Source organism: Loxodonta africana, chromosome 18 (genome assembly GCF_030014295.1).
Source record: "Loxodonta africana isolate mLoxAfr1 chromosome 18, mLoxAfr1.hap2, whole genome shotgun sequence".
Lineage (NCBI taxonomy): Eukaryota > Metazoa > Chordata > Mammalia > Proboscidea > Elephantidae > Loxodonta > Loxodonta africana.
Genome location: NC_087359.1, coordinates 17092046 through 17157230, shown reverse-complemented (window position 1 = coordinate 17157230; position 65185 = coordinate 17092046). Strand labels below are relative to the sequence as shown.

At 52.4% G+C, this 65185-nt stretch overlaps 3 protein-coding genes and 1 long non-coding RNA gene across 12 annotated transcripts; 2 read left to right on the top strand and 2 right to left on the bottom strand.

Moving 5' to 3' along the window:
• Positions 1-5966: 5966 nt before the first annotated feature.
• UNK (unk zinc finger) lies at positions 5967-45418 on the top strand. Of its 3 annotated transcripts, none has more exons than XM_010596953.3 (16): positions 5967-6269; positions 23660-23869; positions 24739-24915; positions 25055-25185; positions 25889-26024; positions 30650-30767; positions 31736-31820; positions 33187-33329; positions 33762-33962; positions 34551-34616; positions 35033-35207; positions 36054-36155; positions 36286-36474; positions 36925-37022; positions 37617-37874; positions 38663-45418. In XM_010596953.3, exons 1-16 carry the CDS (start codon positions 6166-6168, stop codon positions 38816-38818), a joined length of 2349 nt encoding a protein of 782 aa, XP_010595255.1. In that variant the 5' UTR covers positions 5967-6165; the 3' UTR covers positions 38819-45418. The 3 variants fall into 3 exon arrangements, with proteins under 3 accessions (XP_010595255.1, XP_003417303.1, XP_064126801.1); XM_003417255.4 differs by having other exon boundaries at positions 5968-6269; positions 36841-37022; XM_064270731.1 differs by lacking the exon at positions 5967-6269 and adding an exon at positions 21010-23242 and having other exon boundaries at positions 36841-37022.
• On the top strand, positions 6288-12575 carry LOC111752610 (uncharacterized). The gene is made up of 4 exons (XR_002787498.2): positions 6288-10469; positions 10744-10898; positions 11024-11126; positions 11859-12575. It is a non-coding gene; the product is annotated as an uncharacterized LOC111752610 (long non-coding RNA).
• UNC13D (unc-13 homolog D) lies at positions 40585-55105 on the bottom strand. 4 transcript variants are annotated; one of them, XM_064270726.1, is made up of 32 exons: positions 54773-55105; positions 53968-54003; positions 53619-53726; positions 53478-53537; positions 53330-53396; positions 52888-53068; positions 52414-52458; positions 52221-52289; positions 52024-52093; positions 51735-51839; positions 51545-51637; positions 51368-51471; positions 50289-50406; positions 50054-50178; positions 49822-49912; positions 49683-49739; positions 49494-49591; positions 49360-49411; positions 49155-49285; positions 48924-49044; positions 48302-48445; positions 48067-48165; positions 47754-47960; positions 47501-47569; positions 45967-46046; positions 44027-44198; positions 43882-43953; positions 43253-43336; positions 43037-43157; positions 42715-42838; positions 42064-42260; positions 40585-41354 (listed from the first exon to the last, which is right to left on the bottom strand). In XM_064270726.1, the coding sequence occupies exons 1-32, from the start codon at positions 54887-54889 to the stop codon at positions 41233-41235; spliced, it is 3339 nt and encodes a 1112-aa protein (XP_064126796.1). In that variant the 5' UTR covers positions 54890-55105; the 3' UTR covers positions 40585-41232. The 4 variants fall into 4 exon arrangements, with proteins under 4 accessions (XP_064126796.1, XP_064126798.1, XP_064126797.1 ...); XM_064270728.1 differs by having other exon boundaries at positions 44027-44132; positions 54773-55104; XM_064270727.1 differs by lacking the exon at positions 54773-55105 and adding an exon at positions 54139-54632.
• Positions 55106-56248: 1143 nt separating this feature from the next.
• WBP2 (WW domain binding protein 2) lies at positions 56249-64236 on the bottom strand. Of its 4 annotated transcripts, XM_023556884.2 has the most exons (9): positions 64104-64198; positions 62161-62288; positions 61851-61959; positions 60592-60727; positions 59600-59692; positions 58602-58736; positions 58246-58368; positions 57477-57553; positions 56249-57352 (listed from the first exon to the last, which is right to left on the bottom strand). In XM_023556884.2, the coding sequence occupies exons 2-9, from the start codon at positions 62265-62267 to the stop codon at positions 57299-57301; spliced, it is 834 nt and encodes a 277-aa protein (XP_023412652.1). In that variant the 5' UTR covers positions 62268-62288; positions 64104-64198; the 3' UTR covers positions 56249-57298. The 4 variants fall into 4 exon arrangements, with proteins under 4 accessions (XP_023412652.1, XP_003417302.1, XP_064126802.1 ...); XM_003417254.4 differs by lacking the exon at positions 62161-62288 and having other exon boundaries at positions 64104-64235; XM_064270732.1 differs by lacking the exon at positions 58602-58736 and having other exon boundaries at positions 64104-64201.
• Positions 64237-65185: the final 949 nt, after the last annotated feature.

Here is a 65185-nt window from a genome sequence, read left to right as displayed (position 1 = left end):
TTAAAAAAACCAAAACCAAACCTGTTGCTGTCGAGTCAGTTTTGACTCATAACAAAGCTATGTACAACAGAACAGAACACTGCCTGATCCTGCCCCATCCTCACAATCATTGCTACGTTTTAGCCCGTTGTTGCAGCCACTGTATCGATTCGTCTCTTTGAGGTTGAGATCCTTCCTCTTTTTCAATGACTGTCTACTAAGCATGATGTCCTTCTCCAGGGACTGGTCCCTCAAGATAACATGTCCAAAGTAGGTAATACCATGTCCAACGTAGGTAATACAACGTCTTGCCATCCTCCTTTCTGAGGAGCATTATGGCTGTATTTCTTCCAAGACAGATTTGTCCCTTCTTCTGGCAATCCATGGTATATTCAACATCCTTGGCCAACATCATAATTCAAAGGTATCAATCCTTCTTCAGTCTTCCTTATTCATTGCCCAGCTTTCACATGCATATAAGGCAACTGAAAATACCATGGTTTAGGTCAGCCATACCTTAATCCTCAAAGCGACATCTTTGCTTCTAACACTTTAACGGGGTCTTTTGCAACAGATGTGCCCAATGCAATATGTCCTTTGATTTCTTGACTGCTCCTTCCATGGGTGATAATTGTGGCTACAAATAAAATAAAATCCATGGGTGGTAATTGTGGATACAGGTAAAATCACTACTTCAGTATTATCTCTGTTTATCGCAATGTTGCTTCTTAGTACAGTTGGGAGAATACTTTTTCTTTCTGTGGAGGTGTAACCCATACTGAGACTGTAGTCCTTTGATCTTTATCAGTAAGTGCATCAAGTCCTGTTCGCTTTCAGCAAGCGAGGTTGCGTCATCTGCATGTTGCAAGTTGTTGATAAGTCTTCTTCCAACCCTGTTGCTGCATTCTTCTTCTATAGCCCAGCTTCTTGGATTATTTGCTCAGCATACAGATTAAATAAATATGGTGACAGATTGAATAAATATGGTGAAAGGATACAACTCTGATGCACACCATTCCTGATTTGTAATTGAGTTTACAAATAGTTTTATATGTTTTCAGATTATGTTGCAAAATACCTTGTGATCTTAGTACCCTTGGAGTTAAACAAGGAGTAACCTGCTAAGCAACATACTGTATTTCTCTAATTACGTAATTTGACTGAATGAAATTACTGGGCAAAAAAGGGAATAGTCCTACTACAGCATTGACATGCGTATAAGGAGTAAATGAGAGATAGGTAAATTAAGTATGTGCCCTTGTTTTTATGGTATGTCTTAGCCGGTATTACTTCTGAAGAAAGATGACAAATGTCTAAAAATGCTAATCCCTACCTTCACCTAAATACATGTCTTGAATGGATTGCAATACTCAGTTCTCCAGATAACTCAGGTATATAAAATACCAAAGTAGATTTAAGATTAAGAACAGTCAAGCAAAGCCCAGAAAATTGAAATAGAGCCTTGGGCATTCTACTCCATAGATCCTTTTCAGGGTTCACAGATTCTTTTACGTTATTCAAATAAAAAGTAGCAAAACCAGGTGCATAGAGATGTCAGTTTAGAGAATGACTGCGTATTAGTACCTTTAGTACAAATACTTCAATATTTATTTAGCACATCAAAGGTCCCAGTGGCAATAGTGAAAGAAATTTACAACTTGAAAAAGCAGCTATGGCAGAAACAGGGCTTTGAAACTTTCCTTCCAATTTGAACCCCTGCTGAGAATTTGCATTTCTGACAAGTTTTCTGCAGAGAATTTGCATTTCCACCCCCAGATGTACTGAATCAAAATCTACAGCTTAACAAGGTCCGCAGGTGATTCGTATGTATAACCTCCTGGGAACTTGTTAGAAATGCAAATTCTCGTCAGGGGTTGGAACCTGAATGAATCAGTTGGAAGCCCTGGGCAAAAATGCCTTTGGTACAATCTCTGGTACCTAATTTCTCTCATTTTCACATACCAAAACTTTCATGTGACAATTTAATCAACTTTAATCTCTGCTTTCTGCTCAAAATGTGGGGTAGAGAACAAGAAAAACTTTCTACTTCATTCACAGCCATATCAAGAAGGGAAGCCAAGATGGAGGTTCTCAGAGCCTGTGTAAAGCTAAGACAAGGGAGTTGTTTGCATCTCAAATAGGAAGGAGGCTGTCAAATGCTCTGGGATGTAGCCAGCCATACACCGTCATCCTTCCGTGACTGCTCAAGGACCAGGAGAAAGAATGGGCCCCTAAATTAACATTCCACAGTTTTTTTTGGAGGCCCAGAACCTTGTAATTTCTATGCCTCCAATGGCAGGGACAGTCCAGTTACCTTTCTCCCAGTGTTGGTAATTACTAGAAGGAAACAAAAGCTGCTCTCGGAGAAGCAAGGTGTGAATCTACAATACGATGCCAAGCAGCCATTTAAAGAAATAGTTTGTCCCTCTTACTTGGTAGTCATCGAGGCAGGTTTGTTATTGTTGCATTTCCTAAGTTGGCACAGAGGAGGAAAAACAACATAGTAAATGGGGAAGAACTGGAAATGTCTATATAATCAAAACAATATTGTGTGATGCAGGGGTGTAGATTTCTGTCCTAGTTCCTGTTCTGTCACTGACTTGCTGAGTAACTTCAAGCAAGTTTCTTAACCTCTCTGGGTTTGTTTTCTTATTTATAAATTAAGTATTTGGATGATATCGTCTCCCAATTCTACCAGTACACACTTATTCTGAAGTTCATGGTCACACGCCGTTCTCATCAAGTCAATTCTGACTCATAGGGACTCTATAGAACAGAGTAGAACTGCCCCATAGGGTTTCCAAGTCTGTAAATCTTTATGGAAGCAGACTGCCACATCTTTCTCCTACATATTGGCTCGTGGGGTTCTAACTGCCAACCTGTAAGCTAGCAGCCAAAGCTCTAAACTCATGATATATATGTGTGTATATATACACATATATAATTTAAAATCTAATGTTGTGAACTATTTTTCCTCAGTCAAATCACACTCAGGTATTTTGGGGATAACATATGCTGTGCAGTAAATTACTTCATGTGGCCCTTCTAACCATGCATGGTCTTGTAAATCCCACATAATGATTGGGTGGGACTATGCAAATAAGGTGTTTGTGGCCCACCAAGGGGATTGGACAGCCTGCTAAGAATGCAAATAAGGTGCATGGAACCCCTTTGGAGGGGTGGGACCATGCAAATAAGCTGTATGGAACACTAATGAGGGGACTGGTCAGTTTTGCCATCCTGCTGGCTGAAAAAACACCCAAATCCAGAGCAGAAGGGGGACTTCACTATCATCAACAAAGAAGAGCCAGAAGCAGAGCGTATCCTGTGGACCCAGGGTCCCTGTGCTGTGAACCTCCTAGACCCAGGAGAGAGAAAGCTGTAACGCTGGAGATAGCACAAGATGGCAAAAAGCATCATCAGAGAAATGGCAGCAGCAGAACTGGGAGACTGGCAAGAGAAGGCACAGTAGGGTTCCTGGTCCACAGAACAAGGCTGCTGCGGTGGGCATGCCAACCCATGGACCAAGAGAGCTGAGTGCCTTCTGGCAGGGGGCTTCCTGGCAGAGTGGGGTGCCTCTGGGGACTTATCAGTACAGCTTAAAAGCTCTTTAACACTTTCCTGAGCAGGGCAGGGGCCAGGCCGGAGGCAGGGGCCAAAGGTCAAGGAAGGAGGCCTGTCCTCAGGGGCTTAGAGGAGGCCTATGCAACTGAGAGGAGGTGAGAGAGAGAGCTGTCCTGCACTAAAGAAGGGAGACTGCCTACAGGCTTTCTGATCCTGATCCTGAGCTGTACCTGTTGATCCTGACTTATAACCTGTTACTTCCCTAATAAACTACTTAACTGCGAGTATTGTCTGTGAGCTCTGTGTGGCCATTGCAACGAATTATCTAACCCAGCAAAGTAGAGAGCACAGTGAGAGGGATGGCTGGTGTCAGAACTGGTAAAAAGGCTGGAGAGAGGAGGTATCTGACCTTCACCTCACAGAAGTCAGCCTTGGGCTGAAGATGACTGTGATTCTCTCTCCTTCCCCTTGTGAAGTTAGACAAGGAGGTCTGATGCCCAACACCATTTTTTACAGCATATAAATGAACGGTTTGCACTTAATAGGATTAAAACAATGCACTACAACTTTCATTTGTCCTTTTGGAATTTTTCATCTTCAAACTTCCTACTGGCTCAACAGTTGGTTTGGCCTGGTTAGGAAATACCAGTTTCTCGACTTTATAGGCTAACAATTTGGCTTCTAATGTGGAACTAAAGAAAATAAGTATTTGTCATTTTTAAATACTAACAATTTTCCATTCACTCCACCCTCCCTCACTCTCTAGGGTTATTGGGGATGTCCTTTTTTAACGAGACCCTCAATGCAATAACATGTAAATCAGTCTTAATAGCAATGTATTTGTAATAGATTCAATATGAAAAACAAAGTAAAATGACATGTTAAAATACAAAGGAGCTTTCAAAAGCTCACAGAATCAAATGCCTAGGTCTGGGGCGACTGGCTTATATTACAAAGGCCACAAAGGGAAGAATTCACCTGACTGGCGGGGAGTAGGGAGTGGAAAGGCACATTCTTTTCACAAAGAAGCTGATGTCCAGAACACTTGAGACTATGTTGGCATCTCCTGTCTGGAGGCGAGATGGGAGGGTAGAGGGGGTTAGCAACTGGCGAAATGGTCACGAAAGGAGAGACTGGAAGGAGGGAGTGGGCTGACTCACTGGGGGAGAGTAAATGGGAGTATGTAGTAAGCTGTGTATAAGTTTATATGTGAGAGACTGACTGGATTTGTAAAATTTCACTTAAAGCACAATAAAAATTATTAAAAAAAAAAAGCTGATGTCCAGAAAGGCAACTGGGGTGGATTTAGTTGCGCCTTCTACCCAAACCCCGACCTTCCCTGTGGACACTACTGTAAGGCTTCACGACACACTTGCAATTTGCCAGTGTACCTGAGACTATTCTAGATGGAGATTAAATTCGTCCTTGGCCCCTAAAATACTGGAAACAAGTTGGTCAGGCCAGGTGTCAAGTTGAGATGGGACCCAAGTCGTGGAGCTCCAGGTTTCAGGGTTAGTAAAGGTTTAAAGGTGAGAGCTGGTGCGGCCACGGTTAAGCGCTCAGCTGCTAATCGAAACGTTAGCAGTTTGAACCCACCCAGAAGCTCCTCGGGAGAAAGACCTGGTGACCTGCTTCCATAAAGATTAACAAAAACTCGTTGCCGTCGAGTGGCTTCCGACCCACGGAGACCGTCCAGGACAAAGTAGAACTGCCCCATCGGGTTTCCAAGACTGTCAATCTTTAGAAAGCAGACTGCCATGCCTTTCTCCCGAAGAACAGCTGGTGGGTATGAACCTCTGAACTTTTGGTTAGCAGCTCTAACCACTGCAGCACGAGGCCTCCTCCCCTAAAAAGACTACAGCCTAGAAAACCCTATGGGTCAGTTCTACTCCATCACATGGGGTCGCTATGGGTGGAAAATCGACTGGACAGCACCTAACAAGAGGCTCATCCAGCGCCTCAGCAAAGGTGTGGCAACGTAGTAGTATTGTAGCGTAGCTCTTCTTTAGCAAAGCTTTCTCAAGCTGACTTCCAGCAGGCCCCACTTTTTCCTTCATGCCTCTCAAGTAGCCCCGCTGCAGGTATAAGGAGAACGGGGGCTGACCCCAGGTGCCTGCTGTACAAAAGATAAGCGCTAAGAAGGGACAATAAAGGGTCTTTTATTGCTCCGAGCCCTGCTCTGAGCCACCGTTAGAACAGCCAGGTTGTAGCAAGGATGGAGGCTCAATAACGTTTCACCGAAATCGGTAGGGCCTCTTTAGCTCTAGACCGCCTTCTAATTCAGAAGCTTCAGTTTCAAGGAAAGGCTCCCCTACGAAACTGGAAATGCGCCGGCAAGAACACGCGGCCGGACTACAATCCCCAGAAGCGGTCGCGGGCCCTCAGCATCCGGGGCACCGCCCGCAAGGATCCCTGGGTACTGTGGTCCCTTCCTTTGGCAGCAACCCTCTGCCGACGGTAAAATTCCTTTCGAGCAGAGGACCACAACTCCCAGCACCCCTCACTGCAGTGCGGGGGGTCTTCACGTTCTCGTGGCGCGGCGCAGGCGCACTGGGTCCTCGGCGCGGACCGCGCAGACTGAATAATAAAAGGGGAGCGGCGAAGAGGCAGGAAGACAGGACCATGTCGAAGGGCCCCGGGCCCGGCGGCTCCGCAGCTTCCTCGGCGCCCCCGGCCGCTACCGCTCAGGTGCTGCAGGCACAGCCCGAGAAACCGCAGCACTACACGTACGTAGAGCCCCCCCCGCCGCGCGCGCACGCCTGACGTCAGCGGCCAGCGTGAGTCACGCGCGCAGGGAGAGCGCGAGGCGGCATCTCCCTCCCCCCTTCCTCCTCCGGCCCGGCCCAGACCGGTTCCAACCTGCTGGGGCCGGTCCCAACCGCCTCCAACTGCCACCATCCTCTAGTAGGGCTGTGGGGCGGGAAACTCGGTCCCAGCCGCTTAGTGGGGAAGGCGGGAGCTTGGGATGAGGAGCGCACACATCTTAAGCCAGGCGTTCGAGGCCTAACTGTTCCTCAGACCATAAAACCACAATACCAGGCACTTTAGGGGCGATGCCAAGTCCAAGACACGACCAAGATGAGTTCCGTAGTTGCTCTCCCTAGAGCTGCCTATGAGTGAGGGGTAATGAGAAGTCCTGTCAGGAGACTCCATGTAATGTGCACAGGAGGCCTTTTGTGCCCAGAAGGCCCGGATGTTGTCTACAGAGGCCACCCTTGCTTGAATTCACTTGGACGGTTAACTTAGATAAACATGCAAAGACGAAATCCTGTCGGTGCGCGCCCATGACCGGTCCTCTGGGACTGAACTGACCCAACCAGAGTCAGGGGCCCCGAGGGTGATGGGGTTCGAGGATGTCCGCAGGCCCACTGAAATGTGGCATCGGAGGGAGCCCCAGATGCTGACATTACCAGAGTCCGGGAAGACGGAAAACCTTCTTCCCGGGGAAACTGCTTGAGTCTAAGTGTAGGTCCTTCTTTTTTCAATTTCCTTCCAAGGCATATTACTCAACTCCCTAGGGCTAGGTGTCCTGGGAGAAAGCGAAATGAAAAAGAGGTGGTCTTTCCTGTTAAGCAAAACGTTCTTTTCCATTTTCCCTGATGCTTTTTGAGTGCGTCTCATCCCCATGGGCTCCCGAGTGATGTGCTTATTTAGAAGGATCCCCAGCTGTACTTGCTGGAGATTTTGGAACGTGGAGGGTTGGACAACCCTTAAGAGCCACACTGAGATGCCAGTTTGTGAACCAAGAGCAGGAAGCATCTGTTGGAATAAAGAAAGAACTAAAAAGTAGACGGGAAGGAGGAGCTCTTGTTTGTCACTCACCTACAGAAGTAAGACCAATTGGAAAACCATTCTAGGGTTGGGGAACATTGGTTGTAGGAACGGGATTGGTTTCTTTGTGGGATTCTCTGCTACTGGATGAAATCATTGAGGCTTTTTCTTGACCGCAGGTCTGACTCATGTTATCTAAAACTTTTGTTAATGTGGCCATTGCTTTGCTGGTCCTTTCTTGTGAACTTCTCTCTGAAGTTCTTCTGTTGGTTTTGGTGTGGTCTTAGCTCAGAGAATACTGACGACTTGAATGATGTCACGCAACTGTGTAATCTTGATTTGGAAATGTTGCAGGTTTTTCAATAAAATACAACGTTTCGAGTTGCGTGAGCCTTGGTTTCAGCAGCTGTGTTTCTGATGTGACTCTATGTTGTGGTGTTATTCAGTATACCGTGGAGTCTATATTGCACAGGCTTTCTGATCATTTTGGAATTGGCTGATGGGACAAGTTAACAGCTGTGTAAATGTCAATATCTTTGTCCTCTTGATGTTCATTTGTTTAAAATCTCTTTCAATTCCTCAGGTTTTAGTAAACTAACAGTAGATGAAATGCCCAAGCTTGATGGGTGATTGGAGGTTGTAGGTACTCTAGCTTCTTTGTTTTCTGTTTGTTAATTTGTATGTGTTTTGTTTTTTAATGTCTTTATCTTCAAAACTCAGAGCTAGGAATCAGTTGTCTTCCTTAGTATATTTAGGGGAGTTCAGAAGCTGTGGTTATCTGGAAAACGTCCATCCCCTTGTCATCCCCAGTCTGAGGAGCAAGGGGCGTGAGGACACTGACAATGGCACCAGTACACTTGGTGGCTCTGATTTTTTTTTTTTTAGGTGAACCCATTTGTTGTTGGGGATTGGGGAACAGGAACATTTTGATTTTTATTTCAATTTCAATAAAATTTTGAGCTGCTTAGCATTTTTTCATACTCCCTTGCAGCGTGAATTTTCAGAATTTGTTCTGAATATGGCATATATCTGTTGCATTGATTCCATCGTTGAATATAGATTTAGGCCCCGTAAATTTTTTTTTTTACCTGTCGTAAAAGTTTACCTGACTTTCTTATACATGAATTACGTTAATTTTGTGAATTTTTATGGCTAATGTTATTTGAGACTATGTGATATGCTGTCGTCCATGCAGTAACCCAGAAGAAACTTGTGTTAAAATTGCTTCTCACTCAGCATAATGACAAACAGTCCTGGGAAACAGTTGAATCCACCAAAAGCAGAAATTGCCTTCGCAGATGCTTGGTTTCCTGCCCTTTATACGTGGGCCACAACTAAAGTCCTAGAGCTTGAGCCTTCATTTTCTTAGAACGAGGATTATTCATAACATATTTTAAGAATAATTATTTTGTTGGCATTTTTTTCTTAAAATCTTGAATTATGTTGCTTTAAGGGAAACTTAATTTGTTTGAAGCAAATTGGTGTGGCAGGCGCTTGTGCTAGGCCTGCGGAATATGACCCTCCTAGAGGACACTCATTTATGTCTGCGTTCTCTGTTTTACAGCTCCAAGTGTTTGATTAGCCCTTAGTAAAATAATAGTATGCATGCATTAGTACTCTTCACATACAAGAGCCATATGACCTCCTCATCTTTTTATTTGATAAAGACTAAGTATAATCTAGCTCTATTCAGAACAGGTCCGTCTTGTGTAGTAGAGGACTTTTATAAAATTATGTAAGAATGAGAAGTTTTGGAGAAATTTCATCTGGAAATGTATCTACAAGTTTAGCTAACTTTGGACTTTTTACTGCATAATAATTATTAAAAGTTTATAATTGAGAGGCCACAAAAAACTGTCATCCAAAACATCCAGGTTTCTGACCTCATTATTTTGACCCCGTAAGAGGAAGTAGGAAACCCTGGTGGTGCAGTGGTTAAGATCTACATCTGCTAACCAAAAGGTTGGCAGTTTGAATCCACCAGGTGCTCCTTGGAAACTCTATGGGGCAGTTCTGTTCTGACCTATAGTGTCACTATGAGTTGGAACCAGCTCAATGGCAATGGGTTTAGTTTGGTTTTAAGAGGAAGTATGGAGCCCTGGTGGCGCAGTGGTTAAGAGCTCAGCTGGTAACCAAAAGGTCGGTAGTTCAAATCCACCAACTGCTCCTTGGAAATAGACATTACATTATTTTTAAATTCGTTCCATTGCAGTTGATTCTCAGACTTCTTAATGACCTACTCTTAAAGTGAAATTCCAGTTTAGTGACGGTTCCTTGGAGTTTTCTGGTCCCTGGGTAATTTCCTATAGGTAGGAAATCATTTGTCTGCCTTGGTAGATATATGGTATAATGGTCTTTATAGCCTCATTTACCCAGGTGTCTTTAAGACTGTTTCCTGGGAATCTTCAAACAAGGATAACATAGCACTACTTCCATAGATAACTATTTTGAAGCAGATTTGTTTATACCTTATGTAAACATCATGAACTTTACTTGATTGGATCTGATTGTGTTTGGAAAATCTAGGAAATGAGCATGTATTTACAGCATTATTGCAAATTGCAATACAATTGTGAATACATTGCTAGAGTACAACTTGTTGCATAATGGAAGTCACTGGGAAGTGTTACCTAACAGCCTTGCTGAGAATGAGTTAACTTACCAATAAACATTTCTGGATTGTATTATTTATCAAGTAAAGCTAATTTTCTTCCAGGACAGAAATTAAGAGCTCATTGTGGCTTTCAATCAAGCCCACAAAATGGCCATTATTAATGTTAAGTGCCCATGCTAAGGATAGATTCTTAAGTTTAGCACCTAGTTGATATTTACTATAATCTAAATTAATGGTTAAAGTCGAGATTTGCTTAATGGTTAAGTTTTTTTGTTTTAATCCAGCTATGTTAGATTCTAAAGAAGGCTTTCCCACAATCCATATGCATCTGCTTTGGCTGATGGTTTCTGTCAACCTACAAAGACTGGGCCTTATTGGTGAGGGGAGCTGGACAACTCTGAGAGCAACTTAGAGAAATCCATCTTGGGCACACTCTGTAAAGGAGCTCCTTCTCTGGAAATAGCACCCCAGATAAGTGCACAAAAGCAAGACACCCTCGTGGACCTACTTCTTCCCGCTTTCAACACCCTGATGCCTGAAGGTGAGGTCTCCTTCCTGTGTGTCTTAGAAGCCATGAGCACACGTAGTAGGTCAGCAGGGCCCTGCCATAGCCTGAGCAACATACACCTGCAGCCTGTCAGACCTTTCCTAAAGATCGTTTTTCTCAGTAGGAGAGACCCCAGGTCTGAAGAGTGATGGAAGTAAGGTTGCATTGAGAGCTACAGTGCTTTAAGTAGTGAATTGATCTAGTGATGATCTCCTCCGTCTGAGTTATATTTGATTAAGTTTTTTGTTTTTTTTTTTCTTTAATCCAGTTATGCTTGATATTAAAGAAGGTTTTCCTACTACCCATATGCATCTTCTGTATTTTGAAATTGCAACTATGGACAGTTAATGGCTAATCCTAGTAGATTGTCTTCCCTTCTTTTAACATCTTGGATGAATTGTAGTGTGAAGATGGATGTTGAATGTAAGTTTCTCTGCCATTCTTAGTAGATATATAAAAATTGCATTAGCCTAATTGCTAAAAATGCCAAGAATTTAGGCTCAGTCTCCTTCTGGACAACGTAGCTTTCTTGTTTTCTTACTGTATAGATACTCTGTAGATTGACCCCAAGCCAGCCATCTTGAAATACCTGCTGGGACAACAGAGATATCTGTGGAGAAAGTTTGAGTAAAATCGATGATATTATAGTAGGTATGGAGTTTATTTTTGGGGTGATGGAAGTATCTAGGAATTAGATAACGGTGATGGTTGCACAACATAGTGATTGTGTTCCCCATCCCACTGCTGTGTACATTCTAAAATCGCAGATTTTATGTTCTGTGAGGTGTATCTCAGTTAAAAAAAAAAAAAAAAAAAGTACGTATGAGCCGCTGGTACTAGAGAGCCCTGAGGGTAGCCAGGTCTCTGCAGCCTGGATTCAGTATGGCACTGCCTGCAGTTTGTATAAACCTCCTGGATGCCCTTTTCCCAGCCTTCTCAATGGCTCAGCCCTGAGCATCCATTCTAGGTGAAGGTGCCCATGTTCTAAGTCTGTGGGGACGCTTTTGAGATAACAAGGGCTTACTCACAGCGAGTTTGAGATGCCAAGTTGTTGGTAGTTGTCCTCTAAGTTGTCTCTGAATTTGAAAGGAACAAGCAGATCTTTCCCAGTGTATTTATAAAATGAATTATATTTACATCCTTGGGTGGGTGGGTGGGTGGGAGGTGGGAGGGAAGGATGCTGTCCTGCTAAAATGTAATGATTCCATTCTTTAGGTATTGTGATGATTTTAAGGTTCACATGGGCATTTCTTTAAGAACAGTCCGTGTGTTTTAGACATTTAAGATGATGTCAAAGGCTATAATATTTTAGTTCAAATAATCACAACAAACTATGATTTCTCAGTAAAATCCCTCAACTTTCACCCCTTTTTTCTTTGCCAGTGTGTAGAGTTTGACAGCAGTATCGAGCTGAGGAGGAGGAGAAGATGGAAAGGAGTCTAGCAACTTAAAATCTCATAGCATTCTCTGTGAGGTGACCTTTTTCCTGTTGGTGGCTCATTGTGTTTAGGAAATAAAGAAGATACTAAGGCCTGTGGCAGTATCGTCGGGTCATATCTGAGCTTATTGAAATGTTTCCTCCCTTCCCTTATTCTTTATATCACAGTTTGCTTTACGTGTTCATAAACTGACTCATTTGTTTCATATTAGTATTTGAAACACCATATGGCCACCATGAGTCCTAACAGAATGACTTCTAATGAGGAGGGGAAGGCCTGTGTTTGTGCCTTCCCCTGAAATTTTGGCTTACTCACAAAATGACCCCCATTGAAGGGTAGGTTCAGAGAAAAAGAGGTTGATAAAAACCTTTGGCATGGTGTTTTATGACTTGAAGTTTTAGTAATAGTTTTTGTCTAAGTATTAATTTTGGTAAGAACATTACTGTATCTTCTTGATGTCACTTTTACTGCTAAGAGGTGCCAGGCATTTGGTGGCCTGTCACTTGAGGATTCATGTAAGTCAAACCTAGCCGAACAAAATTAGAGGTCAGTATTTGTATTTTCTCATTAAAAACAAAATAACTAAATTTTACTATTTAAGTAAGTACTGTATCATGAATATAAGAGATAAATATTAAATAACCAGTAGATGATGTGAAAATGTAACTTTCTGTTCTTGTTTTAGTAACTTTTCATATGGTGGTGTAATTATGGCCCGCCCACAGTTCTCCCTGACAGACTGAACAACTTGTAGAGAGCCACTAATGCTTAGTTGCTCTTCCTGCTGTTTTTCCCTTAGCTTGATTAAGAAAAGCTTAGTTAAGAGTCAGTGTGGAGGTTGAGAGTGCTGACTGAGGACCAGATTGCCTGAGTTTGAAGCCTAGCTCTGCCACTTACTAGCTGTGTGACCTTGGGGAAGTGACTTAGCTTTTTGGGTGTCAGTTTCCTGGGGACATCAACCGTACCTGTCTCATGGGTTGTTGTGAGGATTAGATGAGTTATTGTATGGGAAGTACTTATTTGCACAATGTAAGTATTATTCTCATCAATATTTGAACAAGACCCAAGTCACTGTTTTCAGTTGTGCAGCTGCCTCCTTTACAGCCTTAGTCAGATACCTTTTTTAGCTGCATCTACACTAAAGCAGATTCTTCAGTTCACGGGGCATGTGTGGGTCAGGGCACAACCCGTAGAGGAGGTTTTTTCAGCCTCGTTCTTTGTATAGCCTCCGTCACACCGTCCATGTCTCACATGATAGGTTTGTGTCCTAAATGGATCTGCTCTTACAGGGCCAAATGGTTTGTTGTACAGAAACAGTGGCTACACTAAATTTTTCATAAAATTGGAGGTTTTTCAAGGCAACTATGCCATAAGGAGTACAGATAAATTTTGAATAGAGTCAAGGTATTACCAAATTTGGAGAGGAGTGAACGAGGCTTTTACTATTCCTCACGTGTTCTTTATCATCAGATCAGTGACATGAGTGACCCTTACGTGAACTCTCTCCTCAACCTCACCAGCTCCAGGGCAAGGGGCCAATTACAGAAAGATGGAACTCGGGACACCTAGGACTAGTTGCATGCCAACATTGTACCATCCGTGGCTCTTGTTGGTTCTTGGGGCCAGGACAGCTCACAGCTGTCAGATCTTTTCCAGTGAGCCCCAAGGAGAAGTGGGCTGAAATCATTTGCCAGTGAGTGACTCCTCACCCCTTAAAGCTGCTTGCTTGCTTCAGTGTCTGTAGCACTTGTACTAGGGGTTCTCGTATGTGTGTCTACGCGTTAGGATTGTTTTGTTGTATCTGGGAAATTCATGCCGGCCCCAAGAGCTTACTCTATCTACTCTTTGGCTAAAGGCCAGTTATGTGATCAAAGCCTGACCTAAAGGTTCAGACACACTCAAATTCACTAGACACATTTTGTTTGCCTGAATAATACTATCTGGGCTTCCTTTTTTGCCAGAGAGAATGTTCTAAACCAGGATCACTTCAGAAGAGTTGGACACGAAATCCCCATAGCTATATAGTGGTTTATCAGAATCATCCAGATGTTTGCCAATCACCAGCTTTCGTATTATTTGACCTTGTTTTTTAAATGCCATTTTTGATAACTCCCACTGGTGTGGTTACTGTTATAAAGTTATACAGTTTGTGGGTCATGTTTGGTGTCAAAACATAATGTATATGTATGTCCTTTTAACACTGAATCTGCTAATAGTTTTAGTTCTTCAAAAACGAGTGAAGATTTTCAGCAGATTATAAGACATCACACACGCGCGCACACACACTTGGCAAATTATTTAGGACTCTTAATCTGTTTGTATGCTTTTATAATAACCTCATCCAAGCTAAAAAATATTTTATTCTCAAACTTAAAATGAATTTGATAAGATCACAAACTGTGAGCTCTGTGACTGGATTTCTTTTTAGGAATTATATATGAGGAAGAAAAGAAGTAGCTAGTAAGGTTGTGTAAACCAGTAGATCATAGGTAAGTACTGTTTGGGCCTCTGGATGCTACAACATAATCTTCAACAGTGACTTCTTTCTTTCCTTTGGTGTTAGTTGCAGAATCCTATCACATCGTGGTTAGATTTCAATAAAGAATATTTAAGAGCAGATCCCATTCCCATGGGAAAGCTTGTATGTGTTTATTTAAGAAGCTGGAATTCATGCTTTACAAGACTAGCTTGAACATTGGTGGTTGGTTAGAAGGATGAGCAGAGCTATCAAGTTGCCTGATCTCTGCAGGCTGCTGTGCCAGGCTTGAGAGTGGTGATCACTGACGTGCCCCCAGGGCAGGTGCTTCCTTGTGCTCGTTGGCCCCTCAGGCCCCTCCAGCTATAAAACCCATGAGCCCTGTCCTCCAGGCTGAGGGGCATCCGGAGTGAGCTTATTTTGTCGGCTCAGCTTGTCCCTCTTTTTACTGGGCTCATACCTTGCTTGTCTCTGCGTATTCGGACTCACCATGCCCTGAGCAAACCCAGGTTGTAGCCCTGTCTCTCCTTGTTGGTTTGTCTTAGCTCTCCAGAGGCCATCGTTGTCTTGTCTGACCATTCGCTAGATGTGTGCAAATCAGATTGTTCAAGTCAGGAACAGGATGACATTCAGTAACTGGCTTTACAAAATGACTTACCACAGTTCACTTTTAGCTTAAAGGCACTCTTCCAGCTCAGCAACGTGTCTCTTTCCTTTCATTTTGGATCAGCATAGACTCCCTGTCAAGTTTTCACTAACACCGTGGATGTCTTCCCTAACAAGTTTGTTTGCTTTTAATTCTAAAAGTAATTAATGACAATTACAACAAAGAAAAGGCAAAGTAACTGCTAAAATCAATAACTGGCTGGATTTTTCCTTCTAGGTATTCTGTCTGCATGTAGTTAACCTAGTTGTAGTCCAGGTACATACTTTTATTGTTCTCTTTCACTTAATATATCTTTGGTTTAAGCTGTCATAATACCCCTTGGTTTTTGGAGGAAATGGAAAAGGGAGTTTAGTTCCTTTATAGCGGTCTCCACATGTTCCCAGCAACAGTCATAACAGGAGCCGAGCACCAGCCATCTCACTGGTCCACTGTTGCTTTTCTGCTCTGCATGGGAGGCCAAAGAGCTCAGTTTTAGTGTCCAGGGTGAGGAACAAGGGTGGGCAGACACTGTGTGGGTGGGAGGTAGGGAAGGTATCGGCTTCGTAATTGCCAGGAGAAGCATCTGGGTTGGAGATGAGAGCTGCTTCTCTGTGTTTTGCTGGGTGCATGGATAACTGCTGTTCACTGGCTTGCACCACTTAGGGTGCTTTGTGCTTTTGCTTTTACTTGGTGAACAGGACTTGAACCCCTGCTCTGGGCTGGCTGTGTGCAGGGCTACGAAGATGAGTAGACGTGGCTGCAGGCAACGCAGTGAAAATGAGCAGTGGCAGGGGCCCCACTGGCTATGATCCCACAGTGCAATGGGAGCATGGAAGAGGGCCAGGGCCAGGGCCAGGGAACCCCTCATGGCAGAGGAGAAGCTGGAATGGTGTTCCAGACAAAGGGAACAACATGATGGAAAGTATGGTGATGTGAGGTGAGGTTGTGACGTGTTGGGGAATACCAACTCTTCAGAGCAGGGGTCGGCAAACTGTGGCTCTCGGACCAAATCCAGCCCACCGCCTGCTTTTGTAAGGCCCGTGCGCCAAGAATGGTTTTTACATTTTATAATGGTTGGGAAAAAAATCAAAAGAATAGTATCTCGTGACACGTGAAGATTATATGAAATTCAGATCTCAGTTTCCCTAAATAAAGTTTTATTGGGACCAGTGCTCACTCATTGACTGCTCTTGCACTTCACCGACTGAGACCACACGTGGCACTCTTCATCACCTTGTATTGCTGCCTGCTGCACTGCGAATCACAGTGATACAGTTAGAGCACCATAGTGTTTCCAATGCCACATGTATCAGTGTACGACGACATTTTATTTACTTTTTATTACCAGCGCATACCTATCCTTTCAAAGCAAGGAGAAGAATGAACTTGGAATGTCATGCTTTTAAGGCGCGGTGCAGTGTGGACTGTTTTGATATCAGATGGCACAGCCTTGTGTTTATTACACGGTGAGACTGTAGCTGTGCTGAGACTATATCAGCATTACCAGCCGGAGCACTTCTCGTGGTGTTCCCAGCTCCTAGCAAAGCAATGGTCAGAAAAATGAGAAAATTCCAAAGTCAGTATCTCATCACAGCAGAATTTCTTCACAAAAACAAAAAGTGAGATGAGGGTACAGCCCAAGTAAGTTTCCGAGCGGCTCATTTGTTAGCCAAGCAAGGAAAGCCATTTACCAATGTTGAGTTAATTAAATTGTGTTGATTGCAGCAGCTGAAGAAGCATGTCCAGAGAAAATAAACTTGTTCAAGATTGTCAGCCTTTTGGCAAGATTGGGAGCAACGTCGATACTGAACCAAGAAAAACAAGGCAAATGATTTCATGGCACTTGATGAGTAAACAGATGTTACTGGTACTGTTGTTTATTTTTGTGGCATTAGTGCCGGGTTCGAAGTGACTGAGGATTAACCTGTATGAATAGGAATAACTACAGGTGAGAGTATTTCTGAAGAAGTTCTAGGAAAACACTAATTCAACCTTAAGTGTAATTTGCTAATGTGTTATAACTGATGGTGGTAAAAATTTGTGTGGAGCAGAGAAAGATTTAGTTGGACAAATTTACAAAGCACGTGAGTGTAAGGTACGTAAAGCCCATGGTTATTCATTGTATTATTCCTCAGCAGGTACTTTGTGGAAAAGACTTTCAATTTATCACGTGTTACTGAATCAGTAGCATCACCAGTCCACTTTGGTTGCTCTTGTGGACTTTGCCAGCATTGGTTCCGTGAATTTTTGTCAGAAATAGAAGCTGAATATTCTGCCTTGCCCTACCACACAGCCAGTTGATGGCTTAGCAGTGGTAAAGTTTTCTGCAAGTGTTTTAGCCTAGGGCTGAGATGGAAATTTTTCTGAATGTGAAGAACTGCCCGCAGACCACTAGCTTTGAACACTGAAAGGCTTTGGAAATTAGCTCTTACTGCAGACTTGGTAATGTTTCTTAATGAATTCAACCTAAAACTCGGTAAGACAGTGTTTATATGCAAGTCTTATATTGTAGTCATTTTGATGATGTTTGAGTCACAAGTCACGTCAAGCTGCTTTGTACACTTCTTGTGCTGTCAGAAGTTAAACACACAAATTTACCCTGGGTATATTTCCCAGATGTAGACTGGTTCTAGCAGTGTTTTTTGGATGTCAGTACGCATACAAAGGAGATGTCCGTATTTCAGAATTCATTTACCTGTATGAGGAGTTTACACCAAATCTTCGGTGGGAAGTGATTAAAAGGCCAATGTCAAGACAATAGTAGGATTCCATGAATGTCTTCTAAGCAACAAATATGGCCAGTTAGAATCACATCCTCATGGAATATATCAGCGTTTGGCATTCCCTGGGGGATGCAAATGATTAACTGAAAGGTTGGAGGGTTGAGTCCATCCAGAGGCATCGCAGAAGAAAGGACTGGTAATCTACTTCGGAAAAACCAGCCATTGAAAACCCCATGGAGCGCAGGTCTGCTGACACATGGTGGCACCATGAGCTGGCGTCAACTCTGGCTGATGGTGGCTGGTTTTCTGTTTTATCTATGTGGAGAGACACTTTCATACGCAAAATACATAAAATCTCATTACAGAATCAGCATTAAAAATGAATATTTGCAGTCAGTTGATGAAACAGCCTCAATTTTGTGAAATGTTATCTCTCTGCCAAAATACATTCTCTTTAGTAGAACTGTAAAAATTGTCAGTTATTACATTTTGAATTTCATTAATAACAGACGGGTGGAAATTTGTTTTTTTCTCACTGTGTAAGTATCTATACAATATCCTCAGTTTTGCCTCTTGGCCTGAAAAGTCTAACACTGTCTGGTCCTTCACAGATAAAGTTTGCTGACCCTTGCCCTGGAGTTTGGTTTGCTGGAGGAGAAGGGAGGGGAGGAGAGGAGACTACTGGCAGCAGGGGAGGTACAGTCAGTGAGTCCATGAAGATTGTTCTGGAAGGAGTAGGGGAACTAGATGTGCATTGAAACAGCAACAACTTTGTCTCCATTGCCTCGAATTCCTCTCCTAGTCATCTCTAATACTTTTCTGTTTATTCAGTTTGTTAAAATTCTCACACTTCTCCCCAGAAGAGGATGAATCTGTTCCAACAACTTGGATAGGGTTAGCTGGAAATGGAGCTGGTAGCAACTTAGCACTTGATTTAACACCTTCTTAAGGGTCATGTGATTTACCTGATTTATTGTTAATCCTTAATTTGTTACCACCGTTGGTTTAGTGGGAACCCTGGTGGCGTAGTGATTAAGTGCTACGGCGGCGAACCAAAAGGTCAGCAGTTCAAATCCACCAGGTGTTCCTTGGAAACTCTACGGGGCAGTTCTGCTGTGTCCTCTAGTGTCACTATGAGTCGGAATTGACTTGACGGCAGTGGGTTTGGTTTGGTTGGTTTAGTGGGACAGATGATTGACTTTAGATTCCATGTAGCCTGGCTCTTGATATTTTTTAGAACTTTGGATAATGAAGATAATTTTAAAAGCGTAGAAAATATTTTTTTTTTTTTAAATGGGTACATGTAGTTGATTTTAAAAGGTTTCGGAGAGAGAGTATTCATAGGTTTGTAAAGAAATTGAGCAATATGATATGATTATATCTGTGTAAAAATACTGGAAGAAAATTTACCAAAAGGTCAAGAGTGGATGGTGGGATTAAGGGTGATTGCTCTTTTCTCTGTTTTCCAGTTTTTTGGCAAGTGGAACATTACTTTCAAAAAATATTTTACATTTATACATAAACCATTAGTAGGGTAATTGATGGAAACCCTGGTGGTGTAGTGGTTAAGTACAACGGCTGCTAACCAAAGGGTCAGCAGTTCGAATCCGCCAGGCACTCCTTGGAAACTCTATGGGGCAGTTCTACTCTGTCCTATAGGGTCGCTGTGAGTTGGAATCGACTCGACGGCACTGGGTATGGTTTTGGTTTGGTTTAGGGTGATTAATACGATGTTCTAAATAGAGGCAAAAAGTAGCTTTGATTTAAAGACAGCACCAGTGGGGCAAACGGGAAGGTACTCCCCAACCACCGAAGCTCTGACGAGTCACAGTGTATCCAGGGTCTGTTGGTCCCTTCCTCCTGGTCTCAGATGTAGCTTTCGCTACTTCTCATTTCCTCAGGTCCTGAGTGGTCTCTTGATTCATCAGGGCCACTGTAGGTGTCAATTCGAAGCTAGTGTGTATTCTCTGTCATTTGTCCTTGGGTGTAGGTAGTTTTAGGGGGTGGGAGTGTAAAGAGGGGTGAATCTTTTCCCTCCTTGCTTACACTCCAGAACTTCTTGGGTATCCTGAGAGCTGGTTAAATTGAAAAGTAGATTTCAGCCTATTTGGTTTCTTAGATCTTGTGCTTTCAGACGGAGTAGTACATTCCCACTGAAAACTTAGGTTTCATTTCAATCCTTGAAAAGTAGGAAAGAGTGATGTCTTGAGTGGCTTTCCCCCTGCCCTTTGGGCACTGGCTGCCTGTGCATTTGGAGAGGGACAGGGAGGATGGGAAATACTCATCAAAGATTTTGGTTTCTAGGTGGTGGATGATGGTCCAGGTCCATGAATGACTTAAGTGAGAGGTTAGAATTTTCTCTCAGAAAGTGGGCTCTGCTTGGCCTGAATTTGGTCATCAGGGTCCTGTCTGAATAGCTCCTCTCATGAAGGGGTTTTTCCAAAGTAGGATAGCCCAGCCCTGTCTGCGGAGCTACAGGTCCCCTGTACTGTAGGGCATTTCACAAGGGAATAGAACTAGGCTTCCCACTTCCAATGCTCTGCCTGGTGGGTGGCATCGTGAGACTGGTGGCATTGCTTTGTGAGCTTTCCCTTTTGTGACGTTAGTTCTTGATGTAGTCATTCGGTGCACTTACCCAACGCACTGTACTGGTTTCTTAAGAGCTTGCTACCAAGGGATTCATGATTTAGTGGTAGAAAAAAGTATGCACATTATTAATGTGTAATGCAGGATAAGGGCCATAAAACTTATCTAAAAACTTAGAGGATGATAACTTTTAGCTGGGGACAAGGGCAAGGGGAGGGGGGAGATAGATGGAGATCAAGGAAGGCTTTGTGGAGGTGGTAGCATCAAAAGATTCATTCAGAATTGAGCCTTGAAAGATTTCTGCAGGGAAACAAGAGGGCATGAGCAAAGGCTGGAAAGTTAAAGGTCTATTTGCAAGACACCAAGGACTCCAGTATAACTGGTGGAATAGAGGGGAGTCAAAGGAAATGAGGCTGGAAAACTACGTGGGGCCAGGTGTGTGGGGCCTGGAATGCCAGGCTAAGTGTTGTTAGTTGCTGTCGAGTCGGCTGCAGTTCATGGCAACCTTCTGATAACAGAATGAAATGTTGTCCAGTCCTGTACCATCTTCACAATTGTGGTGTGAGTCCATGGAACCCAATGGACTCAGAGCCAGGCTAAGTAGTTGGTGCTTATTTAGTGACTACTGGGGGGGGGGGGGGGCGGGCTGACGAGTTGAGGGCACTGGGTTTTGGGTGGGGGAGGCTGAAGGCTTTGAAGCGGCAAAGTGAGAATTAAATTTGGGTTCTAGGAGGAATAATGAGTCCTGTGTGGTGTAAAAAGGATGGGGAGAGGCTGAAGGAGAGACATTGATTTTGTTAAAAGGTACCAAGTCCCTGACTGGGGACAGTGGCAGTAGAAATGCTAGAGAAGAAGCATAAAATGGGGCATTCATTGCCTCAGTGTCTGCCCTTAACCTCTGGTACCTCTGCCAGCCAGGGCCCATGCTGAGTCCTGTCTGCATGTGGCTCTGTCCCAAGTAAGCCGGTATACCAGGCAGAGCTACTGCCCTCTGGGGCCTCTCTTCCAGGAGGGTAGACTGTGCCCAAAGTGGGGTGACCACATCCTAGATTTCATCCCCTGCCTGTCTCCCTGGGTTTTCACTGAGGCCTGAAAGCAAGTGGACGGTACCGCTTCAAGGGTTGCCAGACTTAGCAAATAACAAATACAGGATGCCAGCTAAGTTGGAATTTCAGATGAACTGCGTGATAATGTTTTAGCATAAGTTTTAGTGTGAGTATATCCCGTGCAGTATTTGGGACATATTTACACTAAACTATTATTGTTTATCTGAAATTCCAGTTGAACTGGTGTCTCTCCTCACACCCTCCTCTGCTTCTGGCCCTGGGCTCAGCTTCCTCCTTTCACAGAAGTTTCCCCTCTCCCCGTTTTGCATCCGCTCCCTCCTGGGTTAGCCTCTGGTGGGTCAGAAGAGTCAGGGTATGTGCTGCGCAGGAGAGGGGTGGGCGGAAGAGTTTGGGGGATGGATGTCCCAACTCAGGTGCTGGGGCTTGGTCCCAGTGTGCAGCCTGAGGATGCAGCTTTCTGTCTAATCTGACTGGGGACCCAAGGAGAAGGTATTCAAATGTCACGGGACAGGAGAGTATCGGGCCTTCTGGAGCCTTCTAGGATGCACCTGGGGCCAGGAGATGATATCCCTGAAGTCCCCTCTTGCACCTCACCTCCTCATCCGCCTTCCAGGGCCACTCCTACCTCACTCGCCCACAGAGGTACAGGGTGCTCTTGGAACTGATGCATGCTGTGTCTCTAAGTTCATTCTCTTCCTTTGCATAAAACACCGCCCTGCCTTTGTCACCCACTGGCACCTGCCCTGAGAGGTCTGCTCTTCCTCTTCTCTCTTCCCCCGTCCCAGCCTGGGTCAGGGATCCCTCTTCTGGGTTCCCAAAGCAGACCTCTCTCATAACCCTCCCCACACTTGATTGACTCCGCTTCCTCACTGTTACCTGTGTGTCTTTCCCATGAAAATGTGTACTTCCTGAGGACAAGGACCTGCGCCTTCATCAGTGCCCTTGGTGCCTCACAGCGGCTCAGGCAAGGGCACTCCGTATCAACCCCCCAGTGCACATACCCAGACTTCACACGTTTCCTCTGCAAAAAGAAACCTATCAAAAGTCCCAGCACCTTCCTTATGAGCAGCCTAGTAAGGCCTGAGTGTTAGGTGTGGGTCCTGTGGACTTTGCTCCCCACCCTCCAGACCCAGGCTGTCAGTGCTATTCCCTCCACACTCTTCCCACACAAGCTGCTGAGCCTTTTGGAACCTTCTTCCTCACTGGCATCAAATGCCCTCTGTCAAGCCATTTGTTGTGTTGTTGCTAGGGACAAAGAGAATGAATTAAGAGAACTGCACAGATTTCCCATCCCCTCCAGGGACTCCCACTCTAAGAGACCCTGACCTGGACACACATAGTAAGCAGAAACGGACAGTACATTCTGTCAGGGGGTAAGTGGCTCTGGGGTCCTCCACTGGGCAGGGCATGGGAGAGGAGCCTTGGGGTGTCTTGTCTATTATACGCAGGGCAGAGGAGATTGAGACAAGGGAAGTTTGGCAGGAGGCCAAAAGGACAGATGGCAAGTCCCCAGGTTAGTCAGGACATAAATAGCCCCCACTCTGCAGATGCTCCTTGGTGAGACTACTGGGGACACGTGGGGCTGAGAGGGCGGGGCTCTTCAGAATGGTTCTCATAGGAGTGGCTTCCCAAGCCACTGACCAGGGTGGTCCAAGGAGCAGCTCGGGGAGGAGACCACAGTCATTCTCTGAGCCAGCAGCCCAAAGAGATGCCTGGTCACCTGAGCTTCCAGCTTCAAAGCAGCAGCCTTCCTTTCGTGTTTGTCCTCAGATCTTCGGGGCCTAAGTCTCCCGGGCCCTGGCCCAGAGCCCCAGCTGTGCTTGCGGGCAGGTGAGGCCTCCAAGAATTGGCAGGTGGATCTGGGCAGCAGAACTCGCAGAAAGTTTGAGAAAGATGCCTCATGTCCTTGATTGTGGCCTTTTGTCTGTGATTAGTGGTTTGGCCTGGGAAACCTCAGGGAGGGCTCAGGGAACCCAGCTGCTGGTGAGGACCTCAGCCGGCCACCATGACGAGCAGCTGGCTGGGAAGGCCCTGTGGTCTTTGGCTCCTGCCCTGCAGGCTAGCTTGGGATTTGGCTGTGGAGAGACCCTAATGCCGAGGCACAGCCTCAGCCCTGGGCCTCTCCTTATGTCCCTGTGCAAGTAGCACCCCAGGGTAGGGCCCCCGGGGGACTTGGTGGCTGGCTTCTTGCTGGGAGGCAAGGGCCTCACTCTCTGCTCCGGCCTGCCATGCGGGCTCTCCCCTCAGGTACCTGAAGGAGTTCCGCACGGAGCAGTGCCCACTCTTTGTGCAGCACAAATGCACTCAGCATCGGCCCTATACCTGCTTCCACTGGCACTTCGTGAACCAGCGGCGCCGCCGGTCCATCCGCCGCCGGGACGGCACCTTCAACTACAGCCCCGACGTCTACTGCACCAAATACGACGAGGCGACGGGCCTCTGCCCGGAGGGCGACGAGTGAGTGCCCAGCTTCCCATGGAGGAACCCCCATCTCCTTCTGGGTAGATGCCTTCACAGTAGGCTGGCAGAGCCTGGGAACAAGCCCAGGCCCCTTGCTACAGCCCAAGCCTGGCTCAGGCCCTGCCATTCTCTGGGGATCCCTTTTCCCTTTCCCCACTTTGGGGAGAGCCTAAGAGCCACATCCCTGAACCTAGCTAGGAAGACCACAGATACTCCCTCCCATTCCTCCACCCCTACGCCATCCGATACAGGCCCCACAAGGCTGGCTGTTTAGAGACAGTACCTCCTATTTTGCTAACCCTAAATATTTGACCACAAACCCCTGTAGAGAGACAGGACACAGCACAGGTGTCAGGAGGAGGCTCCAAGCCCGGGAGATCATTGAGGGGACCCTGTTGGCCTTGCTGGTAATCTGTTTCAGCTTTGCAGAGGTTCTGGAGTCACTGTCAGGCTTTGTGGTACGGCTCACCACCCCCGCCCTGCAATAGCTCATCTTTCGCAGGGGCCAGAGGCCTGCTGACCCCCCTCCAGGCACAGGGCTGCCCGTGCTTGTAAGTGGGCCGTTTGCTGTTTGGAGGACCCCAGCTGGGCAGCACGCGTCCTCTCAGGCCTGCTTCACCCAGGGCGGCTTCTGGGGTGTCTCCTGAGGGCAGTCCAGGCCCTGCTGAGTGGACCTCGGACTGCTGGCAGGCCGATGTAGGGAGGCCAGCTCTGGTTTCACAGCAGGACTCCTGGCACTGGATCTCTTTGATCCAGATCATCGATCCTTCCTGGGTCCTGGCGAAACCCCTTCTAACAGCTGGAGAAGGGCAGGGTGTAGCCCAGACGACAGGCACAAAGCTGAGTGACCCATTGCCACATTCCAGGTGCCCGTTCCTACACAGGACCACAGGGGACACTGAGCGCAGGTACCACCTACGCTACTACAAAACTGGAATCTGCATCCACGAGACAGACTCCAAAGGCAACTGCACCAAAAACGGCCTACACTGCGCTTTCGCCCACGGGCCCCATGATCTCCGCTCCCCTGTCTACGATATCAGGTGGGCCGGGGGCTGGGTTTTATGGCTGGAGGGGGACTGGGTCAGGGCCTGGCTGCTGAGGATGGTGAGTACCACAGACCGTGCTCTGGTTCCGGCCCTTACCCCCCTCCTCGCCCTCTGTCCTCTCCTGTCCTCCCAGGGAGCTCCAGGCCATGGAGGCCTTGCAGAATGGCCAGACCACAGTAGAGGGCAGCATTGAGGGCCAGTCGGCTGGGGCTGCGAGCCATGCCATGATAGAGAAGATCCTTAGCGAGGAGCCACGGTGGCAAGGTGACGGTGACAGTGGCCACATTGTTTTGTCAGCAGTCCGCCATTCTTCCCCTCTGCTGTAGCTGCCCTGGGACTTGGCTCCCCAACACCACCTCTGCCAAGTCACCTCGTATCATCCCGTTGAAGCCACAGCCCTTTCATTCAAGAGTCACTTCTAGGGGAGTTTCCCTAGGTGTACCCTGCCTTGCTCCCATCACCCTAAAACCAAAACCAGATCCATTGCCATCAAGCTGATTCTGACTTATAGCAACCACATAGGACAGAGTAGAACTGCCCCATATGGTTTTCAAGGAGTGACTGGTGGATTCAAACTGCCGACCTTTTGGTTAGCAACTGAACTCTTAACCACTGTGCCACCAGGGGTCCCCTATCACCCTAGGTGCTCCCAGATCTTTCTGTGGGTTTCCACACATGTGGATGTGTGCATGTGTGTAAGTGCACATACGTGTGTTGTCAGCCCTCAAGGGTGACTTCTCTCTCCTGTGAGCTCTGGGCATCTCCAGGGACAGTGCCTTCCTTCCCTTTCTCCTGGGTCTCAGTGTCAACGTTGGCTTCCCCAGAGTGCCCATGGCTTGTGAGGTGGCCTTGCTCTCACCTTTCACAGAAGGCTATTTCTGGGCGTTCCTAGTGGCAGAGTCATCTCCCCTACTCCTGGTGCCACAGCCCCATCCACCTTACCCTTGCCCTCTGACCCCCTGTGCAGAGACTACTTATGTGCTGGGGAACTATAAGACGGAGCCGTGCAAGAAGCCCCCGCGGCTGTGCCGCCAGGGCTATGCCTGTCCCTACTACCACAACAGCAAGGACCGGCGGCGGAGTCCCCGGAAGCACAAATACAGGTTCTTGGGCCTTAGGAGGGTGGCCACAGGAGGGAGGATGGCAGGGAAGGGACCAAGGAGGGGGCCACTACAAGTGCAGTGCTCAGGGAGGCAGGGAGGCCAGCCCTGGGGGTGAGAGGATCTCAGAGCCTGGGCACAAGGGAAAGGGAGAGTAAGGTTGCCTGAACGATGGGAGCCCAGGTCCTCCTGTCATGAGATGAGGGCCTTGGATCAGACAGTCTCCGAGATCCTTCCAGTTCTGATCTGGAGTGGCATCTTCAGGGAGGGTGTAAAAACGGTATGGTGGGGGTGTCTGACCTCTAACTTCACAAGGAGGGAGAAGAATCATTGTCAACGTCAACAGCCCAACGCTGATTGCTGTGAGGTGGAGGTCAGGTGTATCTCCATCCTCCAACCTTTTTACTGTCTCTGACACCAGCTCTCCCTCCCACCTCTCTGTGGAATTTGAGGATTTGTTGCAGTGGCCACACAGAGCTCACAGACCACACTCAAAGTGACGGGGCTTGTTAGGAAAGTAACAGGTTTCAATTCAGGATCCGGAACAGCTCAGGATACAGTTCTTCTGTCAGGACAGCTTCTCAGCTGTGCCCACAGGCAGCCCTCTCCCTGGCCCTCAGGCTGGCCCAGGCTCTACCCTGCTTGGGCAAGTGTTAACAAAGCTCCTAGCTCTGTGGGTCAGCAAGCCCCACTGTAAGCATCTCCCACCAGTCTCCTGGTTCCCGTTGTCTCGCGCCGCTATTGCTCTTGCTACTGCTGTGCTGCGGTCTCTCGCTGTCTCCATGTTACAGCTCCTCCTCTCTCGGTGTCTCTCTTTAAGCCTAGCAGGATGGTAAAACTGACCAATTCCTTTGTTACAGTTCCATACACCTTATTTGCATGGCCCCACCCCCCCCAAGGACGCCATGCATCTTATTTGCATTATTAGCTTGGTGGGCCACAAGCACATTATTTGCGTAGTCACTTGGTGGGAGTTAGAAGACCATGGCCAGAAAAGCCATATAAAAGTGATTTACCGTACTGTAAGCCACTCCCTGGCTTTCCTAGTCATGGTTCTTTCAGAGTTGAAGGATAACTTCTCCTTCCCAATCATTTTACAGTTCAAAACAGTCATCAACAGCTAGTCCTTCAGTAGGGCAGAGTCCTCAGAGTGAGGTTACTCAGATACCAGATATTCAGGTCTGCTGCAGATAGCCATCTGATCTGGTCAGTTTCTCCAAAAGTCATCTTGGCTTCGCCCTCTCCGTTGTCTGATACAATTTAACTGAGAGAAGATTATTCCCTTGCACTGAGCCTCACGCAGTATCGGCATAGCAAAACCTTTAAGGGACTTCAGGTTTGGCCACTGTATCCCAGTCTAGCAGTGCCTTCCCCTTAATCCACTCTTTCATACTTACAGCTTCTGCAGTTACAGTATTTTACAATCACAGTTAACCCTGTGAACAGTCAGCACTCAAAACTGAATCATATAATCCTATCAGCATCATCACCACCCTCTCTTCCCCAGACCCATCAGGAAAAGAGAAATCTATTCAGTGGGGAGCGTCCCTTGTCCCCCTCATTTTGAATGTAGGCACACCCACAAAAGTGTGTAAGCCAGCCACTTCATGCCTTTTATCTCCCTCCATTTTACATAGTCAATTTCTAAATACCCGTCCCTATCAAACCAGCACTCTGAGGGGAGAAGCATGTACCTTGATCTGAAGAATCTTCTGTTTTGGTTGGAACTTTGAGCACGCGCATCCATAAGCACAAATCTTCTCAACTGGACCAGTAAGCAATATCGTGATAACGGAGAAAAGATTGAAGTTGCAAAGATTTCATTTTACTTGAATCCATAATCAACACCCATGGAAGCAGCAGTCAAGAAATCAAGCGACACACTGTTTTGGACAAATCTGCAAAAGACCTCTTTAAAGTGTTAAAAAGCAAAGATATTACTTTAAGGACTAAAGAGTGCCTGACCCACGCTGTGGTGTTTTCAGTCATCTCATATGCATCCAAAAGCTGGGCAATCAATAAGGAAGACCGAGGAAGAATTTATGCCTTTGAATTATGATGTTGGCGAAGAATATTGAATACACCATGGACTGCCAGAAGAATGAACAAATCCATCTTGGAAGAAGTACAGCCAGGATGCTCCTTAGAAGCAAGGATGTTGAGACTTTGTGTCACGTATTTTGGACATGTTATCAGGAGGGATCAGTCCCTGGAGAAGGACAACATGCTTGGTATAGTAGAGGGTCAGCCAAAAAGAGGAAGACCCTCAGTGAGATGCGTTGATATGGTGGCTGCAACAATGGGCTCAAGCATAACAAGAATTGTGAGGATGGCACAGGACCGGGCACTGTATAGTTCCGTTGTAAATAGGGTCACAGTGAGTCAGAACCGACTCAGGAGCACCTAACAACAACATCCATAAGCAAAGTCCAATCCAGAGTAAGCCATCAAATTGCACCAGTTTATGCCAACTCATGGTGTCAAACATCTCTCTCTCTTCTTCTTCATTTGGTCAGGTTCTGGTTAGCTCATCCTTTGCCCCCGTGGGCCAAGTCAGTAGATACCAGCCCTAGGCTCAGGAGTCCACGTACCTTCCTGCACTTCAGACCCAGCTCTGTCTCTCAGTCCTAGCCCTGATGGGCTAAGTCAACAGGTGCCAATTAAACATGTCCAAAGTCAGCCTATCTCTTCATTGCCATGTCCTCCCCCACTTCCACTCATCTCGTGGCCCCAGGTGGTCACCTCAAACGAGCATACCAGTCTGTCTACTCACTAGCTCCCTTTAACTTCCAGTTCTGGAAGGGGGTTCTTCTGATGAACACTGACTTTTTCTGCCTTGATGCATCCAATGACAAACCACTTGGTCAAAATTCAAAAGTTATGGGTGAGGCTGAGGTTTTTGACCTAAGCCCCCAATACTCAACGTAAAGGGCTGCTGCATTCAGACAGCCTGTGTTTCTTTCAGGCAAACCCTAGTTCCTCTTTTAGCATATCCAGTCAGTGACTGGCTGAAGGCAGAGTTACATGCTATTATAGTACCCAATATTCATTTCAATCATACTTGTAGGTTTGCTTTATAACACTAGGTAGGAGAAACATTCAGCATCCATAGTACGTTCAAAAAACACGGAGCCCTTTTAAAAAATTCCCGTTTCATCTTGTCCACATTTTGACTGTTTACCCGTTCATGTGCATATGGCCTTGGACCTCTGGCTGTCTGGAAGTAAAAGACCCTGGCTCCCTATCAATCATCTTGTTTAACCAGCCTGGCTTTTGCCCCAAGCCACTTCAGATGTGGGGAAAGGGGGGTGGTTTCTCCCCTCAGCTGCAGCATGACATCTCTTACTTTCAGCCATTACAGGTAACAACAACCAGAGTAACCTTTTAAGAATCAAAAGTTTCACTTCCCAGCTCTTCTTTCTCATACAAAGTCCTATGCTTCTATGAATCTGGAGCTATTAACAAATCCCTGCTCTGACACCAACTCTAAGAATGGCACGATGGGGGCATCTGACCTCCTCTGACTTCACAAGGTAGGAGGAGAATCATTATTAGTGTTAACAGCCCAAGACTGATGTCTGAGGTAGAGGTCAGACATATCTCCACCCTCCAACCTTTTTTACGAGTTCAGACACCAGCTGTCGCTCCCATGAGACTCTACATTTTTGCTGGGTTTGATAATTCGTTAATATGGCCCGCACAGAACTCACAGACCATACTCACAGTTAGGGAGTTTATTAGGGAAGTAACAGGTTTCAATTCAGGATCCGGAATGCTCTGAATATAGTTCTACTTTGGTCAAGACAGCTTCTTGGCCATGCCCACAGGCAGGCCTCTCTCTGGCTCTTGGCCTCCCGGCCCCTTGTGCATCTTGGGCCAGCCTGGCCTCTGCCCTGCTCAGGAAAGTGGTACAAAGCTCCTAGCTCCATGGGTTGGCAAGCCCCACGGCAGCCATCTTCCGCCAGTCTCCTTTTTCCTGCCATCTCACGCCACTATTGCTCTTGTTACTACTGTGCTGCTGTCTCTTGCTGTCTTCTGTGTTACAGCTCCTCCTCTCTCTCCGTGTCTGCTTTTAAGCCTAACGGGTTGGCAAAACTGACCACTGTCTTCCTTAGGGTTCCCTGTACCTTATTCACATGGTCCCACCCCCCACAAGGGTGCCATGCACCTTATTGGCATTATTAGCAAGCTATCCAATCCCATTGGTGGGCCACAAGCACCTCATTTGTATAATCCAACCCAGTCATTTGGTGAGAGTTACAAGATCATGGCGAGAAAGGCCATATGGAAGTGATCCATCGCACTGCAGAGGGCCAAGCTGCAGGTATGGAAGGTGTAGCAGTGACTAGAGCTTGGCTAGAGCTCTCCCTTGGCTTGGGTGGTGGTTGGTGGGAGGGTCCCAGCCAAGGGGAACAAAACAGTGTCTTTGATGATACAGCCAGCGTGAGCCAGAGAGGCAGAGCTGGCCTTGGCGCGAGCAGGACCCTCACACTGGTCTCTTCCATCTCTGCATCTAGTCCTGAGAGGCTTGGAGACGGAGGGGCCTCGTGAAGGTGTCCAGGTGGGCACCCCTAGGCCCCATCTCACCTTTCTTGCTTCCATCTGATCCCACTTTATCGTTGGACCAGGTCATCTCCGTGTCCAAATGTGAAACACGGGGACGAGTGGGGAGACCCTGGCAAGTGTGAGAATGGAGATGCCTGCCAGTATTGCCACACCCGCACGGAGCAGCAGTTCCACCCAGAGGTGGGCCTTCAGAGCAGGGGCCGTGGGTAGCTTAAATATCCCCTATGGGAAGCAAGAAGAAAGGAGAGGAGGGTTCAGGCAGATGCTGGCAGAGCCTACCCAGATACGATTCTGGAAGAAGGATTGGAATCACAGGCCTTCCCCACAGGTAGGGGGGACCTACCAGGCAGTGCGGGAGACCTGTACCCTCGTTTGGTGGCTTCCCTTGTTCTGAGCCCACACTCACCAGGAGGCCCTTTGCTCCCAGTTTTGTTTTACACTGGCCTCACGGGGAGGACATGGACTGGGCACAGTGACCTGGCCATTCTGTTATTTGTACCGCTCATGGTTCTTCTAATCTGGTGACATCAGGATTTTTTTTTTTTAAAGCTTCTTCTAGCTGTCTGTCCCAGATCATAGCCTGGGGTACCAGAAACTTCCCTGACACAGCTCCCTGGCCCACCAGCCCTGTGTTGTGGCCCTGAGGCAAACAATGTGCGCAGGTCTCATGCAGGGTACAGAGAGGCACAGGCTGTCCCTGCCCCTGGCTCCATGGAAACCAGGACACCCTGAGGTAGACACATGGACAGAGTCTACCCTATGTGGGCTGCAGACAGCAGTGTGGCAAGGTGGACCCTGTGTAGATCGATCCCACCCCAAGGTACCCTGGGGGGTGTGTTGCGAGAGAGGGGGCAGGGCCTGTGATCTCAGCTCCCTTCCTGCCAGGACCGCGATGAGAAGCAGCTCGGTGGAGGTGCCTGCGTGAGGGCCAGGCCAGGGCTGGTGGGCCTGCGGCCCCAGAAGGCACTGGGGGTGGCAGTGGGCTAGTCTGCAGTTCTCCAGGAGTTTGAGGAAGAAGGTGGTAGGGAGTGACTCAGGGAAGGAATGGGATGGGAGGATACAGGAGACAAGATGACTCAGCTCTCCCCCATGCTGGAGAAGGACAGCCTGACCTGCCCTGCTCTGCTCTGCTCTACTCTCCTCCCTAGATCTACAAATCCACCAAGTGCAACGACATGCAGCAGTCGGGTAGCTGTCCTCGCGGACCCTTCTGCGCCTTTGCCCATGTAGAACGTATGTTGTCCCCGGGGGATACCCTCTCTGCCCTCCCCTCCCCTCTGCTCATGCTCCTTTGGGAGAGGCTGCCAGCCACACGCTGTGCACAGGGTTGTGTGTCGGACAAACACCTCCCCCTCAAAAGTCCCACTCCCCACCCCTCTCTGGAAGTGACTGTGAAGCCCTGGGCTCCCAAGGTTTTGACACAGAGGCCGCAGGGACTGTCATGATCAGGCACACAGAGTCCTGGCAGGGCAGGGCACCCTCCCAGCCACCCCAGGGCTTGCCCGTGGCAGACGTTGCTGATTGAGCACAGCACTGTGCAGAGGCCTCTCCTGCAGAGCTGTCCAGTGGAGACGCAGTGTGAGCCTTGTATGTCATTTTAAGTTTTCTAGGAGCCACATTTAAAGAGGCAAAAGAAAGAGGCTATGTTAGTTATAACTTATATCTATTAAGCCCCATATAAAACATCACGTTGACACAATCAATATGAAAATTTACAAAGATATTTCGCTTTTGTTTTCCATATTGAGTCTTTAAAATCTGGTATGTATTTTATACCTGCAATAACCACCAGTTGCCGCCAAGCTGATTCCGACTCATGGCAACCCCCTGCGTGTCAGAGTAGAACAGTGCTCCACAGGGTTTTCAGTGGCTGGATTTTCAGAAGCAGATCACCAGGCCTTTCTTCTGAAATGCCTCTAGGTGGACTTGAACCTCCAACCTTCCGGGTAGCAACTGAGTGCATTCGCTGTTTGTACCACCTAGGGCCTGCTTTATCCCTACAGCACATTTCAGTTAAAACCAGCACACTTCATTTGCTTAATAGCCATGTGTGGCTTGTGGCTGCTGGCCTGGACAGCGCAGGTCTAGGTCTTCAACATTGCGCCCCAGACCACCACTACTAACCTGTCACCACCCCTCAGCTGACAGCTCAAGCCACTGCTCTGGGTCCTGTCTCTGGGATCAGGGTGCAACATAAACCAAGGGCCCTGTTAGGGGGAGGGAAAAGCCTGTTGTTGGCACCAAGGTGGTCCCTAGCCATGGATACTGGCTCCATCTGGTTGAGGCAGCATAGAAAAATGACTCAGCTCAGGAACAGATGGGGTTCAAATCTCAGCCCCTCTGTTCCCCAGTTCCTGTCACCTTGGGTAGTTCACCTCACCTCTCTGAACCCCAGTTTCCTTTTCTGTCAAATGGAGACCTGTGTCTTCCAGTCATGGTGAAGATTTGTAAGTTATCGCAAGTTGTTTGGCACAGTAAGTGCGTAATACATGATAATAGAATCAGGGGATGCTGGTCTCCTTTGGAAGAGACCCAACGTGCTTATGGAAGGACGGAGCTGGCTCAGGAGTCCACCGACACGCTGCCCGGTCTCTTGCAGAGCCACCCCTAAGTGATGACCTGCAGCCTTCTTCAGCTGTATCCAGCCCCACCCAGCCGGGTCCCGTCCTGTACATGCCGTCTGCTGCCGGAGACTCGGTGCCTGTGAGCCCCTCCAGCCCGCACGCCCCTGACCTCAGCACCGTATGTGCCTGGCCTGGGGGCCTGGGGTCTTGTCCCACTAGACTTGGGGTGGTGGGCGGCCCCATGCCTGTCCAGGAACCCAACACCTGCTTCTCCTGCCCCCAGGCCCTCAGCCTGTGTGGGGGGAAGAGGCCCTGGTGTCTGGCCCAGGACTACCGGCTTTTTGAACTCTTGTCCAGAGCCAGGATGGGGGGTGGTCCCCAAGCCTCCATTGGTCAACCTGGGTGGAGCTGGTTGAAGGGACAAAGGCACCTGCCACATGCCCCACCCCCTCACAAGGAGAGGGGTTCCTGGATGGTTGCCGCTGCCCAGTGGCAGATGGAAATGGACCTGAGCCCCTTGCTGAAGACTCCTTCTCTGAGGAGGCGGTAGGGTGTGGGCCCTGCACTCGGCCCGTGTTGTGCCCACCAGCCCCTCCTGTCCTCCCTGCAGCTGCTCTGTAGAAACAGCAGCCTGGGCAGCCCATCGAACCTCTGCGGCTCTCCGCCGGGCTCCATCAGGAAGCCCCCCAACCTGGAGGGCATTGTCTTCCCTGGGGAGCCCAGCCTTGCCCCCAGCAGCTACAAGAAGGCTCCTGGCTTCGAGAGGGAAGACCAGGTGGGAGCTGAGTACCTGAAAAATTTCAAATGCCAGGTAAGGACAAGGGGCAACAGAGGATGCTTCATGCCCAGTGTGGGTGACCTTCTTCCACGTGGGCAAGGGATGGCTTGAGGGTGACCTGACCCAGCTTTGGGGGAGCGACTGGGAGCTAGGAGCCCCGTCCTCGGCCTATGCAGGACTGAGCCTTGTTGTACAAATGAAGACAGGAAGGCCTAGCCTGGCTGAGACTTACCCAGTGTCACAGAACTAGTGACTAGGGGATCCCCCAGGCCTTCTGACCTCACAGCAGCTTTTTCCCGCCCCGAGCTACATTGGTGGAATGGCAGGCCTAGGGAGCAAGACGGAGGGGTCCAGGTGGGCCTGGAGAGAAACCTTCTGGGCTTAAGAGTCTCCGGGCAGGAGAGGAGCAGCTCCTCTGGGTCTTGTGGGGAGGAAGAGGAGTGGGGGTGGGGAGGGAGGGGATGTGTGCGTGTAAAGGGGGACTGCGGGGGGCACAACAGACGGCCATATCTGCAGCCTCCCACCCCATCCCTGCAGCCTCCATGAGCATGGTGGGCCCAGGAATCCTGACAGGGGCCTCTCTGTAACCACATTCATCTGACCCCTGACTTTTCTCTCCAGGCCAAAATAAAATCCCATTCCCTAGAGCCCAGAAGTCAAGAGCAGCCTCTGCTACAGCCCAAACAGGTATAGAGCTCTCAGTCCCTCCTCCCTGGTGGCACCCACTATGGACAGGACAGGCCAGAAGCCCAGGAGGCCTCAGGGTGTGGGGGCCTGCTTCCCAGAGGGGCTGACAAATGAGGGCCCAGCTGAGGACAGAGCAATCCAGAGCAGAGAGTGGGGTCAGGCCCTGGTTCCCTCCCCTCCTGGACTCACCCATCAGTCAGTCAGAGCAGTAGGCACTGAGTATTTTAGCGGGCCGACACTACTGCCTCGCCCTCCCCTACTTCCAGACCGCAATCACCGCTCTCCAACTCCAGCCTCTCCACAGGGTGTGGGCTGGCTGGGGCCATTTCTCCCTGGCCCTCCCAGCCACCTTCTCCAGCTCATCTACGGCCTCTGCACACTGCGCCTCATTGCCTCTCCTCACTCTCTCATTGCAGGACGTGCTGGGCCTCCTCCCCGTGGGCAGCCCCCTGACCTCAAGCATCTCTTCTAGCATCACGTCCAGCCTGGCAGCTACTCCCCCTAGCCCTGTGGGCACCAGCAGCATCCCTGGCATGAATGCAAACGCACTGCCCTTCTACCCCACCAGCGACACGGTAGAGTCGGTCATAGGTAATTAGGCTGTTTCTGTTGCCGGGCCCAGGATGGGCCTGGAGTCAGAGGCTCTCACGTCTCTGGAGTGAGACTCAAATCAGCATACCGGTCACCTTACACAGCTGTCTTGGGAGAGGTGGAGGGCGGGTGGTCTGGGCCCTTTGGGCTAAAGAGAAAATGAGCCTAAAGCACAGGGCCAAGACTTAGAGTCCTTTCAAGTAAATCACCTCTTCCTGGGCAAGTGCAGCCTCACCCCAAGCCACGTGTCACTCAGCCTGCACTTGTTCTTGCACTAGATATCCTTGTGCAGTGAACAACCCGCACAACTGTCCTCAGAGTTCCTGGCCCTTAGAAGTCACTGCCCCTCTTTGAGCAGTCCTGGTGATGCCCACTTTGTGCCAGGTCTTACGGCAGGACTGGGAAGACAGAGATGAAGACATACTGTTCCTGCCCTCATTGTCCAGGCAGCATAGGGCAGCAAACCTTTGTAGAGCACTCCCGTGCAGTATGCACGGAGGGCCCAGAGGCCTCCCCACCCTCAGGAAGCTTGGGTGAGACACGCTAGCTGTAATGTGGAGACAAGACCTCTGTCAGAGGCAGGAGTCCCACATTGGGACTTGATTTCTCCAGGGTATCAAAGCTGGCCTTCACTAGGCAGACAGTGTGGGGGTCAGCGAACAGCCCAAGCAAAGGTCCAGAGGCCTGAGAGCTTGGTTAGTGTGGCTTGAGGTCAAAGATGTGGTGAGGGCACTGGGGATGAGGTAGTAAAGGTCAGGTGGGTCCTGGAGCTGAGCCCTGGAGCCTGGGGATTGTGTAGCCCCTTGGAAGGCCAGAAGGCTGACACCCTGGTCACTTTGTACCTAGAGTCAGCCCTGGATGACCTGGACCTGAACGAGTTTGGGGTGGCCGCCCTGGAGAAGACTTTTGATAGCAGCACAGTGCCCCACCCGGGCAGCATCACAATCGGTACTGGACAGTGGCAGCAAAGTGGCATGGGAGGGCTCCCAGGGGTCCAGCTGGCTGGCTTTGAGCAGCCTTTGCCTGTGTGGCCTTACGAGGTTGGCCCACCCTCACCCCCTTCTGGCCTCTCTTGCAGGCGGCAGTTTGCTGCAGAGTTCTGCACCTGTGAACATCCCTGGCTCCCTGGGCAGCTCTGCCTCCTTCCACTCAGCGTCCCCGTCCCCTCCTGTCAGTCTCTCCTCACATTTCCTGCAGCAGCCCCAGAGCCACCTGAGCCAGTCAGAAAACACGTTTTTGGGGACCTCAGCATCACATGGATCTTTGGGTAAGAGGGGACATGGCTTACTGAGGAGACTGGGGCTGGAACCCTGGCTTCTAGAAAGTGTTTTTGGCCACTCTGTCTACTCTGTCCACAGCAGCATAGTGCAGGGGTTATGAGCAGGGGCTCTGGACTCAGGTGGGGTCAAGTCCCTGCACCACCACTCCGTAGCTGTGCAGCCCTGGACAGGTTACTCACTTCTCTGCCTTAGTTTCCTCTGCTATAAAATGGGTATGGTGGCAGCACCCATTGCTTCAGGCTGTTATGAAGATTAAATGGAAGAATAAGTGAAGCACTAATGACAGGTGGCCCAGGCCAGGGACGGGGCCCAGGAACCTCTAAAGCCCTGGTGTCCCTCCCCTCCTGGGGCAGGTCTGAACGGGATGAACAGCAGCATCTGGGAGCACTTTGCCTCTGGAAGCTTCTCCCCAGGCACATCTCCTGCCTTCCTGTCAGGCCCGGGGGCTGCAGAGCTGGCCCGGCTTCGGCAAGAGCTAGAGGAAGCCAACTGCACCATCAAGCAGTGGGAGGAGTCCTGGAAGCAAGCCAAGCAGGTATGCGCCCCCCACTGCCTGCTTTCTAGTCCCTGGGGTTGTACAGCTGAGCCTGTCTTACACAGAGAGGACATGGGGTGGGTGGGCAGGGGCCTGGAAGAACAGAGCATACATCTAGTTCTGTTTGCTCTCTCTCCCATGGAAGGATCTGCCTTGCCGGTCAGGACTCTGGGTGATTGGCATCTCAGGCCTTGAACTCCCTCTGTAAGCTGCTGTGCAGCCTGTTCCCACGGGACCCCCTGCCTCTCCAGGGCTCCAGGTCAAGGGTGCCAGGCTCTGAGATGGGCCCTGTGTCCAGCTGCGCCCCAGCTGCCCCTGAGATGCTGGCCAGGAGCTGGGCTCTGCCTAGTGCTGTGCTATGCTAGGCCCAGCCCCTTCCCTGCCCAGAGGGGCTCTTGTAGAACACCCTGAAATGTCTCTTCTATACAGGCAGCTTCAGCCTCCTCCCCAGTCCTATCCCCAGACAGTAGCCCAGCCCCTTGCAGGCCCTCACCTGAGCAGCCCACACAGTTCTCCCAGAGATGCTCTCTGGGGTAGCAGGGGGCAGGTGCAAGGGGCACCCTCGTGACAAGGCTCTGCGTATTGGACCCACAGGCTTGTGATGCCTGGAAGAAGGAGGCAGAGGAGGCCAGCGAGCGGGCCAGTGCGGCTGGCGCCGAGTGCGAGCTGGCCCGGGAGCAGCGCGATGCGCTGGAGGTGCAGGTGAAGAAACTGCAGGAGGAGCTGGAGCGGCTGCACGCGGGGCCTGACCCACCGGCCCTGCCCGCCTTCTCCGACCTGGAGGCCCTCTCGCTCTCCACCCTCTATTCCCTCCAGAAGCAGCTGCGGGCCCACCTGGAGCAAGTGGACAAGGTCAGCGGGAGGTTGGGGGAGCCTCAGGCGGGAGGGGTGGGCAGTGGCCTCAGCCAGCCGCTGGACTCCGACCACATCAAGCCTGCTCCAAGGACAGTGCCCCTTCTTCTGAGCACCTCCAACACTCAAAATGCCGGCCTGCTGGCAGGGGGCCAGGAGAGGAGGTCAGACAGCTGGAGGTCAAGGACTGTCAGTGTCCATTCTGGAACTTCCAGGGCAGGCGCTAACCAGAGCTGCTTTAAATAGCCCTGGGCCCTCAGTTGTGGTCCTGAGGGCTACTCCTGTATGCTCTCCATAAACCGGCAGGCATTCCAGAATGGTCCAGGCCCCCGGGGCTGCCCTGTCTGCATCTTAGGCACTCTGCTGGGTCCCCACACAGTATGCTGCAGTGGAAAGGGTATTCTTGCCTTCACTAGGGTTTAGACAAGCCCCCCAGCATGGCCATATGGCCTTGGGCATGTCACAGCTTTTCAGGCCTCCTTTTTCTCATTTGGGGACCTACGGCCACCGCGAGAGCAAATGAGACAACAAAGGCAGAAGCCTCGGTGTGAGGAAGAGCCCGTCAGGCATGGGTGCTGCACTGCAGGGCAGCCCAGCACCCACTCCCCCACTCTCTCCTGCTTCTCCCTTGCCAGCTGTGGGCTTTGAGCAGCATGCTGTTGAGCGCCTCTGGCCTCAGTTTCCCCATCCTAGGGGGGTTGAAGTGAGGGTCGAGGAGCTCCTGGCCCGACATGGCGCTGGGCTAGCGGCAGAGAGCACAGCAGTGAGCAGGCGGTCTCTCCCCGCAGGCCGTGTTCCACGTGCAGTCGGTGAAATGCCTTAAGTGTCAAGAGCAGAGCCGGGCGGTGCTGCCATGCCAACATGCTGTGCTGTGCGAGCTGTGTGCTGAGGGTGGCGAGTGTCCTGTCTGCCAGCCCGGCCGGGCCCACACCCTGCAGTCGTGACCCCGCGCCTGGCCGCTCGGCCCGCTGCTCACCTAGGACTTTTTAAAGTATATATAGATATATATATGTATGTATGTATGTATATGTATATGATTCTGTATATGTATACATCCTGTATGTGTGCGGGTATGCGTGGGCAGCCAGCGTGTGAACAGTGTCTGTGTGTATATCTGTACATAGATATAGACACACACTTTAAAACCGACTTACCAAGCACTTTTTAAAAGAAAAACTATTTTGCAGTCCCCCCTTGTGCCCGCCCCTGCCCTTCCCACTGCAGAGACAAAGCCCCCCCCCACCCCCCTGCCCTTTGGCAGGGAATCTGTTTGTGTCTCTTTTTTATGTAGGAACTAACTATTTTTAACTTCTTCCTGGGTCTGAGCAGGGAAGGGTAGGAGGCTGGAAGGGCCGGGGGTGGGGAGAAGCCTTCAGGGCAGGCCCTGCTCACCCACCCCCTAGGCCAGGGGAGCAGAGCTGGTGTGGAGGACTTGGTTCCCCAGGAGCAGACCCGAATCCCAGCTGTGAGGGCCACAAGGGGACGTAGGGGATGCACTGGGACACACCAGCCTAGCTCATGGGCTTTTTACCAAATGTGTATTTCATTCTAAGGAGAGTTGGCAGGGGCTGGCGGGCCAAGGCTGCAGGGCCGACTCCTCTCCCAACACCTGGGCCTGAGGCTCTTGGAGGGGCAGGGCCCCGAGTTCTGTCCCTCAGGTTCCTGAGGCCTGGGGTCACCCTCGGTCCTCTCCCTGCACCCCCCAGGTCCCCAGGGCCACCTAGCAGGCTGGCAGTGCCCTCTGGCCCCCAGCCGTCCCTTCCCTCCCCCCCACCTGCTGTCCACCCCTCCCTCTGGCAGCTAGCAGGGCAGTTGGTGGGAGGGGCTGCAGCCTGGCCCAGGAAGGAGGGCCCGCGTGCATTCCTTGGTGCTCTCTGAGTGCAGCTGACGTCCTGCCCGGCCCAGGGCGGACGCCTGTGTGCATGTGTGTGCGTGCCTGTCCACTGTATGGTGTGTCTTAGCTTCCATTTTTAAATTGTCATGTATAGAGAGGTGCCGTGGGGCGGGAGGGCAGGGCGGGAGGAAGGCGGTGACCCCGCTCCCAGCACTGGTGTCTGGAGCAAGGGGGCTGGGAAGGGTCTGGCCCCAGCCCAGGCCCCCCCTTGGGCTCAGCAGGAAAGGGCTTTCAATGAATTAAGTGAAAACTTTCTCTTTTTTTACGAAAATGCAAAAATCAACAAAGCTCCAAACCTATTGGGAATAAAAATATGAACTTGCAGTGGTAGCTCATTTCCATGGGGTCAGGGGGTAGGCTGAGGAGGGCCTCTGAGCTAGGAGCTAGGCCAGCAGCTTCCAGCCTTACCGGAGTCCCGGAGCCCAGCCTTAGCCTCAGAAACCCTACAAGCCCCCACCCCTGGGATGTGCCTAGCTGCTGAGGAGAGGTCTCGAGGCTCCCTGGGCCCCTCTAGGCTCCAAGGTGGCTCCAGAGCCCTAGAGGCAGCTCACCACTGGGGCTGGGGGGCGCACAGAGATCTCCCAGGCCCGGGACTCTTCTTGGGCCTGCTCTCTCCAGCTGTGAGGTTTCCCACAAGGCCTCACTGTTTCTCAGAGGAACAGGGTTTGGTGTGTGTGGTAAGTATATAAGAAAACGTTTGCCATTTCAGCATTGTTTCTATGTACAATTCGGTGAAATTAATTACGTTCATGTGCAACCATCACCACTGTCCATTTCCAGATTTTTCAGTCATCCTTAACAGAAGCTCAGTGTCCCTAAGGAGGACAGTGGATTTTTATTTACTTTTTTCTAATTATTTTATTTGCTAATCTATTTATGGATAGGTTATTTGCTGATCTGTTGTTTCCGGTGTCGGGTACTGCCCTAGGGATACACAGCTAGCCAAGCTTCCTTTCTGCTCTGCCCTCAGTGCCAGCCCACTGCCTGTAGCTCTCACTCGGCTCCAGGCTCCTCAGCCAGGGTGCCAGAAGCACCCCTCAGTGACGCCACCACCCTGGGGGGCTCCACTCAGGCAGCTGCAGGGTGGGCCCCTCCCACAGGAGGATCTGAGCCACAGCCAGTAAGCCTGGGTGGGGGGCTGAAGAACAGGACCAGGGAGCTTGCACCCCCACCCCCAAGACCCTGCTCTGCTGGAGCAGATTTTCCAAAAGGGGAAAGGGGCACAGCTGCCTCCCCTTCTGGGGCTGGAGGGAGTATAGATTTTTCTAATGGCGGCCCATCTACGGGGCCTTGTTCTGTCTGGCAGGAGGGCGGGCCAGGGGGGTCTGCATTCTGGGCTCATGTGCTGGGGCTCCCAGGCCTGCAGGATCCTTCTGGAGTGCTAGGCCAGGCAGGTGGGCTGCACCGTGGTGGGGAGGACCAGGCCTCCCAAGAAAGCTGGCCCCTATAGGGAACCTCCCCCCACTACTGCCCTGGCCGTGGGGGATGCTGCGCAGCCTGCTTAGCTCGCTGCCGCCGCATCCTCACAAAAGCCTGGGCCTCGCGGTCCCCCTTGCGGCTCTCCAACAGCTGCAGGATTGGGTCCCCTGTGAAGAGAGGGGCTTGGAGGTCAGACTCACAGGACCCCCCCAACCCAGGGCCTGGGTGGTAGTGAGGGACACAGCACTGCCCATCCCCCAGCTGACCTGGCAAGTGGGTGGGCCCACCCCAGCCAGGCTCACAAGACCGCCTGACAAGGCTGAACACCCTCTTGGTCCCCTGGCACCACAGTGCTGGACCAGGTACACTGACCCACTTGTGGGGTGAGAGGTGACAACCGGCCTGTGGTTGTGACTGTCACATTTTTGAGAACCTTAGGCTATTTTTCTAACCTCTTTGTGCCTCAGTTTACTCCTATGTAAAATAGAGATAATACCTGCCTCGTTAGGTTGTTGCAGAACTGAGTCAACCTATGTAAAGTGCTTAGGACTGGGCCGTAACTGGTGCACAAAAACAGAGGATTACTATTGTAGCACCTGGGGAGCGCTGTGCTGTGGTGTGTCCTGGTCAGAGACCCGGGTAAACCCTTGGGGGACCTTCCCTGGCCAGGGAAGTCACATTACACTTTGCCTGGCTTAAATTCCCGTCTCCTAATTAGGCCAAAGCCACCGTGCTGGTTCCGCCAGCTTCCACCGCCAAGGAGGCCTTTTCTGACCCTGACTTTGCTTTTCTAGGGGCGCCCTGCCCGAGCCCCAACAGGGCCCCCCACCCTGCACCCTGTGCTGGGCCCGGCCCCACCCTTGTCCCAGGGCCTACCGCTGGGTGCGGGGTAGGTGAGGGGCAGGCGAGTCTGCGGCACCTCTTCGGGCTCCTCACTCCCAGGAAGGCCCGGCACTGAGCACAGGGGTAGAAAGGCCTCGCCTTCCAGGTCATCGGCACCCAGCGTGTCATGGTCCAGCACGGTGAGCAGGAGGCATGCCCCCTCCTTTTGGCATGGCTCTGCGGGCACCAGGCTGGGCAGGGGACACAGGCTCAGCTGCCTGCCCTGCTCACTGCCATTCCTCCAGATACATGGGGAGAGGCCAGGGTGAGAGGAACCAGCCAAGGACGGATGGGGAGCTGGCATTCTTGGGCCATATGGTCTGACACCTGCTCTGACCACAGGCTGACTCTAAAACTGGGGTCCTGTGTCCCCAGGCTGCTCGTTGGAATAGAGAGGAGCTCAGGGACAGGACCTTTCCCTGGGAGCCTCTTGAGTCCAACATGCAGGCATCCACCCCTCCCCCAGTAGTCCTGCTTGGCCTCCCAGGAGCAGGTTTGGCGCCTGTGCAAGCAAACGCTTGTCCCAGGTGCCCCCTCACTGGGGCCCAAATGTGGTCCCCACCACAGGGGAGCAAGAGGAGCAGGGCTGGGGATGCCAGGAGAGGGGAGGGGCTAGAAGAGGGCGTGGGAGTGCGGGCTGCTCACAAATCAAAGGTCTCATCAAACAGCGGGTGAAGGTCCTTCTTGTGCTTCTGGGTCTCCCGGGGGGCCAGCTCAGGGAACACGTGCCTGGGCTCCAAGGTCAGCTGCACAAAGGGGTCGCTGGAGCCTGGCATGCAGCCCGGGGGAGGGGATTGTAGAAGCCATGCAGCACCTCCCCCTGCCACCCCACAGCACTGACCCCTCTCAGTGATGGGGAGATGCACCCAATGCTCCAGCTGGCAGGGCAGCTGAGTCCCCGGGGGTGCTGGTGGCACGGGGGCCAGGCTGGGGATTCGGGGGTGACCAGTTGGCAGCTTCCACTCACCGTTGGAGTCCAGGGGCAGCAGGCTGGAGGCGCTGAGCAGCTCAACGCGGAGCTTCTGCTCAGAGGCCTGGTAGGAAGCCTTGACTGTGACCACCCCCAGCTCCTCGGAGGTGGTTTCTGCCTGCAGTGGGGAGCAGGGGCAGTGTGGGCTTGGGCAGAGCTGAGTGCAGGTTGGGGCCCCTGCAGTAGGGTGTGACGGGAGGAGGGGTGCCTCACCTGCTGCTTGAGGCGGCTGCAGAAGTACTTCTGGATGAGCTCCCGGCTGGAGGCCGCCTGCAGTGCCAGGTCCCTCTGCAGAGCCTGGGGAAGGGCACACCCAGGAAGTCACTGCAACTTTCTTGCTGAACCTTCAGGAGCCCACAGCCAAGGGGGAAACGCCAGTTTGATACGGAAAGTGCTGGGTCTTATGGGATCATAGGCAGGTGGACAAACCCTCAGGGATGGCGAGGCAGACAGGCACAGGCAGGACCAACTTCATGTACACTCGACCTGGGCGGCACAGGGCCCTTGTGCCTAGGAGGCCCTTACGCTTGGTTTAAGCACTCGGCTGCTAACTTAAAGTCAGCGGTTTAAACCCACCAGCCACTCCAAAGGAGGAAGATGGGGCAGTCTGCTTTCGTAAAGGTTCAGCCTCGGAAATCCTATGGGACAGCTCTACTCTCTCCTTTAGGATTGTTGAGTCGGAATCAACTTGTTGGCAATCAGTTTTTCACCGTTTTGAAATTCTTAATGGTTTTTGAGCCAGGGCCCTACATTCTCATTTTATGCTGGGCCCCACAATTATGTTGCCAGTTCTGGCAGAGGTGAGCACACAAAGGTGGACTCCTCCCACCCCACCAGCTCACCTGGAAGGTGGCCGTGTGCAAGGCCTCAGGTGGCAGACCACAGCCCTCGGCATGGAAGCAGATCTCCAGGTTCTAGGTGGTAAGACAGCAGGGGTGACCGCAGGCTCTCTCCTACCACAGTTACTGTTGTTGCTGCTATCCTTACCTGCAGAGCAATCTTCAGCCTGTTCGCGGCCAGGGGGGAGCTCCGCTGGGAGGGGGCCACCTCCGCCAGCACTGTGAGCGTGTGCGTCCAGAGCAGAGTCAGAAGGCTGGGGCAAAGAGCAGACGAGTGGCCGGACACAGGACAGGAGGCCAGAGGAGGAAGCAGAGGTGCTCTTGAGAAAAGTGAGGCCTCATGGAACCCAGCCCACCCCCAGTTCTTCCCTTTCACCAGTCCCGCCCTCCACCTGCACCTCCCCCTGCTTCACAGGCACGGGCTGGCTGGCAGGGGATGGAGCGAGGACTAGTGTCCTAGGGGAAGGGGAGGCAAGCAGGGTACAGATGGAGTCTGTCCTGTCCCACCTGCCTGTCCACCTAAGTGAAGAACCCTTCTCAAACCAGGGGGCAGAGAGGGCGGAGAGGCTGGTCCCCCAGATGACACAATCATAACTCAAGGTGGGAGTGGCCAAAATGAATAAGATTTCAATGCTGGCCCAGTGGTTAAGAGCTCAGCTGCTAACCAAAAAGTCAGCAGTTCAAATCCACAAGCCACTCTTGGAAACCCTATGTGGGCAGTTCTGCTCTGTCCTTTAGGGTCACTATGAGTTGGAATCGACTCAGGAACTGATTTTTTTTTTTAATACCTTGGGAGAGACACTAAAACAGTGGCCAAGACCCAGTCCTAACAACTACCTGAAATAACTGAAATTCAACACGTACCAAAGTCAAGTCCGGCAGCTAAGCACAACAGATAAATGTATTGTGTAATTAAGGAGGAGGAAGGCCTGTGTTAAAACTAGTTTACTTGTTCATTTATTCAGCACCTCAAAGTGCCTGCTATGTACCAGGAGTCCCTGGGTGGTACAAACGGTTCATGTTCTTAAGCTGTTAACTGAAAGGTTGGAGGCTCGAGTTCACCCAGAGGTGCCTCAGAAGAAAGGCCTGGCAATCTACTAAAAAATCAGCCATTGCAAAGCCTATGGAGCACAGTTCTACTCTGACATGGTGTTGCCATGAGTCAGAATCAATTCGATGGCAATTTTTTCTTTTAAACGCACCAAGCACTGTTGTAAAGGCTTCTGAGACAGCACTAACCAAAATTCCTGCCTCATTGGGGATCAGGTCCTGGTTTATGTGAAGAAGAGCTGAACAAATGGCATAATACGACCTAAAAAACAGAAGGTAGGCCATGCCTACACCAATGGGAGTAGATCAGACGTCTAGGGAAGGAAGAGGCCAGCAGCCTTCCTCAGGCCCCCATTCCATTTAGAGGGTGAATTGTCATCATCGTCATCAATGTACTTGTCATTGGCCTTGTCCTTTGTACAAGCACTGTTCTCAGCACCTTACAAAACCAAAAAAAAAAAAACCAAACCTGTTGCCATCGAGTCAATTCTGACTCACAGTGGCCCTATAGGACAGGGTAGAACTGCCCCATAGGGTTTCCAAGGAGCAGCTGGCGGATTCGAACTGCAGACCTTTTGGTTAGCAGCTGAGCTCTTTAACCACTGTGCCACCAGAGCTCCCAGCACTTTATGGAACTCATTTAATTAGCTCAAGGCCACCAGGCAGCAGTGAAGCTAGAGTATGAGCCCAGGCTTCTGGCTCCAGAGCCCAGACCTTGACCTCTACTCCCTGCCGCCTTGTGCCCTGGGGGTCCCTGCTTTAAGAGAGACCCTAGCTAGAAGTCTCCTCAGTTGGTCAGAGGGCAAAGACACAGTCAGGGAGGCCATGATCGGCTCAGTCCAAGGAAGAACTTGTAACACTCAGAGCTGTGACATGGGCAGGCTTGTGATGTAGTTAGTGAGCTCCCTTTCCCTGGGAGCAAGCATTTGAGCAGAGGCTGGTGGAAGATCACAAAAGGGATTCCTCCCTGAGAATGGCTACCCAGGGCACAGGAGGAAGGGCAAGGTGAGGGCACCGCAGGGCAGAGTGGCTGCACACCTGCTGAAGTTCTCCTGTACCAAGTTGGTGTTCATGTAGCAAAGCTCCACCTCCAGGAACTTCATCAGGGGCAGAATGGCCTGGGAAGGGGGCGGGAGCACGTCTGGATCTGACCAACTCAGGTCCCACCCCTATTCCCTTGCCCTGATCACCCAGGAGTTACCACCTCCTGAGTCCCAGGAAACAGGGCCCAGAGCTCATATGTGCATCGTTTGAAATTCTTGGCTCCAAGGCCCCACATGACCTGGCCCCTTCTGCCCTCCTCTCCCCCTTGCTCAGTCTGCTGCAGCCACACTGGCCCTTCAACCTACCATGCATGGCCCTGCCTCAGGGCTTTTGCCCATGCTGTCCCCTCTGCCTGGAATGCTCTTCCCCTAAAAACCCTCATGGCTCCCTCCTTTGGTTCTTCCAACTCTTGACTCACCTGTCACCCTCTGAGTAAGGCCTTCTCTGGCCACTCTATCTAAAAATACAACACTCTGACCCTTTCCACCCCCTTCTCCTTAGCACTTATCTAACACACTGTGTAAATGTATATATTCATCTCTTGTTTCATCTTCCCTACTAGAACGTAAGGAGCCCTGCTGGGGCAGTGGTTAAAACACTCGGCTATTGGTTTGAACCCACCATCCCCTCTGCAGGTGAAAGACCCGGCAATCTGCTCCCATAAAGATTATAGCCTTGGAAACCAGGACTTTGAACCAGTTTATTCCAGGTGGAACCCCTGATGAGAATTTGCATTTCTAACAAGTTTCCAGGAATCACCTAGGGATCTTGTTAAAATGTAGAATCTGATTCAGTATATCTGGGATGGAAATGCAAATTCTCAGCAGGGGTTCGAACCAGAACAAACAAATTTACAGTCCTTTTGGAAACACTCTGGGGTGGTTCTACTCTGTCCTATGGGGTCACTACGCGTTAGAATCAGGTTTATGGAAACTAGAATGTGAACACTAGGGAGGCAGGGATGTTTGTCATGTCCTTCACTGATCTATCCCTGAAACCAATGCCTGGCATAAAACCAAAAAAAACCCATGGCCATTGAGTCGATTCCGACTTACAGCGATCCTATAGGACAGAACAGAACTGCCCCATAAGGTTGCCAAGGAGCACCTGGTGGATTTGAACTGCTGACCTTTTGGTTAGCAGCCATAGCTCCTAACCACTATGCCACCAAGTTTTCCAAAACTGGGTGCTTAATTAATGGTTGATGAATTAATGCAATCAAAGGTGTGCATTATTACCCCTGTTGACAAATGTGGAAACTGAGGCCAGTCGGCTTGTATACACGGCACTGAGGCTAGGGCAGCAATCTGTACCCGGGCCTGCCTGGCTGCACGGCCCCAGCCCTCCCTGCTGCAGCCCATACATATATGGCCTAAGGACAGGAGGCAGCATACCTTGCCCAAAGTCTGGGGATTTACTTCTGACACCCCAGGACCTTCAGCCCTGGGCTCACCCTAAGCCCCCTCACAATCCCAGACCCAAGGAGCTGGCAAGGCAGTAACGGTGGCAAGCAGGAAGGGGCACTCACGTCCTCCGGCAGGATGGACTCCCTGATGCTCAGGAGCTTCTGGATGTGCTTGGCAATGCCCACCTCCAGCTGGGGACACAACATGGTAGAAGGAGCCAGCCAGGGCATGAGTGGGGGCCGGGGGGGGGGGTTGTGCTGGGGGCCTGGTTTTGGGTCAGGAAAGGGTGGTGGTGGGACATCAGCCCTGCTTGGGGCCAGGCTTCAGGCTGTGGGTGGGGCAGAGTGGGGGTCCTGTTAGGGCCGGACAAGGTACCTGCTCTGCCAGGGTGCGGACCCCGGTGCGGATCTCGTGGCCCAGGCCTGCCAGTGCACCCTGCAGCTGGGCGTGCAGGGTGTGCTGCAGCTGCCCCTGCTCCAGCACAGCCCCAACCCGCTGCTCCAGCGCCTCCCACGCCAGCTGGGTGGGCAGCTTGCCGATCACCAGTCGAAGCTGCTCCATGTTGTTTACCACCACACACAGCTGGGGGCAGCACATGCACAGAGATGCAGGGCTTCCTGGGCAGCTCCAGGACTGGCAGGCTGTACCCCCACCCTCGCCAGCCCTAGCCCCCAGCACTGGCCCTTACCATGTTGGCTGCCTGACCCTGGTCCTTCTGGCCTGCAGAGAGCTCGCGGGCCCGGGCCTTGATGAGGCTACAGTACACCAGGGCCAGCCGGCAGGTGTCCTGGGGCCGAGAGGGATCAGAGAGAATGGATCAGTGGATGGGTAGCACAGGTGGGGCAGACTGTACGCTCACAGGGTGGGGAGGTGGGGAGGTTATCCTGGGGGAGGCGGGAGAGGCATCATGGAAGACGCTGCACCTCCACGAACTTGACAGTGATCATGAAGGCCTCCTCTGGGTTGGGCCAGTCCAGCTGCCGAGCCGTGTGGCTGATCTGGGCGAAGCAGGTGGACAGATCTACGGCTGAGGTGCTATGCTTGGTTAGTTCTCCCAGAGGCACCAGCTGGTGGGGGACGGCGGGGAGTAGAAACGAGGGCTCAGGGCCTTGCCAAGTCCACCCCCTCCCACCCTCCTTCAGCAAGCATCCACCAGCTCCTACCACTGCCAAGCACAGAGCTGGGCAGGCGGCTACTCGGGGGGCCAAACCAAAGCCCGGGCTGCAGTGGCAGCCTGTAAAGTTAATCCCAAAGATATCAAGAAGCAGAGATTCGCAAACTGGTCTCAAGTGCTCCCTGAGGAGGCGTCCAGAACTGGCTTCCCGCTTCCACCGCGCCCTTGAAGTGCCGGCAGAGCCCGACTCAACCCGGCCCCGCCCAACCACCTCTAGCCCCTCCCTTCCCTAGCCCTGGCCCCGCCCACCCGCCCCCTCTGGCCTCGCCCCTCCCCAGGCCCAACCCTGCCCCTCCCCAGCCCTAGCCCCGCCCTTCTCCAGCTTCTCCCGGCCTCGGTCCCCGCCCCGCCCGGCCCAGCGCCGCTCCCACCTGGTCCATCTGCACTGCACGCTGCACCCGCGCCAAGGCCACGCTGTACGTCTTCTGCAGCCAGGAGGGGATGGCCGGCTGGAACCAGCGATGGAAGCCGTCCAGAGCCAGGACTCCCTCCCTGAGGAGAGCCGGGGCTCAGCCTGGACAAGGCACAGGCTCCAGCCCCTCCACGACCCTCATTCCCCAGCGCCCACCAGCTCCTCCGCCCGCAGCCGGCCTGCAGCCCACCTCTCCGAGAGGTCCGGGCCCAGCTGGCAGAACTCCTTGAGGCTGATGTAGAGCTGGAACAGAGTGTCCCCCATCTCCGGGGACACCTGGCCGCCCACCGCCGCCGTGTAGTCCTGCACCCGCTTGGCCACCTGCGCCGAGAAAGGAGGGTGAACCGTGCGGAGCCAGGGCGAGGGCCAGGCCAGGGAGGCGCGCAGGGACTCACCAGCCATTGCAGCTCCAGGAAAGCCATGGGGAAGAGGTCGATCTTGAGGGCGCTGCAGGAAAGGCAGCGGGCATGACCCAGTGCCGCCCTCCCAGGCCCCTCGGGTCCCAGCCCTGAGCCCCTGCGCCACTCACTTGCGGAAGATCTTGTTCCAGGTGCGCTGGCACTGGTGCAGGTCACCAGTGACGTCTTGTACCAGCCTCAGCAAGGCCTTGCCCGCCTCCAGCAGGCCCTGGCCGGCACAGAGTTGGCTGAGCAGGGCTGCAGGGGCAGGCACCCCCACGCATCCATCCCCACCCCTGCTTTCTGCCCCAGCCCCTCACCTGCACCATGGGCTGATGGTGCTGCTGCTTCAGGTGGAACCATTCCACAGTGCCAGTCTGCGGGCAAAGAGGCAATGAACAGGGAGGGGCCGCCAGACCCAGGCATGCACCTTGCCTGTCCCCAAGGTGGGCACCATACCCGCAGGGCCTCAGTCACCAGGTGGGGCAGTGGGGCGCTGTCGGGACACAATTCCCCAAAGGCCTTCATCTTGCACATCTGCACCAGGACTCTGGAGAAACAGTGGCCGTGTCCAAAACGCCAGCCGCTTGTTCCCACTTCCACCCGCCTGCAGGCTCCCTCCCCCATTGCAGGTGCCCCCAGCTGCTGCTCCCCCTTTCCTGTTCCCAATGATGAAGGGCAAGCCACTCACCTGAGGAGAGACTGCAGCCGGACTGGGGAGTCAGCAACAGAGAGAGGGAAGACAGAGCGGAACCTCCTGATGAGGGAGAGCCCGTAGGCCAGCAGGGAGCCAAACGAGGTGGCCAGCTCCTCCAGCTGCAGGCAAAGATGTCCCGTGACAGTGGAGCTGGTTTTGGGTGTCCTCTGCTGCTCTCCTCCCCCTTCCCAAGCCTGTCTGCATGGCACCCCTCACCCATCAAACCCACTTGTTCTTCCTTGAGCCGGCCCTGGATCCACTGGTACTCGATGCTGGTGATGGGGTGCAGGAGGCAGCTGCTGGGGAACTCGAGGCTCTGGTAGAGGCGGCTGTAGGCCAGCCACTGCCTGCAGCAGAAACGACACCCTCAGCAGTGCCGTCCAGTGGGTACCACCATTCCACTGCTCACCTGGGCTCAGGTGGGAGGGACAGCACCCCCACTGCCTGAAGCCTCCTGTGGGTGCCCTCAGCCATCACAGGCTGCAGACTCATGGCTGAAGGTGACTTGCAGGATATTTTTTGGTGGGGGGGGTGGATTCCCACAAGGTGCTTTTCAGAAACATAAATTAATCACCAATCTCTTAAATTAGGATTTAATTTCATTTAATTCAGGGTTACTTTAGGATGTCTGCCATTCTAAACATTCAGGATTTTTTTGCTGCTTCTGCAAAATCGAATTTGGGGATTTGAGCCTTAACGCCCACATGGCAAGAATCATCTAGAACTTCCTTTTGGGCAGCTCAGGGGGACTTCCCAGAGGTGCCGACTGAGCTGAGACTAGAGGTTTGAGTGGGAGAGCCAAGGAGAATGGGGCAGAGGAGCAGTCCAGGGACATGCACGCACAGTCCCCACCAAGATACAGCTGCTACCTATTCTGCTTGCCTTGGAAACCAGGTCCCACATGAGCAGTGCCATTCCGCTAGACCCCATCCGGAAATACCTTCCTGCCTACTGTCCTGGACACACTGCCCCACCCCTAGAGTGTCCTCCCTCAGCCTCCTTCCACCTTCCACTCAAATGCTTGGCAGTGAGTGACTCAAAGGCAAAGGTGATAGACAGGGGACAGTGGCAGGTCAGCAAAATGCTGGCTCTGCAATTCCAGTGTCCTGTAAGAATACAGCAATCCAGACCTGTACGTGAAATCTCCTGAGTTTTAAAAGCTGAAGACTCATTCCTGGACTCTCCTGAGAGCTAGACTTTGGGATGCCAGTTGGTAGTGACTGGTCCATGGGAGGGCAGGTGGGTGGGAGAGGGTGGTGGCTGCATACGTGGCCTGCCCAGGTGGTCCGGGCAGGGCTTTGCACTCACGCCATGGACTGGTGAAAGTCGGACAGGTCCTTCTGCGTGGCGTGGAGAAAGAGGATGGTGGCAGCCTGGGGACTCAGTGTCCCGTCCCAGGAGGTACTACCCGCCTGAGAGAGATGGGTGGAGGGGTGTCAGGACCTGACAGTAGGCCCTGGCCCCCCAGCCCTGGGAGGGCAGTACCTGGTGCCGCGTGACTTCGTGGGACACAAGCTGCTGCAGAAGGTGGAGGTGCACAGTGTAGCTGGGCTGCGAGCGGCTGGCCCTTGTGGCTCTCTGCAAGGGCAGGCATGGCTGTGAGCAGACAGGACTATCCCGGGTGCAGCCTGCTCTTCCCAACCCAGCCAGGGCCCGGCCTGGGCCGCACACTTACCCGCTTGTGGATGAACTGGAACTGGAGGTGGCACTGGCCACGGTCTGGGTAGGTCTCGGTGCAGGGCCCCAGAGGGTACCACTGGTCCTCGCGGCAGCGCAGGTCCTGGGGGGCATGGGCCGGTGGGGCAGGCAGGAGATGCCCACACCCAGGAATGGCATGAGCCTTGCACCAAGTCCGGGGCAGGGAAGCAACAGGAGGCTGACCCCAGGTTCCCCTGGTGTAGACTGGGGCCCTTCCCCAGAGCCCTTCGCCTGCTCTCCTGGACCATTTTCTCCACCCCACTCACCTGCAGTCTCAGAACCAAGTTCCCCAGAAAGTCGTCCTGGCCCTTGTCCTTCCTGACCTCCTTAAGGATCCTGTTCCAGGGAGGGGTTCCAGGAGGGGATTCAGTCTAGGCCTGACAGAGCCTGCACCCAGACCCTGTACCAAAGGAGCTGTGGGGCAGGTGGAGCCCTGCTCCTCCTGGGAGCCCACAGTGCTCACCTGCGCAGCCCATGCAGGTCTGTCAGCTCCCCTAGCTTCTGTCTGACGGACTCCACTGTGTCCAGGTCCCTGGTTGGCAGTGGTTTGAGCAGGAGGCAGAGAGGGCCTGACCCCTTCCAGGAGAAGGCCCTGCAGCCCTTGCCCCCTCCACGCCTTTTTGTTCCCATCCCTGGGGTGAGGAATGCCCACTTACCACATGTCCAGATGGAAGCTGGCATTGGCTATGTCCTTAAACTCCCTGCAGGAAGGAGAAGGCACCGTGAAGGCCTTGGAGGGGTGGCCCTGACCAGGCTACATGCTCCCCCAGCCCAGAGCCTGTCCCTCAAAGCTGCTCCCATCCCCAGTATCACCCACCATGAGAGCCCCTCCCTGCCAAGCTCCCCCCACAGCTGTTCCCCTCCCTCCTTTAAGCCGAGACTTCAGACCACCCCCAGATTAACCCGGCCAGGGCCCAGCCCTCTCTGCCCAACCTGTACACCTGGCATTTATGTCTTTGTCCTGTCTGGCCAGCTGTCAGTCTAGCAAACCTCAAGAGCAGGGCGCCTTCTCCAGTCTTCCCCCAGTGCTTAGCCCCTCCCCTGAGCCAGAAAGATGCTCTCTTGTCCTGGTGACACCCCACACTGAGAGTAGCCCCAAGCAGGGAGCAAGAGGGACGCAGGCAACTTACAAGATGAAGGTCTCATCCCAGACTGGGTTGAGTGTCTGTGTGACGACTTGGGTGCGGTGAGTCTGCTCCTCCGGGATGGTGTCCCTCACCACCGCCTTCTGCCGCTGCCTGGCCCCAGGGCTACCCCCGGGCACGCCCACCCCCTGCTCAATGCCCAGCAGGCAGTAGGGGTCGCTGAACCCTGTGGGGGAGAAGAGGTCAAGGCAGCCAAGGAGTCACCTGTGCTCACTGGGAGAGTCCCTCATGGCCCCCCACCTCCCAGACTGAGCCTGCTGCTGGGGAGGGGGAAGGGAATGGCTGCTGGGCAGAGCCTCTCCACTTCCCAGACTTGGTCCAAGGGGCCAAGGTGCTGGAGGTAGGCCCTGGGGGCCCCTTGGGAGATGGAGAGTCCCCACAGAGATAGGAGAGGAAGGAGCCCTCCCCTCCTCCAGCTACCACTCACCACTGACATCCTTGCCCAGAATGCCCTTGGCCTGCTTCACCGTGGCCTTCAGAAAGAACATTGGCTTCTGGAGGGACAGGAGGGGGCCCTGAGTATCAGAGGTGCTGGGCCCCCTAGGCCCCCTCCCCAGGCCCTGCCATCCCTCAACCTCAAGCTCCAGGGCCTGCTGCAGCATCCGCTGGTGCTCCTCTGGCTCCAGTTGGAAGGCCTGGTGGGGAGGTGAGGGTGGGTGGGTGCCTTGGGCAGCTGGGGTGTGGGCGCGGGGCAGGTGGGGCGGGGGCTGGCTCACCTCCTGGAGGTACCGCAGCAGCTCAGAGGACTCAGCCACGTGGTTGGGCTCTGGCTGGCCCAGGCGATGCAGGACTGTGTAGAGTGCCTCCTCATAGAGCAGGGTCCGCTGAGATAAGCAGGGTGACCTCAGGGCCCCCTCATCCACCTCCCATTGCACTGAGCCCCCAGCCCCCCAGCACCAAGCCCAGAGCAGGAACAAGGCCCCCCGTGTCAGGGGAGGGAGCTGGACCCCAGAAGTCCCCACCCCCCACCAGGCTACTGCCCTGGGCCTGGTTAGCTGGGAGGCATTCATGGGGTACAGGGCTGGTCCCCAGCACTTCTTCATACCCCAAGACTCTGCTTCTTACCTCCTCAGGGGAGAAGTGGTGGGATGGAGGCTCAACCTGGGGAGCAAGACGAAATCCAGGTGTCCTGGGAGGCCAGGACCAGGCCCCACAGGCAGAAACTCCTCCTCAGAGGCGGGGCCCCCGGCAGTGGGAGCCCCGGCATGCCAGCCTCAGCCCCCCAGGGCCCTGCACCTGTTCCTGCAGCAGCCCTTCCGAGGGTCTGTTCCCCGGGCCAGCCTCCTCATCCCCTGGCCTTTCATGGCTGGGGTCCATTGGCACTCAGCTGCCCCAGCTCAAGGTCTCTGCACCCGCTCCCCCACCCTCCTTCCTTCCCCAGAGGAAACAGCGCTGCTTATCTATCGGGCTGGGGCTGCGCTCTTCACCCTACGGCGGAAGTGAGGCCCAGCAGCGGAGGTGGGAGAGTAGGGGGGGCCGCTGGGCAGGCCTGGGGGCTGCAGGCTGGTGTCCACGCAGCCCCCGCCCCCTCCCCCCACAGCAGCCCAGTGAAGCCAGCCCTTCTGGAGCTGGAGGAGCCATGATGGAGGGATCAGCCCACCACAGGGAGAGGGCCAGAGAGGCTCTGGCCCCTGACCTGAGGCCAGGGGCACCCAGGGACATGTGGACCACCCTGCTCCGCTGACCCAAAGGCTCTGCCCAGGGCAGGGGCAACGGGGTTGGGGGCGGGGGACCTCCAGCTAGGCCCTCGGCCTCTGCCTCAGCCTCAGCCTCTGAGAGGTGGGGCCAGACAGCGGCTCCTGCACCCCAGCCCCACCCAGGCCGCTGTCCTCCTTGTGGGCGGCAGGCGGGTGGGTGAGGTCTCTCCTACCTCCCGAGCCTTGCGGGGCAGGGGATTGTGCACATCTTCGGCTCTGCGGCGCCTTATCTTGATGGCCTGGCGCAAGAGGGGAGGGCGCCGCTGGGGGTGGGAGAAGGGTGTCGCCATGGTGGCCAGCTCTGCCCTTTCCCTCTGCCGTCCACGCTGCCACTGGGTGAAGACAGTGAAGCCGCAGGATTGTGCAAAGAGTCCCTGGGCTGCCACCTCTGCCAGTGCGGGTGGAGGAGGGCGGGTGGGGTGGCAGGGTCAGGGCTCCCCAGCGAGGAGCCAGGCCCAGGCCCCCTGCGCCTTCCTCCTGTGGGAGGGATCCTGCTGGGATGGCTCAGGGCTGGAGAGGAAGGTGGACCCAAGGGGCGGGGCCAGGCCACCCACTCCCACAGAGGCCCTGGGGAGGATCCAGGGCTCCCACCAGGGGGCGCCAGGGGCTGGCGGGCAACGCCTCTGCCACCAGAGGTGCTGCAACTTGGCTGGCACTGGGGAAGCTGGCCTAGGCTAGTGGGGGATCTCCCCCACAGCTCCTCCCTGAACGAGCCCCAGAGCTGGGGTGAGGGTTCAAGTGGGGGTGGGGGCTCCAGGGAGGCGTCTCCCCAGCAGGCAGAGACTGCTCAGCCTGCTCCACCCCACAGGTGACATTCCTCCAAGGTGGCGGGGCTGGGCTGTGCCGGAAAGGGACGGCCCTGCTGCCCAGCCCCCACCCCACCACCTCATGAGGGTGCTCCCTTCAAATGCCCTTGTAGCGTCTTTAGCCAAATCCAAGAGCTCCTGAGCGGGGCTGCACAGAGGGAAGGGGCAGGAGGTGGTGCTGCCTCATCCCTCCGGAAACAGTGGCTTGGCCCAGAAGGGGGAGAAAATGGACATTTCAGAACTTTCCCAGAGACCCACGACCTGCTGACACTGTGCCCAGGCCTCTCTCCAGGCTGGTTTCCGGGGGTTCCCCCCACCCAGCCCCATGAGGGTACGCTGCCTAGGGACGCTGCACACTGGCAGCCAGCACTCAAGTCCCGGCACACTCCGGAGGGCATTAGCTGCCTTCTCCTTCAGACTCTTGGTAAGACTGGGGCCTCGCTTCCATGATGAGTGAAGCCAGCATAGCTGCCAAGGCACAGGAACTCCTGGCCTAGGCCAGGCCCCTGCCTCCAAAGGCCTCCCGCCCAGGCACTTCCTAGGCTCTGCCACCCTCCTTCTAGCCAGGCCCCGGGGACACTGGGTGGAGGGGGGGGCCAGTTGGATAGCAACTTCCGTGGGAACAGAGGCAGGAGAGGGCCAGCAGGGAGAAGGGAGGCTGAGGCCCAGTGGGGACCAGATGTGCCTGAGAACAAGGGACTCTCGTGGGAAGGGAGCCACCCTGAGCCCCCTCCCAGCCCTCAGCAGCCAGACAGCTATCCTCCCCACAGCTGTCCTCAGTCACCACACAGAGCCAGGCAGTCATTACTTCATTTTTGCTACTTCACATTTTCGGCAAACAAATCAAGGTGCAAACAGGGTTTATTTCACATTAATATATTAACTGGATTTCTGTCAAATAAATAGGGAGTTCTCTTTAAATAACCATCTTCTCACTTCAAGGCCAGTCCAGGAGCGAATGAGAGCAAATTTTAGTGCACTGGAGGCCTATCACCAACCAGGCAGGAAGCACAAAGGGAAGGGCCGGCACAGGGCCAGGCCCAGCCCCAGGAGTCAGGGGCCTTTCTCACAGGCCCCCAGCAGCCCTGGGGGCATGATGCGATGGACATGCACTCTCCAGTTCCAGTCTGAGAACCCCTTCTACAGGAAAAGAGATGAGAAAAGGCAAGGGAAACAAATTCCAGAAACGTGAGCAGGGAAGCTGAGGGGCTTCCTCTCAGCTACTGTGGCCTTGGCCTGATGCCACCCAAGCCCTGGCAGCTCACTTTAAAGCTCCAAAGTCACGCAGAGGTGGCAACAGAATGACCAAGGACAGGAAAGGGAAAGGAAGGTGGTGTGGCCAGGGCTGGGCCTGGGCTGGGAATGGAATGTGGACAGTCAGTCAGGCGGGACTGCAGCCTCCCACGGCCAGAGCCAGGCCAGTGGAGGGAATGTGGGTGGACCTGGCAGGGGTCCCTCGGTGGAAGGCGCCAGACTCCCTTCCAGGCCTGGTCTGCTGAGCTCAGGGGGTTAAAGGCAGCTGATACACAGTGGCTATCAAGATGAGAGACTGGACTGCAGTGGAGGAGGTGGCCAGAGAGTCCCTCCCTGGGGAGAAGCTACTCGAGGGAAACAGGAACAAGGGGGCACCCACGCTCCTGAGGGAGCCCCAGAGATGGAGGGGGAAGCTTGGCTGACAGTGCCCATGGGCTCTGAGCTAGTGTGGGAAGCTGGGAGGCACCTCTCTACAGACAAGGGTTCCCCACTTCCCCCAACACTAGTTCCTGCTTGCTGTTTATCATCCAAACTGGAAGAAACAAGGCCCTCCCTACGCCTCCCCAAGCCCCAGACTTGGTCCCAGGGGAGGGGTAGGAAGGAGCAATGAGTGGTGGGTGCCAGTGCAGCGTGAGGGGTCTACTGGGTCTTCTTGTCTTCCGGGGGGTAGTAGGGAGGTGGTGGAGGCTGGTTCTGAAGAAGAAAAGAAAGATCACGTTAGAAGTTTCAAAGCAAGGCACAGTTTCTCCCACCCTTCAGTCCCAGTAAAGAGTGGCAGAGGGGCTGGGCCCAGGCCCTCCAGCCACCTCGCACTCACCGTGGGCATGTAGACGTTGTGTGGGTTGCCTGGGTTGTAGTAGGCGCTGGCAGCTGCTTCGGCGGCCTTGGCCTCAGCTGCAGGAGAGCAAACACATGCACAGTAAGCTCAGGCGACAAGCCCTTTTCCCGTCCTCTTTCACCTTCCCCTTGAGCTCAGCCTGGGGTGGAAGGGCCGGGCCTGACCCCTGGCCGCCTGCTGCTCAGGGACCCAGTCCCGTCAATAAAAACAGCAATGTGAATTCACTCAGTGCTTTCCACGTGCTAAGCACTGACCTTTCCTGATTCTCTGTGTGTCTCCCCTCACCTAGCCTGCACCACGAATCTACGGGGTCGGAACTGTGAACCACCAGTCTGTTCTGACTCAGTGGCAACCCCATGTGTCACAGGAGAACTTTGTTCCATACAGTTTTCAATGGCTGATTTTTCAGAGGCAGACTGCCAGGCCTTTCTGCCAAGGCACCTCTGCATGGACTCGAGCCTCCAACCTTTTGCTTAGCAGCTGAGAGTCAACCGTTTGCACCCCCCAGGGACTCTAATAACTGTTACTATCTGTTCTGTGGATGAAAAAGCTGAGATATAGCAGGGAGGTGTTCCTGACCAGCTAAGGAATAAAGTGGGGACCGGACCCCAGCCCTTCACCATCAGGCTGCCACACAGCCTGTTCTGATCAGAAGTGTCCTGTCCCTAAGCTTAGGGGAGCCCCTAAGCCTGGGCTCGTTCATCATGTGGGGCTCCAGCCAGCTGGGGCCCCCCGGCAGAACGCTTACCTGCAGGAGTGGAGGGGACGTCAGGGCCACTGACAGGAGGCTCCATGGGCCCAGGATAGGGCGGTGGCGGGGGCTGCATGTACCCCATGGCCCCATCCATCATGGGAGGTCCTGGATAGAACTCTGGCAAGAGAGTGACAGGGACCCAGTGAGCACCTTGGCCCCACTCCCTGGGGAAGGCTGCCCCTGGAGCCGCACGCAGCCCAACTCCTCAGCCAGGCCTTCCGAGGTCTAGTCAGCTCCTCAGTTATTCCTGAAGCGGGTCAAAGAGCAAGTCTCCCTCGACAACCCCCTGGCCTGAGTAGGGGCGGTTACTGGGTGGGTGGGGTGAGGGGTGGGCAGCAAAGGACACTCACCAGGTGGGGGCGGTGGATAGGGGTAGCCAGGAGGGCAGGGGTACACTCCATTGGCGACGGGCGGGGCAAAGACATAGGCCCCGCTGGGCATGTAAGAGTACCCATAGGCTCCACTGGGGGCTTCACCTCGGGAGGCTATAAGCACAAGGGGAAAGAGACGTGAGCGTCACTTGCCTAGGTGGCTGGGGAGAGGGGGGCACCACCGACCGCTGAAGGAGCTGCAGGGTCCAGGAGTGTGCACAGCAGATGTCCCTCACCCCACCCCACTCAACTCCCCACCCCACACCTGAGTCGGCCTCAGGCAGGGATGAGGCGAAGGACAGAGGGTGGGGAGAGAGGGCAGAGACGAGGGGAGAGGCACCCAGGGCAGGGGTGGAGGGTGGACAGAGGGGCCCAGGGCAGGGGTGGAGGGTGGAGAGAGGGGCCCAAGGCAGGGGTCGGGGGTGGACAAGGGGCCCAGGGCAGGGGTGGGGGGTGGACAGAGGGGTCCACGGCAGGGGTGGGGGGTGGACAGAGGGGTCAAGGGCAGGGGTGGAGGACGGAGAGAGGGAAGGACTGTGAAAGGAGTAAAGGAGGAGCTGGGTGAGGGTCGGAACGAGGCGAGGATGTCTGCTGAACACACCACTTGGTAACTTAAAAAAAAAAAAAGGCGCCTGTTTAATGGTTCAGTTGTTTGTTTGTATGAAGTCTGTTAAAATGTCCTTGGGCCCAAAGAGCTTTGTCAAAATGCCGTAAACCTGCCCCAGGTGGGTGTACTGTGAGGTAGAGGACAGAGGTGATGCTAATTACAAGCTCCTTCCAACTCCCAGCCCTGGTCAGCCCAGTGCCCAGAGATTAGCTCTTGAGTGCTTAAAAAACAAAATGAAGAATCAGCAAACTCAAACAAACAAATAGTAAAAAAAACCCAAAACAAACAAGCAAAAAAAAAAAAAAAAAACACACATCCAGGGTGCTCTTGGCCCCTAATTTTCAGAGTTTTTTTTTTTTTTTTTTAATACCTTGAGATGCGACCTGTAGCATTCGCTGCCCAAACTCAATGGCGCCCCCTGCCGTAAAGATCAACTTGTAGGAAGCAGAGCCTTCCCAGCCACCTGAGAAAGAGAGAAGAGTGAACAAACAGCTTAGGAAATCACAGTAGGTTATGTCCAGAGAGATGGCTATTTAGCCTCTCTAGGCCCCCCATTCATCGCCTGGAGGCTTCTGGGAAAAGGCTGGCTAGACAGCAGGTGGGATCTGACAGGTACTTCTCCCGGCCCCTGCCACTCTGGGCCTGCTGTCCAGTACCTCCTCGTGCCTGCTGGGGCCTTTGGAACAGGGGCTTGACCTCCCGCCCCCACCCCTGTAAGCATGCTTGTGCTAAGGCCACAAGGTTTTGGTTTTGGATCTAACGTCAAGGGGATTTCTCAGCACCTTCTATAGAGCAACTGGCAGCTTCGCACTCAGTAACAGCTGGCATTCAAGCTCAGAGCAGACCTCTCAGCCTGCAGAGGTCTGGGGGTGGACCTCTGGCCCCTCTAACCTGGCTTCGGCCCAAGAGGAGGCCGTGAGCTCTCAGTCGCAAGGCATGGCCCAGCTGGTGTAGGGGAGGCGAGTTCACCGCAGAGGTCTTGGGACTGTGGACATGCCCGGCTTGTCACAAAGGGGAAGTTCCCTTTCCCTGCTCTACCAAAAGGCCCCTCTCAAGAGCAGGATCCAGCTCCTTCCATATCTAAAACCTGAAGACATGCCCAGGGGCACAGCAAGCCTTTGTGCTTAGTTGTCAATCTTTCTGCTGATCTCACTGTCTGCAAGGCATTTCAGCTCTTGGCAACCAAGACCCATCTCTGCTGACCAGCTGCCAGCCCACCTGTAGGTCTTGGGAGTTAATACAGATCTAGATGTCACAGCTAGGGTGGCAAGGGTCCACAGAGGACGCCTATAAGGCATCAGTCAGAGCCCCGGAGCGCCTCTCTGGGAGCCCTGCCTGGGTCCCTGAGTTCCTGTCACCCACCTCCTGCTTCAGCCTTCACAGTCCCCTTGATGTAGTTTGCACCAAACACAGGCTGCTTGATCTCACAGTCCTTCATCAGATAAAAGGGCATCATGAAGGACTGCATGGCGTCCTTCCCCTTTGACAGAAAAATGACCTGCAGGGAGAGAGAACAAGGCTGTCACCACCTGGACTAGAGCCCGTTTTGCTGTCACTTCCTGCCTGCTTCCTGTGTGCAATGAGTTGGTTCTCTGCATGTTGGGTGCCCATGCCAGGATCTAGTGGCCCCAGAGCTCCGGACACTCCTGGTAGCTTCTGAAAGTAAATGGCCTTCTGCGTAGTCTAGCTGGAGAAAAATGTGTTGCACGTAGCAGTCTCTGTGAAAAGGATAGACTGTTCTCTAATTTAAGTGGTGATAAGGAGGTGGTGGAAGCGGTGCCTAAGTAAACGGGCCTGCGGAGTTCGGGGAAGACCAGGAAGGGGCGAGGCCTGGATTCCTGAAAAGGAGGTCTGCTTCTAGCCTGAGCTTCACAGAACTGAGACCGGTGAAGTGGCAGGGCAGCGTCAGTCAGTTCCTGGCAAATGGGCTGCCATCCCTACAGCATGCCACTCTGCCCCAACAGCAATAGAGCCATCCACCCCCTGCTCGGTGTAACACCCTTGGGTGTTATAACCATGGCTAGAATGTGTGAGCGAAGATGCCAACTTGAACCCCCAAAGACGGGGTTTTGTGACACCCCACTCCCTGCTTCTCTCCTTCAATGTCTATAAGGCTAACCCTTGGGGAGCTATAGGCATTATCTTCCGGAAACCTCTCAGAGTCTGAGTGGGTAACTCTCCACCCCCCCAGGAATGCCCTGCCACTTCTCACTCTGTGGGTTTGCCAGGCTCTCTATCCAGTCCAGAGGGCGAGGCCATGCTGCTGGGTTCTGGCTGCACATTTGTCACTCTGAGTGTACATGGAAGCCCCACCGGCTACTCTGACAGAAAACGAGATAATAAAGCCTCTCTACTCCAGGCCTGGGTCATGCTAGCAGCCACATCCAACGACACAGAGACTTCACAGTGGCAGCTTTGGAATCTGCGTGGATCCGTTACCCAGAGACCAGGTCAGCTACATAAGGAGGTCAGTGGGTCTAGAATCTGGGAGCGTGTGACTGAGAAACACAGAGCAAGGGTTCAGAGGCCAGTGGACCCACGAGGCCAAGGCGGACCTGAGACTCACACCCCCTTTCAAGGGCAACGAGCCTCAAAACCAACTGTCCCTCTATGCGACTCACCCGGTACGGGGTCAGGAAGGCAGTGCCTTTCTTGGTCCCTCTGAAGGCCTCAGGCACGTTTCTCATGTCGCTGAATGTAAGTTCCACATGGTCATAGGACATCAGGATGCTGTGACAAGAGGGGACAGGCTGAGATGAGACTGTGTGGAAACAGGTTCTGGACCTCCTGGGACTGGGCCTTCCAGGTGAGCAGTCGCCTATTAGCAGCTGTCCGGCACCCCCTCTCGTATAAATGGAGGAAACCATTAATACACCCGTCAACGACATGTACAAGGTGGAGTTCCGGAGACGTCCTCCAAAGCTCACTTACACAGCCCTCACGTGACCAGCGCAGTCACGAGACGCCAAAGCCCCTCCAGAGGCAGGATGGATGATCTGGGTTAATGCTTCTATTTTGTGATAGGTGTTCTGTTCCATTTCTTGATTTGTTTCTTATGCCTATATAAAAATTCTAAGATGTGACTTTGTAGCTTAAAAAAAAGGCTTCCTTTAGGGTTCCTTTAAGCCTGAGATTCTTTACCTGGGCCCACCAGGACCGGATCGGGGAGCCCTTGAAATGACTGCGCATGTTCCTTGCTCTGGGAGGGCCCCTTGGTCTCATTACCCTCAAAAGGGTTCACGAAGATTAAGATTCACTGTTTTCAACATCAGAGGCCCTGGGTGATGCAAACGCTTAACACGCTAAGGTGCTAATCAAAGGCTGTAGGTTTGAGTCCACCCAGAGGAGCTGCGGAAGAAATGCCTGGTGATCTACTTCTGAAAAATCAGTACTGAAAACCCTATGGAGCCCAGTTCTACCCTGATACATATGGGGTCACCATGAGTCAGAATTGACTCAATGGCAACTTGTTTGGTTTATTTTAAACATTGGCTTTAAATTTCAATTATTATATATACATTTTTTTTTTTTTTTTCCCAGAAATGAGGCCGAAGAATCTCCTAAAGCTAGGCACACCCTACTTTAATACTCATGGAGCACTGAACCAGGTAGGAGGACGAGCAAAATAGATTTTTGTCTCAGAAAAGTCCTGCTGAGAGAGAAAGAAAAACAGCCCCAGGAGATGTTCCCAAGAGTGTTGGCCCAGAGCCAGGAACTGGCTGCACACAGACAGCTACAAACCAGTGAGCAGTATGAGGTTTCTGATTATAAAACAAAAAGGTCAAGTTCACATGGCTCCATTTGTCTCCTTCCACCTCCCAAATATAACATTCTTGACTGGGGAGGGGAGCGGGATAAGTGGAAAAGAGAACTGATAATAGAAAAGCACAGCTCACAGAAATGACTAGAAACAGTCGGGGTATCTGGGTAGGTTAAGATGGAGGGGGAGTCAGAATTCGGAAGTCCGAGTTCATCCTAACTGTCTCCTCTGACTCATCGAGCACTCCCAGGTGACAGGTCCCGAGCTGGATGCTGGCCCTGACTCCATCATTTCTCCTCTGGTGACTCAGGTTCCTAAGCTCCTTCTGACTCCAAGATAAGCACGTTTCAAATGAGGGCTGGCTGGTCTGATTCTCAGTGGCCAAAAATCTAGAGGGCAGAGAGCCATGCCCACGTTGAAGGAGGGGAAGAATCAATTGGGCAAGCATGTGACAAGAGGCAAGGGACCAACCTTCACAAGGACCCGCACCGTGCCAGGAACTGTCAGACACTTGATAAACAGTATCTATTTCACATTTGGAGCCTCAGCTTCTCTGCAGTTAAGCCTATTGACTTGGGTCAGGACTCATTTCCTGGAATCCCATCTCTGTTATTTACAGCTCTATGATCTCGCCAAGTTATCTACCCTCTCTGTTCTTTAGATTTCCTACCAGTAAAATGTGTATAATAGTATCTGCCGCACAAAATGGTATGTATTAAATTGGGTAGAACAGGCGCAGGGCCCGACACGTAGCAAGGTAGTAAACAACCGATAAATGACAATTATGTTTGTCTAAGGCTCTTCCCAGCTCTTATTAAAGTCATCAACTCTAGGAAAGGGGCTCAACACCCACCCCTGGGGTCCATCTCTCTCCTGAAACCCCGTCCCCTCCCTGCCGAGTCCCCTCCGCAGCTGATCGAAACATTCCGGCCCCACCCCCGCGACCCACCCACCTCCCTCCAGCCCTCCCCCCAGCCGTTACCCCTCCCCCGCCTCCGCCGCACCTCATCAGTTTCTCCTCCTTATGGGTTTATTTCCCACATCCCACCGCCCACTGGCTGCGCCATAGACACCCGCCCTTCAGCCCCCCAGGATTCTTCCGCAGTGTTTTCACCTCTCGGTGTTGTTGACGATCACTCCGCCACCCTCCGAGTGATTCTTGTTGAGCGCCATAGTCTCGGAAACGGGTCCCGAGACTCTCAGTGCAGTGCGCTTGCGCCCCTCTTTGGCCCGCCCCCAGTGGCGTCGTTCGTATTAGAGTCAGCCAATCATAGGTCTTGAGCGGAGGCTGGGCCAACCACCTGATCCCTAACGTCACGTGCTATGGTTTACTCCCTGTTCCTTCTACTTCCGCCTGCGTCACAAACTAGGTGAAGACTACAAGTCCCAGGAGGTAATGCTCTGGCAACCTCGACCTCTCCCTATGCTAATGAAGGATGCATTCTGGAACTTGTAGTCTCCCAGATAAGAGGCCTGGATTGACTAACCCTAAACCTGTGTGGGAACCGAACAACAAACAAGAAGACCTGTGTGCAGGAGCCCTCGTGGCGTAGTGGTTACAGTGCTTGGCTGCTAACTGATAGGTCGGCGGGAGGATATTTGGGAGAAAGATTTGGCAGTCCGCTTCCTAAAGATTTGAGCCTTGGAAACCCTGTGGGGCAGTTTTACTTTGTCCCATAGGGTCACTTTAAGTCGGAATGGACTCTACGGCAAGGGGTTTGGTTTTTGGTTTTGAATCTTGTGAACTCCCCACCCTCACCCTCAGTGAGAATCCACTGCCATCGTGTCGATTCCGACTTATAGTGAATGGAAACCCTGGAGGTCTAGTGGTTAAGAGCTACAGCATGGTATATTGAATATACCACGGACTGCCAGAAGAAGGAATAAATCTGTCTTAGAAGAAGTACAACCAGAATGCTCCTTAGAAGCAAGGTTGGCGAAAACTACACCTTACATACTTTGGCCATGTTGTCAGGAGGGACCAGTCTCTGGAGAAGGCCATCATGCTTGGCAAAGTACAGGGTCAGCGGAAAAGAGGAAGACCCTCAAAGAGGTGGATTGACACAGTGGCTGCAACAATGGGCTCAAGCATAAGGACGATTGTGAGGATGGCGCAAGACCAGGCAGCGTTTCCTTCTGTTGTGCATAGGGTCGCTATGAGTCGGAACCCACTGACGGCACCTAACAACAACAGTG

Coding starts and splice junctions, on each gene's coding strand:
- UNK (XM_064270731.1), top strand. CDS start 23,121: ATGCCTGGTCACCTGAGCTTCCAGCTTCAAAGCAGCAGCCTTCCTTTC. Junction 33,330..33,761: donor ACGCCCCTGACCTCAGCACC/GTATGTGCCTGG, acceptor TCCTCCCTGCAG/CTGCTCTGTAGAAACAGCAG. Junction 33,963..34,550: donor TGAAAAATTTCAAATGCCAG/GTAAGGACAAGG, acceptor TTTTCTCTCCAG/GCCAAAATAAAATCCCATTC.
- UNC13D (XM_064270726.1), bottom strand. CDS start 54,889: ATGGCGACACCCTTCTCCCACCCCCAGCGGCGCCCTCCCCTCTTGCGC. Junction 54,004..54,772: donor TGCCCCGCAAGGCTCGGGAG/GTAGGAGAGACC, acceptor CTTGCTCCCCAG/GTTGAGCCTCCATCCCACCA. Junction 51,840..52,023: donor ACTTGGTTCTGAGACTGCAG/GTGAGTGGGGTG, acceptor CATGCCCCCCAG/GACCTGCGCTGCCGCGAGGA.
- WBP2 (XM_023556884.2), bottom strand. CDS start 62,267: ATGGAACAGAACACCTATCACAAAATAGAAGCATTAACCCAGATCATC. Junction 59,693..60,591: donor TGTGAAGGCTGAAGCAGGAG/GTGGGTGACAGG, acceptor TCTCTTTCTCAG/GTGGCTGGGAAGGCTCTGCT. Junction 57,353..57,476: donor ACAACGTCTACATGCCCACG/GTGAGTGCGAGG, acceptor TTTCTTCTTCAG/AACCAGCCTCCACCACCTCC.